The sequence below is a fragment of the Hakea prostrata genome, chromosome 3, assembly GCF_041222555.1.
Source record: "Hakea prostrata isolate BN-2017 chromosome 3, UWA_Hpros_2, whole genome shotgun sequence".
NCBI classification, from domain to species: Eukaryota; Viridiplantae; Streptophyta; class Magnoliopsida; order Proteales; family Proteaceae; genus Hakea; species Hakea prostrata.
The window spans coordinates 17,504,735-17,571,001 of record NC_142602.1 but is presented as its reverse complement, the minus strand read 5'-3'; the positions used below and the strand labels follow the sequence as shown (position 1 = coordinate 17,571,001).

General features: G+C 39.2%; 4 protein-coding genes across 7 annotated transcripts; 1 reads left to right on the top strand and 3 right to left on the bottom strand.

Moving 5' to 3' along the window:
* The first annotated feature begins 7,055 nt into the window (after nucleotides 1–7,055).
* Nucleotides 7,056–19,251, top strand: LOC149021304 (DDB1- and CUL4-associated factor homolog 1-like). 2 transcript variants are annotated; one of them, XM_089149557.1, is made up of 14 exons: nucleotides 7,056–7,492; nucleotides 10,004–10,085; nucleotides 10,253–10,369; nucleotides 10,481–10,659; nucleotides 10,752–11,682; nucleotides 11,780–11,877; nucleotides 11,959–12,379; nucleotides 12,488–13,087; nucleotides 13,184–13,363; nucleotides 13,479–14,045; nucleotides 14,756–14,866; nucleotides 16,313–16,431; nucleotides 16,509–18,135; nucleotides 18,383–19,251. In XM_089149557.1, the coding sequence occupies exons 1-14, from the start codon at nucleotides 7,308–7,310 to the stop codon at nucleotides 19,103–19,105; spliced, it is 5,940 nt and encodes a 1,979-aa protein (XP_089005683.1). In that variant the 5' UTR covers nucleotides 7,056–7,307; the 3' UTR covers nucleotides 19,106–19,251. The 2 variants fall into 2 exon arrangements, with proteins under 2 accessions (XP_089005683.1, XP_089005684.1); XM_089149558.1 differs by lacking the exon at nucleotides 7,056–7,492 and having other exon boundaries at nucleotides 10,037–10,101.
* A 369-nt stretch (nucleotides 19,252–19,620) lies between these two features.
* On the bottom strand, nucleotides 19,621–27,514 carry LOC149021303 (protein EI24 homolog). 3 transcript variants are annotated; one of them, XR_016172320.1, is made up of 11 exons: nucleotides 27,244–27,514; nucleotides 27,042–27,107; nucleotides 26,015–26,165; nucleotides 25,363–25,415; nucleotides 24,539–24,673; nucleotides 24,350–24,413; nucleotides 24,102–24,187; nucleotides 23,925–24,007; nucleotides 23,444–23,520; nucleotides 21,611–21,707; nucleotides 19,621–20,252 (listed from the first exon to the last, which is right to left on the bottom strand). XR_016172320.1 is itself a non-coding variant. In XM_089149559.1 (11 exons), the coding sequence occupies exons 1-11, from the start codon at nucleotides 27,360–27,362 to the stop codon at nucleotides 20,186–20,188; spliced, it is 1,017 nt and encodes a 338-aa protein (XP_089005685.1). In that variant the 5' UTR covers nucleotides 27,363–27,514; the 3' UTR covers nucleotides 19,621–20,185. The 3 variants fall into 3 exon arrangements, 2 of the variants coding, with proteins under 2 accessions (XP_089005685.1, XP_089005686.1); XM_089149559.1 differs by having other exon boundaries at nucleotides 21,611–21,726; XM_089149560.1 differs by having other exon boundaries at nucleotides 21,611–21,726; nucleotides 23,931–24,007.
* Nucleotides 27,515–29,714: 2,200 nt separating this feature from the next.
* On the bottom strand, nucleotides 29,715–37,429 carry LOC149021302 (putative membrane protein At4g09580). The gene is made up of 4 exons (XM_089149556.1): nucleotides 36,603–37,429; nucleotides 33,863–34,133; nucleotides 33,603–33,773; nucleotides 29,715–30,598 (listed from the first exon to the last, which is right to left on the bottom strand). Exons 1-4 carry the CDS (start codon nucleotides 36,863–36,865, stop codon nucleotides 30,467–30,469), a joined length of 837 nt encoding a protein of 278 aa, XP_089005682.1. The 5' UTR covers nucleotides 36,866–37,429; the 3' UTR covers nucleotides 29,715–30,466.
* Nucleotides 37,430–40,037: 2,608 nt separating this feature from the next.
* Nucleotides 40,038–43,554, bottom strand: LOC149021301 (pentatricopeptide repeat-containing protein At5g66631-like). The gene has a single exon (XM_089149553.1). The coding sequence runs from the start codon at nucleotides 42,678–42,680 to the stop codon at nucleotides 40,692–40,694; it is 1,989 nt and encodes a 662-aa protein (XP_089005679.1). The 5' UTR covers nucleotides 42,681–43,554; the 3' UTR covers nucleotides 40,038–40,691.
* Nucleotides 43,555–66,267: the final 22,713 nt, after the last annotated feature.

The window sequence follows — 66,267 nt, the reverse complement described above, 5'->3', positions numbered from 1 at the left end:
AATTCTTTGCTTTAATATATTTTAAGCAAATAGATAGTTGATAAGGTGCATAGCACTTAGAACAACTTAGGCTAGTTTGGCACCTATGACAGCATTGGTTAGGGGGATTTCCTTCCCTAAAGAGAAGACCAGACATTGTCACTTTCCTTGCATTTTTAAGTTGTTGTTTCATCATATAGAACTTGCCTTAGCATGTGGTCAACCAAAGCATGTAGAAGAGCAAATACATATGGGTATTTTTTTAATAGAATTCATGGATAAAAAACTACAATGTACATGTTTTAATGACAAAGTATTCAAACCAAAGCAGTGGGTAGCATTCTTTGAACTTACAATAGAATAAAAGGTAGATTGGATTAAAAATCAATGTATTATATTGTTTACTCTAATCAAATTGCAAAATAAAAACAAAAATCATGTGTACACCAAAAAACAAGAAGAAAAAAATATATATACAAGATTGGGTAAGATATAATATTTTACTAGGCAAATGAAATGCACAATACTATTATATTTAGCAGAAGGAAGATTAAATGTAAGAGTAATATTCTTTTATATTTCATTTGTTTTTTGGCCCTTTAAATGACAAGAATCAATGTGGGCCTCATCAAGGGGAAGTGGACATTCACCATGTTCGATTTCTTTTGTATACCCAAAAAATTCTGTTTTGAATTTTGTCATCTCTATATTGTTAAAAATGTTTAATTTTAAAAAAATAGTGCCAACTTGAAAGCGAAATCGTTTGATCTAGCTAAAGGGGAAGTTCTTTTTTATTTTTCAAAAATACAAAGTTCATTAAAGGACCCCTTTCATACTTTCTTCATTATATCCTACCACTCATGTCTCCCTGATGACGATGCTATTACATTTGCATTCTCCTCCCTCTGATTCGCCAAAAGGTGATAGGCAAATTTGGTAGTAAACTTACTATTAGCCGACTCTTTCCATACTTCCCTATCTGCCTAAGGTGAATTGAACTTGATCATTTTTATAGCTTTCGCATTTGTAGGAGAGAAAAATTGTGTTAGTAGATCTCTCCAAGTTTGGGTTTCTTCATCAATGAGTTATGCCATATTGCTTATAGTACATCAAAAGAGTTTGGGTTAAGAAGTTCTAAACATTGGCCTCGTAGGTAACCAAAGAACATCCCAGATATCAATAGTCTGGCCAGTATCAACTTTCCATATAAGCCCATCTTCTAAAACGTTCCTTCCAATTAGTATACTCTTTCAAGCCCAAGATGCATTACGACCCTCATTTGCATGGAGAGAATCTGAATATAGAAATATATTGCCTTTAGAAATTTGGCCCATAATGACTTAGGCTCATCCTAGAGCCTTCATGCCGCTTTACATAACAAGGCCCTATTATGTCAAATAGGTTCTCTTAGCCCTAGTCCACCACTCTCCTTCGACTTACACATCTGGGTCCACAACACCAAATGAGTCTTCTTCTTCTCTTCCTTTTGCCCCCAAATATAATTTGCCATAATCTTCTGTACCTCTTTTTTCTTTTTTTTTTTTTTTGGTAAACCAACATTCATTTCAAAGAACAGGAAAATGACAAGGTGTCAGAATTACAAAGATCCAACAACCAAGTAGTGGAATTTGGCCAGTTAGTCCTCCCTGTTAAGGTAACTAACTGCCTTCCCAGGGAGAGAATGATAATCTTCTGTACCTTACGGTGGTGTCTTTGTGGTAAGGAAAAGTGTGTAGCTAGATAAAGAGCTTGCAATAGATTTAACTGAAGTAATTCAGTCCTCTTGAAATAAGAGCTTATTCTTCCCCCTTTATATGATTACAGGTTTTGCTTGTTATCTCTCTAAAGCCTTCTTTTTTGAAAGTTCTACTTTTTAGTAATTCACATTTCAATCACAATTTAATTCAATTGTTCGGAATTGACATGTTCAAAGTATGACTATCAAAAAGACCTTGTTAGCCCAACCTCATCCAAACAAGCCAATAGCAAAATCCAATCCAGATTTGATTATTTTTCAAATAAAATGGGTGGGTTTGTGTTTGCAATGCACTAGTCCTGCTAAAGTCAAATTAGGTTGGGTTATGCTTTGGATCAACCTATTATGGACTTCCTAGTTACCAGACCTTGTATTAATTTAATAAAATATGTTGATAATTTTTTTTCCAGGTGAAATGCATTGATCCAAACTTTTTCAGGGTTAGAAGTAATCCAGGAGAAACATGGGCGCTCTTATTTGTGTGTGAATGTAGAGCTTGTGAATGATTGTCGAAGACAAGTAGAATAATTGTGAAGTCAACATTATCATGAAAATGATCCCTTTGCCTTTCCCTCCACTCTTCCGTATCCAAGACTAGAATTGTGGTCATGTACTAATTAAGAGAGGATAAAACAACTAGTTTAGGTTAGGGACAATTAGGGTTGGGTTAGACTAGGAAAAAAAACATAGCAAGGTAGGGAGTGGATTGAGAGTTTTTAGGCATTGGCGGAGTTGGTTAGGGCTTGGGATTAGATTTAGGTTCATATGATAGAGCAAGGGTTAAGACAAACCCAACCAGTACGGTCCATTGATGCCCCCTCAAAGTTGCCCATAAGTGACTAGTAGCCACTAGCTACTGTCAAGACTTCCAAAAGTATTGTATTATACTGCTAGTGTCAAGTGATGCATCCATTTTGCATCTTGTCAATATTGATTCATAGTTAATACCAAATAACATTCTCGTTGATCTTATGGGTTAGCTCATAATTGGTTATGGATCTTAAGATCCTTTCCCAACTCCTTTATTTGAGACACAGCTGGTAAGATATCCTTTGGTATTGTCGTCCATCGTTTTTTTGTCGTAGCGCAACATTAGAAGATGGATTTCCAACTCTCAATCTTCATACATGATTTGTAATGCTACTTACTTTGACGATTATTCTAGCTCACTTCCCCATCACTTCATTGTTAACACCCCGATGAACATGCTTATTATTGTTACTTGGGGTCTTTCTTCTTTTTTTCGGCCCCATAATTGAGGGTTGCTACCACGAATAGGAAATTGCAATGATAGAAACAACACCTTTTATGCCTTATCTTCAACAGGTAAGGAGGTTCTTATAAAATCTGTGGCTCTATCCATAAACAATTATGTTAGCTCTGACTTCAAGCTTCCTCATTCTCATTATGCTAAGCTTCAATAACAGATCACTAGATTTTTACATTTGCCCTTAAGAGGCCATAGTTCTAGTTTCTAAGCATAAGCCTATATACCCTCATGAACAACCAAAACAAGCATTGAAGATTTTCCTCTGCCCTACTGTCTTACCTTACTAGCCCTTCTATTGGAGTACCAAGTACCAGACTCATGGAAATATTGTATAACAACACATTTTTCATGTTCTTTGTTTCTTTTAATCATAGTTTCACTTTATTAATTCATTTCATTCTTATGAAAGTAAATGCACTTGAAACTTAAATTCAACAAAACACTTGTTTAAAATGAAGCAAACATATGCCAATCCATTCATATTAAAGTGTTTCATTATAAAAAGATTCTAATTCAACAATATATGTTTACATTTAACGTAAACAAATACCAATTTCCATTCATAATTTGTCATTCATTGAATTAAATAAAATATATAAGAAAAAAAATGACAAACATCCAATATGTTAACAAATCATTTTCTATTATAGAATCTTGATTGACCATACAACTGCTCTCATAATTTTCTTATGGCTATGCTACTTACCTGAGATAATAAAATTCAGCAAGGTGCACTTCAGTTCTTCTACCATTTTTTTTTTTTTGGAAAAAATACAGGTTTAACCCCTAAATAGATATTTTTTATTATTAAATATATAATTAGAAAATGGACTCCAAATGGGTAAAATCTGAAAATCTAATCTTAAATTTCAGAGGTCTTATGCTGTTCTATAAATTTTACCCTCATACAAAGTTGTAAGCTAATAATACTTTCAAAAATCTAACCCAAATCTGAAATTAGATTTGAATTCAAGTTCTTAAACCCCAAAATCAACAGGAAAAATCTCTATTAATAGATTAGAAATGCAAACTTTGCCCGTGTTTGTTGCCGGTACCAAGCCCGGTGAAGGAGGAGGGTTGGTGCGGTAGGTCGGTAGCCGGTGCCGAAAAAAATTTAGCCAAACATTTTTTCAAACATGAACTGAAAAAGAAATCTCTGTTTGTTAACAAAAACCTCAAATTCCACCATTTATTATTTTTCAAATGGACAAAACCACGCTCTATTAACAATTTTGAAACTCAATAAACATTTTTCAATTACTTTGATAACACATGGGTTTGGTTCTTACCTCTATTCAGCCCAGAATTTGAAAAAAATAGTTGAACAACTTTCAAAATCAAAAGTTTCAGTCAAATCTGAAACAAAAATCAAACTTGGAATTCCTCATTTAGATTTGTGGTGTTGCATGCAACTTCAGTCTTTGTTTTCAGCTTCAACAGTCCCACCTAGATTCTTCTTTTCATTGTTCTTGCTCAATCTTCCTTGCTGTTTTTCTTTTTTCCTTCTCTTTTTAAGTTAACAAAGAAGACGATAAGAATCCAACATTTTACTTAGTATTGGTTCAGATTTTGATCCACCTTATGAACCAAAGAAAAATAATATGGAATTAGACCATGAACCAAACTTAAAATCCAATCATCTTAAGCCCAGAAACTGGTTAAAAACCCAAAATTGGCCCATGAAAGCCCATTACTCTAGTAACCATCTATTGCTAGAGTGCCCCTTTGCCAGAGCAACTCTCCATTACCAGATAACCAGGCATGAACGGCTTTGCCAGAGTCATCTCTCTCTTATCAACCACCATTTGTAGCCCCAAAGCTAGAAGATATATTTACTTCATACAACTTGAAATTTGGGAGAGATAAGGAGAGCAGGGATAGAGTTTCAAGTCTTTCGGCCTTCATCTTTTGGAACCTCTGGCTGGCTTGTAATGGTTTCGTACTTGGGAAAAAGGCAATGGTACCCACTAGAAAATGCACTTAAGGTAAAGAGGATTTTATAAAATTTAAGGATCTGTTTGGTTACATGAGTCTAGAGATTTCAAATCTATGTAGTCATAATTTATAAAATTAAATGTTTGGTTGTGGAATGAAATCTGTGGATTAATCCTAAAAAACTATTTGATCGACGTGATTTTTGTGAATGTGTAAATGTATAGCTTTTTTGAAATCTTTGAATTTCACCCCTTACCCATAAATCTAAAGATTCACGTTTTTAAATCTACATATTCACGTTTTTAGTGTAAAGATGTGAATCTCTATATTTCATGAATCTAGAGATTTTTACAACAAAACGGATATAATTCTCAGATTCATGAATCCAAAGATTTCAAATATCTGGATTAATATAACCAAACAGGCTCTAACCTAGTTATGAACTTTGTTAAGAAGGATATGACCATAAACATTTGTTTTGGTTCCACTCAACCTCGGGTCCACATACCACATAGGATACAACACTCGATCTCTTGCTTTATTTGTTGTACTGTTTCTTATATTCCTATGGAGACTAGCATGGTAGTTGACTTCCTAGCTCGTAAAGTCTTGTCTTGTGCCCCCGAATGGAATGACGAGTCCGGATCAGCGATCCGTACGGAGAGCACCCCACACACTTCCTGACCACAAACATCAATGGGGCCCACGGTAAAAAACACTTTTTTAAAAAAAATAAAAGAATTTTTTTTTCACCAGTGGGACCCATTGATGTTTGTGGTCAGGAAGCCATGGAGGATGACGGGGAGAAGATCCGGATTCTAGAATAACACCCTTCCCCTCAATTGTCTCGATTATATAATTCAGACACCTTCCTTGTAGGCTTTCTTCAATGGAGGATTTTTCACCTAGAAAACAAAAGAAATTGAGGGTTGCTACCTTCTCTCATTTTCCCCCTTATACATTATTTCTTTGCCCTCCTTATACATTATTTCTTTGCCCTTCGAGGTGTTTTTTTCTTCCTCTATTTAAATTTAGTTTATTCATAAAATTAAATTAAAAGTATAAAAAGATGATTATTTTAAATGGAAATTAATGGCAAATCCATCCAATGTTGTCAGCCCTTGCTAATATCGATTCAAAATTGGTAGAATTGTTAACTTTACATTCAAGTAGATTCTATCATATATACTACTGGAAGAGTCCAACTCGTGACCTTTTTATTTAAAATTGCTGGTATTACTGACGAAGTAACCTTTTTCAATGGTCGATTCAGCAGTGCCTTACATGATAGTACTAGGGGTGTCAATTTATAGCACAAACCGTTAAAATCGAACCGAACCGGCCTATTATAGCCCGAACCGAACCTTAATGGACCATAATTGGACTGAGCATTGTGGAGCCCGCACCAACCCGAAACTGAACTGCAACCTGTTAAACCCGTTTACAACCCATTTTGTAATTTTACATTAAATAATATTTGAATCATTATACTACTATTAAGCAGTTGGTATAGACAATTAAAAAAAATGAAACATGAATTCAAATATCAAATAGTCATTTGACTAACTTTTTTTTTTTTTAGGATAGTCATTTTACTATTTAATATCTAGGTTCTTGATTTCTATAAAATGGGTGGGGTTTTTTTTTTTTATGGAAATTGACCAATAGCAACTTTGCTTTCCATATAATTTTCGCTGTTGTTGTAGGATGTTCAATTGTTTCTGTTTCTTCTTATTCATTTTCTTACACATTATAAACCGTTAGTCAACCCGAATATAAACCGTTAGCTCAAACCGTTAGTTAGCCCGAATCCAAACCGTACCAAACCGAAACTAGACCGAAACCGTTATTTTGCTAATAGGCCGTGTTTGGGCTATGTGTTTTTCAGCCAGAACCGTTTAGGCGCAGCCCGAAACCGCTCGAAATTGCACAGTTGACACCCCTACGGGATACCATGTCATAGAAATGTTTTCTTTAGAATCGAGCCTAACGAGTGTTTTTTTTGAGGCCAAGCATGAAATAGATCCTAACAAGTTGCTCGATACCCGTTCCGAAACGATGCCCTAAAACGGTAAAACCACGATCGAAACTGAATGGTTGAGTCGAATATGAAAATTGATAATTAATTAGTCTCCATTTACCGATGGACGCTTCTAGGTATCGCCGAGAGAGCGTGTTGGGGCGGTTCTTTCCCTCCTCGTCTTCCTCCTCCTCTCTCCTTCCCACGCTCATATAAAAACACGTCAGAGACGAAGACACTCAATTTCTCCTGCAACTTTCAAACCATATATGTGAATACACAATTCTGCTGTCCCTCAATTAGCGGAAGAATTTTTATTTATCGATATCTTTATTGACCGTACCTTAATGGAGTCGGCCTCGAGTTCGCTGCAACCACAGATGGAGTCGGGGGAGCCGAAGAACGTCAGCGAAGACGAAATTTTGCTTTCCAGAGCACAGAAATTGATATCAAAGATTACATCATCTCAGGAAAACCCTAACCCCAAGGTCCTCCATGCATTGGCTTCAATCCTCGAGACTCAAGAGTCCAGGTTTGTGTGCTCTCTCTTATCTTTGCCTTTTCTTTTGTTGGGTACACTTCATCTTGCTTTTTCCCCCCCTCCAGGTTCGGCTTCTGTGATTGCTTTAATGGGTTCCGGGTTCTCTTTTTACTTCCTTCGTGCTGGGGGGTGGTTTGAATTTTGGGGAGCGAAGGAACGTAGGAGATTCTGGCCTAGATGATGGGGTTGGTTTGGGCGTTTAGGAGATTAGGCTTGAGTAGCTCAGGGCTTTTCTGGGAACTGGATATTTATGGAACCGAGTTCTGATTGCATCGAATTTGAGTTGTCGGGAATCATAAGAAATGGGAGGCAAAACAAAGCTTGAGTGCTGGTTATTGGTTGTCAACTTCTTTTATGCGTTGGTGCTTTCAGTCTTTCAAATAATGTATTGTCTTCAGATATAATGTGGTTGCTTTTCTTCACTACTTTAATGGGTGTCTCGGAATTTCTTTCTGTTCATTTTTTAAGCCTTCAATATCTGCCTTATCTATCTATTTCTGTGCTCTTTTCCTTTGATTTTGCTACTGTCACTCAAGTGGAGGCTTGTTATTACCTATTCCGCTATTTTGAAAATTTAAGCAGCCCGACTTTCTTCTAGTCAATCTCTTGGGGACGCGTTTAAATTTGTTTTGGTTTATTTACGTGAAAGATGCTTCATATAATTAGTGCACACTTTCTTTTTCCATAAGCATTGTTTAGGAACCAGGTCGACATTTCGGCCATTGGATGGCCCTCAATAATTAAGTGATCCTGCTATAATATTGACCAGCTTGTGGACTATCTATATATGATGCTCATGCATGATTCATGTTCTAAGTTGTGCTTTGCCATTTGTCTTTCACACGTTTGATCTCCTTAAGGACGTGAAGACTACTGGTTCATTCTGAGAATACTGTACACTTCTTAACTGTTTGCCTTCTTTATTATAAATTAATCCTGGGATACTGGCTTTGAATTCCAAACAGGCCCTTTTCTTGCACTGCTACCATTTTTTTCATTCGTCAAAGCACTCCTTGCTCCCAAGCCCAGTCATCAACATGGTTCGAAAGCTTGTGTCTCAGTGGTATCTACTTTTTGAGGACTCCAAGATGAGATGGGATATAAGTTAAGAACCCTAAGGTCTATTGAATCCAACCACGGGCCAAATTAAAGCATTTTATGGCCCAGTTGACTCATTTGGACTCTTAACTGCGTCAGTTGCCTTCTAATATGCTAGAGAGTTTGAGAGGTCAAGGATCTTAATTATTTGAAATGTGAGTCAGCATTTGGCTCTGTCGTTGGGATTGAGTATTTCCAATTTTCCCTTGTAGGTTGCATTGTTGCCTATTTATTGTCAATAATGCATTCATCATTTGTACAAAAGTGGGGGTCTCAATCTCAACATATAGTTTGGAATAAGTGAAGTGATTTCTATTTTTAAAAGCATTGTAACATATGTGATGGGAAGGAGCCTGGCCAAGCATTTTGGTAGAGCCAGGAAGATGCTATCCACTAAAGAATGCTGTTTTCTAAAGTTATTGCTCTTATCTTTCTGCCCTGTTGTTGAAGCCAAGCTATCTTAATTTATCCATTCGAAAACGCAGGAATTATTATGACTAGAGATCCCAAATTTCACTGCTTCTTGCTGTGGGGAATGCTGCTATTTTTTGTTTAATTGGTGTGGTTGTTACAATAAGGCTGCAAGTTATTCTGCATTGGATATGGTCATGTTATTCTAGCTGTGTCATACTTGTTTTGTTATGTAGGTTAAAAGGATAAATATTTCAGTTGATTTTGATGAGCGAGAGGCAGAAATTTGGTCGAAACAGATTTAGAACTAGTCAAGAGCTACGAAATTTGGGGTTGGTCAAAGCTGGTCGAAGCTACCAAAACTAGTTGAAAATAGTAGAAACTTGGTTGGTTGAAGTTGGTTGGATTGGTCAAAACTTGGCATTTAGTGGTCAAACTTATTAAGATTTAATCGAGGCTAGTTGAAACCTGTTGAAACTTGGTATTTTTCGGAAACTTCCCTAAGATTTCATCTTAGTTACCTACAAGGCTACAAAACGAAGATACCTTTACCGGAACTGCAGGTTTCAACCGATGTTTGTTACAAATTGAGGATTCCTCGCATGTTCAGGATCACGAATCATGCTTACTTTTCTTGTCCTATGGTCTCTGATTTACCTGCTAGTTCTTTCCTACATAGCAGCTTTGGACTTGACGTCAGCCAAATAGTTGTTGATGGAAACGTTCTGCCTTTATTATACCTGAATTGGAGTCATCCTTGAAACTCCATTGTGAGTCTGTGACAAACCTTCGTTTCTATAATTTAGATACATGGTCTCTTATTTACCTTCTAGGTTATCCCTTTTGCACATAAGGTTATCCCTTTTGCACATAATAGAATATGGACTTAATATCATCCAAATGGTTGTTGTTGGAGAAGTTTTGCTTTATTATACCTGAATTAGCATCATCCCTGGAACTTCATTGTGACTGACATTTGTGTTTATAATTCAGATATGTGGAAGAGTCAGGTCATTCTTCTGTCACTAATGGAAGGGCTTCTCATAGTATCGGAAAGCTAGGGAACTTGGTCCGGGTAACTGATTTTACCTGTAATGACTTGCTTGCTTTCTCTTAATTCCTTACCCGTTGTTGCAACCTTGAACTCTTGTGATTATAGGATTTCATATTATCTTTACTGGCTCATCTGGAGTTTTAGTTACCTGATGACTTAACCCCTTCTCTCCTCTGTATTCCCCTCAGGAGAATGATGATTTCTGTGAGCTGATATCTTCTAAGTTTCTTACGGAAGCTAGATACTCTACCAGCATCCGTGCGGCTTCTGCAAGGCTACTTCTTAGCTGGTCTACAACTTGGATGGTAAAGCTAATTTGACTTGTCTGGTTTTATTTATATGTTCATTGTGAGCCATTGGTGTTCTTTGATTATTTTGACTTATGAGTGAAGTGGATTTTCTGGAAATACCTACAGTATCCTCATGTCTTTGAAGATGCTGTCATAGAGAACATCAAAAGCTGGATGCTGGATGATAATGTCAGGAACTTTGGTGATGAATGTAATGGAAAGGATGACTCAGGAAATTATTCACCCACGAATTATGAAATGTTGAGAACATATGCTACTGGACTTCTTGCTGTATGCTTATCTGGGTCTGTATCCTCCAGCACCTTATCATCTTTTTCACTGGTTTCTGTTCCTTTTTATTCTTTTTGTGATTATTTTTTCCTAATGATAATTTCAGTGGTGGTCAAGTGGTTGAAGATGTGTTAACATCTAGATTGTCAGCCAAGCTCATGCGTTATCTTCGCACGAGGGTTCTTGGGGAAACAAGTACAAGCAAAAAAGATTCAAGTTATCTGACAGAGTATAAGAATATATCTGGTGCTTCTTGCTTAAAAGGTAGAGAAGAAAGTAGGGGTAGGTTCCGGCAGCTATTGGATGGTACTCAATTAGATGCTCCTAGGCTAGTGGATGAGGGATTTTTAGATGATCAGAGTGTTGAGAGGGATCATGATAAAGCCATCGGTGTTAGACAAGCACATGGTGAGGAGTGTTGGGATGATGATGGAGAATCACTAAAATCCATAGAATATGCAAATGATTTACCTGACGGGGTTGACGTGTTTGACGTTGATGAAGATGATGTTGAAGCACTTGAGGGAAAAAGGCAAATCCGTGATTTGCGTGATGGGAAAGCCAAATTTAGTGATAGATATAGTACAAGTAGATCCATGAGAGAGGAGGAGTATGAGGAAAATATCAGAGATGATTCTTCAAGGCGCCGAACAAGCCGTGGATGGGCAAGGATTAGAGGAAAGGGAAGGGCTACTGAAGTAGCTATAGACAATGACAGACTGTTGACCTCTCCAGGATCTGGAATACGATTAGGAGGAAGCCGGGAGAGGAATCATTTACGATACCAAGATGCAAAAAGAGTTTCCGATGCCAAAAAGTATTCAGGCCAGATTGATGCTGATGGATATGGTACAGCAAGAGAAGATAATGATGATTGTTTCCAAGATTGCAAAGTTGGCACTAGGGATATCTCTGATCTGGTAAAGAAAGCAGTTAGAGGTGCTGAGGCCGAAGCCAGAGCAGCCAATGCGCTTGCAGAGGCAATTGAGGCAGCTGGTGATGCTGCGGCTGAACTTGTGAAGAGTGCTGCTTTAGAGGTGGGTATTGACCCTTTCTCCCCTCCTGCTTTCTGTGTTTTGTTATTTTTACTGTTTCATTATATAAGTACATTACTTCTATCCATTCCTTATGTAGGAATTTAACAGTACAAATGATGAAGAAGCTGCAGTTTTAGCTGCTTCAAAGGCAGCATCCAGTGTTATTGATGCTGCTAATGCAACTGAGGTATCTAGGTAAGTGGAGCATTCTCTTGTATTTTCCTTGTTATACCTTTATGGTGGCTATACTGCTACATATACTTGGTTGTTTAACAGGAGCTCAGATAATCTCCACGAGGATTCAATTGATTTGAAGGCCACAGAACCAGAAAGAGACGAGGATCTAGAAGGATCATTTGTATTGGATAATTTCTCTCTTGCACAGCTGAAAGAAAAATATTGTATTCAATGTCTTGAGATACTTGGTGAATATGTTGAAGTCCTGGGCCCTGTTCTTCATGAAAAGGGAGTTGATGTCTGCCTTGCATTACTTCAAAGGAGTTCCAAAAGTAGAGACACACCACATGCTGCAATGCTGCCTGATGTGCTGAAGCTGATATGTGCTTTAGCCGCTCACCGTAAATTTGCTGCATTATTGGTTGACCGTGGTGGCTTGCAAAAACTTCTTGCAGTCCCAAGAATTACTCAGACTTTATTTGGCCTTTCATCCTGCTTATGTACTTTTGGTTCTCTTCAGGCAAATGCACATACATGATTCTTAAGAGTTGCCTTTTTACTTAGTTTATATTTTTTGCAATCCTTATTTTTTTGACCCAAACGTTCTTCTTATGGAATATTCTTTCAGGGAATTATGGAACGTGTATGTGCTCTTCCCCCAGATATTGTCTGCCAAGTGGTTGAGCTAGCTCTCCAGCTTCTTGAGTGTCCACAGGATCAGGCTAGGAAAAATGCTGCTGTTTTTTTTGCCACATCATTTATCTTTAGAGCAGTTGTGGACTCTTTTGATGCACAGGATGGCTTGCAAAAATTTCTGAACCTCTTACACATTGCTGCCTCAGTGAGATCAGGAGGGAATTCTGGGACACTTGCTTTGTCTAATCTGGGGTCTCTTCAAAATGATCGGTTGCCTACAGAGGTGCTGACTGCATCTGAGAAGCAGATAGCTTATCACACATGTGTTGCACTTCGGCAATATTTTAGGGCTCACCTTCTCTTGCTTGTGGATTCCATTCGTCCTAATAAAAGTCGAAATATTGCCCGTCATATTCCAAGTTCTAGGGCTGCCTACAAACCACTTGACATCAGCAATGAAGCCATGGATGTAATATTTCTGCAAATACAGCGGGATCGGAAGCTTGGTCCTGTATTTGTAAGAGCTTATTGGTCTTCAGTGGAGAAGTTCTTAGACTCCAATGGGCATATCATTATGTTAGAATTATGTCAGGTATGTGGCTACCAATACTTATATTCTTGCTTTCATTTGTTTCTTGCTCATTGCCTGCTTATCATTGTTCGTTAACTGATCAAGTTATTTACCTAGGCCCCAACTGTTGAGCGTTACTTGCATGACTTGGCTCAGTATGCATTGGGTGTTCTTCAAATTGTTACATTGGTGCCTAATGGCCGTAAACGAATTGTAAATGCCACATTGAGCAATCAGCGTGTTGGTATGGCAGTTATTTTGGATGCAGCAAATGGTGCCGGCTATGTGGATCCAGAGGTAATGAACTTTGGTGTCGTTATTTTTTATAGAGCTTGAATGCTGCAAAAAAGAATTTGAAGCTGGTTTTATGGGATTACATTCTATTTGGAATTAATTTATTTTGTTTTAGCAGGTTACTCAGCCAGCACTCAATGTGTTGGTTAATCTTGTCTGTCCCCCTCCTTCAATCAGTAACAAACCGGTTGTGCTTGCTCAAGGTCAGCAACTTAATTTACTTCAAATCTCAAATGGTTCTACTGTGGAGAATAGAGAAAGACACGCTGAGAGAAGTATCTTAGACAGAAATGTTTCTTTGGTCATTCAAAATGAGTCCAGGGAGCGAAATGGAGAATCTGCTATTGCAGAACGTAGCAATTCAACAGTACTTGGTATGCCAGCTCTCAGTAGTATTTCACAAGCGGCTGTTGCTAATGTCACTTCTGGGGTGGTGGGAGATCGTAGGATATCTTTAGGTCCTGGACCAGGTTGTGCTGGCGTTGCTACAAACTTGGAACAAGGCTATCGTCAGGCACGGGAGGTTGTTCGAGCCAACAATGGAATAAAGGTGCTTTTGCATCTTCTCCACCCGCGTATACTGACTCCTCTTGGTGCTCTTGATTGTATACGGGCTCTTGCATGCCGAGTCCTCCTTGGTTTGGCCAGAGATGAATCAATTGCACATATTTTGACAAAGCTTCAGGTGAGTGGTGGTCCAGTATCAAAACTCCTGCCTTCTTTTACAGTTCTTATAATTGGATGACTACAGTTTTTTGGATGATGACACTGGATTGGGATTGGCGAAAGGAGAGTTGAGCTTCTGTACTCTATTGTAAGGTGTTGGTCCTTGCCAACTAACCTTCTCCCTTGCAACCGTGGTCGGCTTTCCTGGATGGAAGTAGAAATTATTAATTTTCACTAAGCGCATGAAGTCATTTGGATTTGAACTTTCTGCTTTTTGCACTGGTTGAGATAGGAGAAAAGTTAGTGATAAGAAGTGCCACTCTTCTAAATTGGCTGCTGTTGCAGTTGTGAACATAACTTTTTTTAACATGTTACTGCTCTAGTCTTTAAAGTTATTTGACTAAAAGTTCACCATATGCAATATGGAGACTGCACCTTGCCAATCTTGATATAATGTTCATAATTTTTTGTTGTCTTCTTTTCCCATTTTAATTTCACTAAACTAGTGTTTCATAAAAAGGCTGGGAGGGGGATCTTTCTGCTCTGCTTTGCTATTTCCAGTTCTTTGTTGAGGATAGGGTGTTTTGGGTTCTTTTTTTTGGGGGTGGGTGGGTGATGGCTTTGTTTGTATGTTGCAGGCTTGCAGTTTGGGTGGTGAGCGTGTGGAGCATGGTGTTTTGAAATACTTCAGATATGTCTTTGATTTGTTTCTTTGAAATGATGTTTTAGGTGGGAAAAAAACTTTCAGAGCTAATCCGAGATTCGGGCAATCAGACTCCTGGTTTGGAGCAGGGCAGGTGGCATGCTGAACTTGTGCAAGTGGCAATAGAATTGATTGGGGTAAGTATCAGTAGGCCCTACATTCAAATTTCAATTTGCTTTTGAGTGTGTTCAAGTGGCGAGATTGGGTAAGCAGCATCACTAGGGCTTATATTTAGATTTCCAATTTCCATGTGGTTGGGTGCACTCCAGAATATGGAATAAGGAGCACTTACATACCAATAGTAGTTTCTATGCCGAACTGTCCTTGGCCTCGCCTGTATCAGCGTACCACATTGCTCAAATAGTTAGACGACCAAGAGGAGCTTGTCTATGTATATGTATGGCATTTGATGACAGCTCTAATTTGTGCTAATTTCTATTGAGTTTTATGAATTATTTGCCATTTTATAGTGTAGCTTTTCCTAATAGATAGCTAATTAACAATTATTTGAAGGAGAATGTGCCTCACATCCCTTGGGGGTGTGTGGTGTGCCTTGTGGCTCAGATCCTGGATGCATTTTTGCATTGGGTACACCTCACAGCCTTAATCAACTCTGCCACTAGTTGTGCACTCTATTTTGGTTGAAACTAGAAGTAGATAATCCAATAGATAGCGCATTCAACTGTGGTGGATTTGGAGACTGCACATATATACAATCTAAGGATGCTCCAATGTATCAGGCAGCAGCATTAGAACAGTGGTTTAAGAGATGTCTTAGAGTCAGAGGCATCGGATAGATGCTAGATGTGCTTTGGTGCACTTAGTTATTAAATTTAGTTCTTTTTATAGCATTGTCTACCATAAATAAGCAATAAACAGTAGTATTAGCACTATCTACCAAAAATAGGCAATAAACAATAACATTCAACCAATATCAGGTTATCTCTGTCTTGGTGGCACGCATATTATTCAAATTTTGGCCAAGTGTAATACCTGACCTACAAATAAGTAACAAGTTGCAATTCATGAAGATTTGAAAAAGGAATACTCATGTGATTAAAAATTTAAAATATTCAATCTCTAGTTTAATATTTTGGCTCTTAAATCACTCCTCCTAGGTCATTTTTGAGTATGGATGAGACCAATTAGGTTTTGCAATAAATCCGAGTAGAAAGAAGTTAGTCTATGAAAACTGGGATTTTTGGGGTTTGGTAGCTTATTTATTGACCGTATAGGCCTTGAATCAATCCGTATTGGGTACACAAACATTTTAATGCATCTGTCCTATATAATGTTGTTTTGCCTATCTTGATATGAATTTGGCCTTACTGGTCAATATGAATGAGAGTTGACACCACACTGCTCCATCTATCCAATAGACAGATTCTCTAAATCAGCTGTTCACATGGTAAGGCACAGATGTGCTCATCAAGAGTTTTGACTGTGTGAGAGTGAGAGAGAGAGAGGCCTAGAAATGAACAAATTATGGCTCGACTTTTGCAGTTCGTATCTGGTTATGCTGGACATAGCCATATTTAATTATGAGAAAATAATGGTCCATGGTACATTTATGTTTTATACAGATTGTAACAAATTCAGGGCGTGCAAGCACACTTGCAGCCTCAGATGCTGCTGCACCTACTTTGAGGCGTATTGAGAGAGCAGCTATAGCTGCTGCCACTCCTATTACTTACCATTCCAGGTACTTCCACCTCCTTGTTTCACAATTATGTACTAACTTATTCATCTGCTTCTATTCATTCCTTGTGTTGATTTCAGAGAGCTTTTACTCCTTATACATGAGCATCTTCAGGCATCTGGCTTGACCAGTGCTGCCGCTTCACTGCTAAAAGAGGCTAAGTTGGCACCTTTGCGATCCTCGACTGCTCCCCCTCCACTCCTACACCAAATCAATATTCAAGAAACCCCAACCGCTCAAATTCAGTGGCCATCTGGTCGCACTACTGGATTTGTCTTAGATGCATCAAAGCCAACTGTACGAGATGAGGATTCGAGCCTAAAGACTGATTCAGTTGTGCCTTCTATAAAGAAGAAGCCACTAGTTTTCTCTCGAAGCATCAGCTTTCAGTCTAGAAACCAGCCTTTGCCAAATCCATTATCAACCAGCAAGAGTTCTGATTCTTCAAAATATGGGTCTGCAGCTTCTGAGGTATCAGATGCTTCAGCAGTGTCTGCTCCGAAGCCTTGTGAAGATACAGAACTCCAGTTTAAGACATCAAAAGTTTTACCAGCAAAACGAAAACTAACAGACTTGAGGGATAGTGAATTTGCTTCACAAGGAAAGCGCAAGACAACCAGCGAGCATGTGTTCCAGTCTCCAGTATGCCAGACCTCCAGTACTGTCCATACAAGCAGTCAACCGATGGATTCAATTGGGCTTTCTGTTACACCAAGTTCTAGCCAGCTTGATCAGTTTGGATGCTTAACTGCAAGTGGAAATGTCGGCGATAATTTGGATAATAGTCAACCCAATGGTAGTACCTTGTTGGGCCTCATGACTCCATCTTCCTCCCCTCCCAGTCTGCTTGCTGACTCAGTTCTTGGTACCACAGAACGGGTGACTCTAGACCATATTGTGGTGCAGTATCTAAAGCACCAGCATCGCCAATGTCCTGCTCCAATAACCACTCTACCTCCGCTCTCGCTTCTATACCCACATATATGTCCAGAGTCAAGAAGAAATGTTGATGCACCTGCAAATGTGACAGCTAGGCTGAGTACACGTGAGTTCCGGAACCACTATGGTGGTATCCATGGAAATCATCTGGATCGTCAGTTTGTTTACAGCAGATTCAGGCCATGGCGTACTTGCAGGGATGATTCCACCCTCCTGACATGCATTACTTTTCTTGGGGACTCCTCCCAAATTGCGACTGGTGGCCATTCTGGTGAACTCAAGATTTTTGACTCAAACAGCGGCAATGTTCTCGAGAGCTGCACAAGCCACCAGTCAGCAGTTTCACATGTCCAGTCAACCCTATGCGGGGATAGCCAACTGATTCTCTCTTCTGGATCACATGAAGTGCGATTATGGGATGCATCTTCAGTTTCAGCAGGGCCTATGCATTCATCTGAAGGGTGCAAGTTGGCACGGTTCAGCAATTCAGGGACAAAATTTGCAGCAATATCATCAGAATCAAGCAGGCGTGAAGTTCTCTTGTATGACATCCAGACCTTCAATTTGGAGTTCAAGCTTTCTGATCCCTCTACAATTTCTTCAGCCCCAGGCAGAGGGCATGCACAGTCTCTCGTACATTTTAGCCCGTCAGACACAATGCTACTTTGGAATGGAGTCTTATGGGATCGGCGAAGTTCTGGACCTGTTCATCGTTTTGACCAGTTCACTGATTATGGGGGTGGCGGATTTCACCCTGCTGGAAACGAGGTATGCATAAAGCTAGTCATTCTAAATGTCTTTTGTTGTTTGAGTTTTGGATTTTAAATTGCAGCTCTGGTCTGGGTTCCTTATTGAAGTTGAATACATTCTTGCATCTAAACATCTGTTACGTCTCTTGATTCTGACTTGATATCCGTGTAATGGAACCAACCCAGCACCTGTTGGTTTGGTAGTTCCTTAAACTGTCTTTCCTTAGTTGTGGGGTCTATTGTTGCTAACTGGAGACCACATTCAGGTAATTATAAACTCCGAAGTCTGGGATCTCCGAAAGTTCAAGCTTCTACGCAGTGTACCTTCTTTGGACCAGACAGTTATAACATTCAATGCGCGCGGAGATGTAATCTATGCAATCCTCCGGAGGAATCTTGAGGACATAACATCAGCAGTAAACACCCGGCGTGCGAGGCACCCTCTTTTCTCAGCATTTCGGACTTTGGATGCTGTCAACTACTCAGACATAGCCAGAGTCCCTGTTGATCGTTGTGTCCTTGATTTTTCAACAGAACCAACTGATTCTTTTGTCGGTTTGGTATTGATGGATGACCATGACGAGATGTTTGCATCTGCGAGGCTCTATGAGATAGGCCGTAGGCGGCCAACTGATGACGATTCTGACCCTGATGATGCTGAAACTGAGGAAGAAGACGATGATGTTGATGACGACGACTCAGGTGCTGATGAGGAGCCGACATCAGGAACTGACCTGGATGCTGGCATGGATAGTGATGCTGATGATATGAGCAATGATGATGAAGATGATGATGGAACTGTAGATGAGATAGATGAGGATGATGATGGGGATTTTGTCATTGATGATTTGGATTTTGATGCTGATACAGGAATTCTTGATATTATAAGTGACGAAGAAGATAGCGAGGTGGTTGGATCTTTCAGTAGTGGGGAAGAAGGGGATATGGCCAACGGGTTTTTGGGTTCTAATTGTCATAAAATCTGTTAATGAACGATCCAGGTGGTCTTGCAACTAAAATGTAATTATTGAGTTGCAATATTAAAGGTTTTCCGGGAGGAGATTTTCCCAGATTCGAGAGGTGAGAAGGCGGTGAGAAGGCGATGGGGATGCAAGAACTGATGTCCCTGTTCTTTTTTTGACCCTCTAGTAATAAAGGCTTCTTCATTCATGTTCTTTGTATCTGTTGAGTGCCCATTTTAGTTGTTGTGTTGGAGTTGCAGTACTACTACATACTTGATCTCGTCTTGAAATCTAGGTAACCACATCAGAGTCCATGCAGCATTGAATACGGGTGAAGTTATTTGGATAATTTCGCAGCAAGCCTAGTTAGTAGGAATACTCTTGCAAGGCTGCAACCAAGGTGGCAGCATTCTTGTTCCCCAAATACCCAAAACCCTGGTCTGCAACTTAATAAATTTTAAGGATTTTCATACACTTTGATCGATCAGGAAGAGAACCATGGAGATGGTTTTCAGGCCGTTAATTGAGAAGATTTAGTTTATGGCTTTGCACGAAGCTGATGTAGACTTATGTGGTGGCCCACATTTCATTAGCTCAGTACTAGTAGTATAACGGTTAACTTTGTTTTTTTTTCAGTAACTAAGCACGAAGGCTAAACGAGCTCATCAGCTCAGGAGGAAGTACCAGGGAATGGACTATGTTAACAAACTACCCGTTGGCAGAATAACCGTGCATACCTCATAGATATCAGATACATTTCTATTTTTTTCTCTAAACATAACACACTTAGGAATTAGAATCTCCATTTCATCACTTCTCGTCAACTCCAATCCTCTCTCTCACTCTCTATCTCCCCTCTAGCTTATTTTTTGCTTTTGAAGTCTTCAACAGTATTCTTCTTGTCAGGCTGCCCGTGATTTCTCATTTATATCTACACTTTTCAAATCACTGTACATGACTATAAAACAAAAGGTTATGATTTTATACACAACTTGCACAATGGAGAAGTTCAAATATCTTAAATAGCCCCAGTACCCTCTTCTGCAAGCACAACCACATTTAGTTACCGGGAGGTTCTGACTCAATTTGAACAACTTGCAGAACTTCTCAGGAAGTCTTCTTGTCTAGTGTTCGTCCAAGAGGTTCGTGACTGAAAAGACGTAATACCCACACCCTATAGCATTCGACCAAAAAAAGAACAAAGAAATGTGTCAGGGACGTTCTCAATTCATGATATAGTAAAACCCAATCCTACCAAATCCAATGCATAATCTACTGAATTTCTCCTAATTTAGCTTTAGCCATTTTGAAGCATTGGCAGTTAGGGAATTCGACAAGTCTTTTCACAAGAAAACATTTCCCACAAACTGGAGCCAAAATTCATGTGGCAGAGTGGACAGCAAGTACCAAAAAGTTCTGTTAACACAAACATAGTGAAAATGGAAAATTCTAGAACTAAATGTAATTTGAATTTATGAGAAGCAATCATGAACTAAATCTTGATTCTAGAGAGAAATGATGAGATGCATGTCATATATCCAAAAGTTTAACTGTTGACCATCAGAAAAGGAAACAGAGAATGGCAAACAAATGGATCAAGCATCTCTGGTGGATTTCTTTCCCAAGGTTAAAGTCCTATGACAACTCATGTAATATCTCTAGCATTAGCTTGGTTAGACATTCCCATTGATAATTATGTCCATCACTCTGCATTTTGATCTGGTTCTCTTTTTCGAGCAACTAGACACCTCTGATGTAAATAATTCCAGAGGATTACAGTAGGTTGGACAGGTTTCCAAGTGTAGTAATAATAGCTAGTTCCAGAAAATTTATCAAGCTAGTTAATCTCAGTAAGTACACCGATATGATCAGAGGAACATCATAAACATTAATGTAGGTGTTATTGTTGGGTCATTCTACCAAAACATGGCCAAGTTTATGTGTATGTATATTTTCATGCTCCTATCTCTCAAGTCTCAGCCAGATAGTCTTAATCCTTGAGTACTTCAAAAGTATTACCCAATCAATTTTTTATGTAAAAGACTTTAACTCACAAGTCAGAAAAGCAGATACTCCTGATATATGGAGATGATTTCCAATATTATATCCTTTGTGACCCTAAAATTGAAAAGACATCCATATAGTAAATGAAGGATTGTTCTTCAACCAGGAGAAAGCTCACAATTTACAGAATACAAAGAAAAACCCATTTCATCAGTCCATTTGATCAATGGCCTAGATAAAACGCTCAGAGTACTGGAAAATTATCACATGCTACCTCTAAATTCGCACTCTACCAGACTCATCTTTGTGGTCTATCTTTAACTACACTCACATTTATTAGCAAGACACCAAACTTGACCAAACAAAAATAGGAATAGTTTCAAACAGTAAGATGCTAATAGCTATATTTTAGTTATGTAAGAAATAAATTCTGAAATATTTAAGAAATTAAAAAAAAAACATACACAAGCAAAAATGGTGCGACTGAAATGTATCTTACGATTGAACCAAAAAAAAAATGTATCTTACGATATAGTATCAGCAGCATAAAAAATTGGAAGCCTTCCTAATCCAGCTCCCCTCCATGTACTTCTGTTAGAATTCATTGCTTGGTGAACATCAGAGCCTGTGGCAGTTGCAACAAACTGGAAAATGAAATCAGTCAGCACTACTGAAACAATACCTAGTAAATGGGATAGCACAGATGGAGTTCTGAATAGTTAATTTAAGTTTAACCCAAATGTCCTTTATATTTTACATGCTTTCCTATATATTGCATAAATATTTCTACAACCAAACAACAACACAATTTTTTAACTAAATGAGGCCAGCCAAATGGATTCTTACCACGATCAGAATTCATACATAATACGAGGCCTGTCAAGTTGCTTCTACTTATTTCTGCCTTTTGCTCTCTGAAATGGTTTCTATTTGTTTCTCATTCACTTCCATAATGCATCTTATCCACTTTTCCTGCATTTCTTTTAAGAATTTTTAACAACTCACTTTTGCTTTGTTTCTCATTCTCGGTTCCATCTTACTAAGTACACATTCAACTTCTTTAGAAAGGGTGAACCCGGTGCCAAAAGTTTCCGCACAAGCAGAGTCCTGGGGAAGGGGGGGGGGGAATTTTTCGATGCAGTCTTACCCCCAACAATTTTTGCTAGGAGGCTGTTTCGATGCCTTGACCTCAGGGCTACAACTGTGGTCTACACTCAACTTTTTAGCACGAAGTCTGGAGTACTTCAATAAAATATCTTATTTCATCAGTTTAGTTAGGGTTCTATAAAGATTGAAGTACTTTATTGAAGTCAAGAAAGAAATTCGGTATTTCAGTGATCTAAACACCGGTAGGAGTGATAGACAGGTTACTTTTATTGGGGAAAGAGAGTCTTAAGGTTGGGAAGATATCCACAATGGAACTTCTAGCAGGGAAGATGACTTAGGTGGTTTGCTGTCTATATGGAAGATAGCTGACCCATTTGGTTGGATATGGCGTGTGTGGTAATGTTGTTGTTGTTTTGTCTATATGGAGGGTCATTGCTAAATCTAATGCATAAAATGATCTTCAAGGATTACAGTTCCATGTTGGTATACTTCCTTTATTTGTTGTTTTAAATTTTTTCAGATGGCCTATCATTTCTCATTTTACTGATTAACCAAATTAACTTCAATGCCAACTGATCAGATAATCAAAGAATCAACTAGCTCTGAAACAGTTGTCTAAGGCTCTTTTTGCTATCATTTTTCATTCTCATTTTCAGCCAATTTCTCTCTCTCTCTCTCTCTTTTTGCGTGTATTTGGATTTTATCTTCAAATTTATTTTTGACTAAGAATATAAAAAACTCCAGAATCCGTAACAGACTGCAGCATATATGCTAATATGGATTCTATGCTAAAAATTCAATTTGGTCATTTCTGCAGTAGTTTTAATGAGCATGTGTTCACATGGCCCAATAATAAGGGAGAAACAGATATTTCAGTCACATGAGAATGAAAAGAGAATGCATGCCCTTATAACTTGTTTACGTTTTTCAGTAGGGATACCCTGGTGTTGATACTTCGAAAGTCAAGCATGATGCTTTAAACAATACACATGACAGGCTCAAAATGAACATAAGGTACTTGCTATAATGTAAACCATCAAGCTGCTTACATACATTATGACAGGCACTTCCCAGATACGAATATCTAAGTGATCCTTAATAACATAACTGAACTATGTCACTGAAGAATCCTCCCAATCTTTTTAAAATATGAGCATACCAAACAAAATGAAGTCAAAGGAGAAAATCCCTGGGGGTTGGGGAGGAGGTTAATGAAACTCTATGATGAGAAAATCAAAGAATTTTTGGAAGTACCAGTGGAAATAGGGTAGCCATTACGCCGTAACTCACAAGAGGAGAAAAGAAGAAAATAGCCAAGACACAAGGACCTCCTAGAAAAAAATAAAAAATCAATAAATACAATTACAACAGGTTAGAAACTTGAGACCTAAAACAGACGAGGATTGAGAAAAGATCACAGACGAATAGCATAATAAAATTATTGAGTGTTCTCTTCAACAATCTTTAGAAGAAAAGACAAAGGTAAAAATGAGATTAACAAATATTACAAGTATATTTACTTCTTTAAGCAATAGTGCATACAATTTTTGCATGAAATTTAAATGAAAAAAAGAAAGAGAGAACGAGTTTCACGTATATTTACTTTTTTAAGCAATAATGCATAAAATTTTTGCATTAAAGCATCCACTGCAGTAACTGCATAACTTTAATTCTGGAAGGAACAAATTTTTAAATAATGTTTGAAGCTTTATACTTCACTGACTAATATCATTACCAAAACCTGCGAAGAAGGCCCAGTTTGATTCAAAGAAGTCAAGCCTTTTGTCTAGACCCACCTCGGCAAGATTCCATTTGTACCTAATAAGTTGAGAAATACAGTGAGTCTTGGTCAAGAACCCAAGAGAATAATAAACGCTACTCATGAAACTACATAAGTAAATGCTGCACATACTCAAAGCTGTAGTAGGAATACATCCAAGAAAGAAGAATGAAATTGAGCAGCTTCCCAATGTAGGGTACAAACCCAATAGCAAAAACCTGCATTGTAAATCCCCACAAACTTTCAAATTTATCATTCAATATAACAAATCACCAATAGAGAATAATTCATTGCACATGTTAAACATGCCTACTGAATAATCTGAACCTAGAAAATGAAAAAATGAAGGATGCTCACTACCAACAACAAAGAAAGTGCACCTCAAGGAAGAAGATGTTCAAGAGGATGAGTGAATAAATCTGTTCCCCGATTCCAATTATCACCCTATTTAGACATAACAAAACATAAAAAATTACTTTACTAATACAAATTCTTTAGTGGAAATGTTTGCAGGTGATGAAGCAGTAGCGGCATTGTCAGGGAATAATTAATCAGCTTGAAGTTTGTACCCTTCAAGGCCAGGAGGCTTTTCAATATGTGTGGAAGTTCGTGAGTTTGTTGACTCCTCCTTGATTGATGTTTCCACTGTAGTTGATCCATCTTTATCCATTGTGACGAAAGCATACTTAGCAATGTCATTGTACCTAGATTACAACTCTTGTTTAGAGAAGCATCTCAAGATAAGTAGAGCATAGCCTCAACAAAGTTGCAAGTTGTACCTTAATTCCATCCTAGGCTAAAATAATTTGAGAATGACAAGAAAATATACATATATATATAAATCCATGTACTGCCATGAGGCAGGTTGTGAAGTGTGTTAAACATCATCACATTTTTTTCCCAAAACCAAATGAGGAATTACGACCAAAATAAGAGAGGTGTGGAGAAAACCTGTGCAGAATACCAAAACATTTTGACCAATAAGTAGAATACCTCAAACTCTAGGCCAAATAGAATCCATAAAACCCTATCTAGTTTGGATAGATATGTTGTATCATGTTAACTCTAAAATTAAATAATAGGTTTGGATTAAACCAGGATGAATTGTTTGACCCTGACACCACACTTCCAGAACCTGATTATCCATATAACGAACCGGTGAAATGAGTGAAGAAGTGTGGTCATAGCAAATACAACCTAGTTTTATCCCACACTTTAGCTGCAAGAAATAAGGAGCTTCATGCTAAAGACAAGTTGTAAAAAAATAGCAATATGTCCACCAAATTCCCCAATAGAAAAATATCACATTTCAAGGAAGAATACTACTTAAAAACAAAAACTCTTTGAAGCTCTTAACCATGAAAATGATAGGCTATAAGGAGCAGAAAAATACCACAAAATGCTTAGTACAAAGCTGAAAACATACAGTGGATAAAACCAAAATATCTGCAAGGGAAACACCAAAATGAAATACTCAGAGCAACCTGGATTGTTAATAACAATAAAAATATGAGCAATATCCACAATGAAATAAAGACTTGTAGTGCAGATAAGAAATATTTTCAGGAAAGAGGGCAAAAATATAATTGGGCTCACTGGGCACCACTACATTTAGCCAAAACATACGATGAATCATAAGTTGACTTCCGCATCTAGTCGCAAGAAATGTTCAATCTGGTTTTACCAAAGAAAACCTGGTAGCAAAGGCTTTTAGTTTCAACAATGAATCTCCACATGGCACTACTAAGGTTGGAGTACCAATAATGGAAATAAGTAGCAAAGGCTTTGAACCACAGAAATGAGCCCAAAATGTATATAAAATATTATGGCGAATGCTTTACCCTGAAGTCTTTATGCTATAACTGCCAAGCGAGTACAGTGTACTCAAGAGCAATAATCATTTGTTGTATCAATATCCAGCCAGGATGTAGAATTACCAATAGGACACAGCATGTGTACCATGTCTGGGGTTAAACCATGAACATCTATAAGGAAATCAATTGCAAAAGAAAAAGCTTACTTGCACAGAAAATCTGCATACTCACATAGAAAAGCTGAACAATTCCTGAGCGTAAGAAGGAATGAAATTTTACAGCACCAGTGAAGGAACATTGATTGCCTGAACCAGAATTTAGCCATTCATTTGGTAATATCCATCCTAGAGTTGGGATGACAACCGAATTTACAATAAAGAGGCTGCAACAGTGAAAAGATTCATAAATTTTAATAATGTCAACTACAGATGTTTCCAAGCTGAAATGAGACACTATGACATGCAAGAAATTCTTAACATTAATTGGACAATGGCCCAATAATATAAACCAACATTTTCACCAGTTAAAATTGGGAAACGAAAAAAAAAGAAAAAAAAAGACTAAAAGCAAAAAAGAAACTAAAGAACGGGTAAATAGAAAGGCAAAAACAGAAACTAAAGAAAGGATAAATAGAAGCAAAGTAGTCAAGCGGGGAATTCAGCACCATTACAAAGCGCAAGTTAATAAAGATAAAATGAATCCAAAAAGAAAATAAAATGAAAAGTTCAAGCAAAATCGGCTGGAACACCCGGCTGTGGACAACCGGAATCTGAGCCACACTTGTAAAACTCGGACCCCAATCTTGAACGACCCGGATGAGCCCGCGATCATCAAGACGGATTGCTGTCCTATTAGTTTCGCTAAAATCACGAGGATAACGTAACACGATCCCATCTTCACCCTGGCGTTAAATTGACAGTAAAAAATTGCAGGGAATTCTTTGCACCCAACTGTTAAGAATATTTTAGTCAACATAGAATTAGTTGAACAGTGGTGGAGTGGAATAATTTTTAGGACCTGCAAAACCAGTTGCACAGAAAACGCATTCCCAATATCTAGTCTTAATCATGGAACGCCTTTCTACCGGACAAAAAGAATTCAAGTCACTAAGAAAAAGATTCTGAAGAGAATTAAGAGAATTACATTGTAAATCAGGACGAATTCAATTTGATAACAAGGAGAAAGAGTAAAGGAGAAAAGTAAAAAAACTGGAACAGAGAAGATGGAAAATCTTGAAAAAAAAGCGCGAGAAGACTACCTTCCTAAGAAAATCAAGCCATTCAAAAGAAAACACTGCCCCATTCTGGTCATGAGCATCTTCGACCTAAAAAAGAACATTAAAGAAAAGAACCAAGCACAATGGTTAGTAAACTAACCCCACGGAATAGAGAGAGAGAATTAGAATTTGAACGTTGAGGTTAAAGGATTGAAGAGAATTAGAGTGAGATTAAAGAAAGAACCTGAAACAGAGTAAGACGACCTTGTGAAGACAACATGCTTCTCTGAAACCATCAATCCAAAGTGACACGGCTTGCTTGACCTTTGGTATCAGAGAATCCATCTTGAGTTTGAGTGCCATCACAATTTACCAGAAGAGCAGAAGGATTTGCGTTTTCGTCTAGTTGAGGATTGATGACTTCTATTGGGTTTACAAATAGAAGTATCCAAACAGACGATACCGGTCTTTTTGAGTAAAATATTCAGACGCCAAAGATATGCTATCGCAACGCGCTTTGGTCAGTCGCCTTTTTTTTTTTTTTTTTTTTGCATAGTGCTTCCTGCCGTCCTATGTTTAAGGGTAGGGGTGTCAATTTTCAACCCGAACCGTTGAAACCGGCCCGAACCGACCTGTTATAGCCCAGCCCGTGTGCGGCCCGTTAGCCCGTTAGTCTTTTACATAAATAAAATAACATATTAAATGTAAGTAATTTTTTTTGGTATTGTTTAAATGTAATTAAGATCCATGAATTTCAGTGTTTGAGACGTTGAGACTTGAGTTTGAGTAGTTGAGTGTTAACAGGTAAGTTTTAAGTTTAACTTTAATTTTCAAATTTCATTTAGTTTTATTATTTTAAAATTTAAAAGTCTTAACGAACCCTTAAGTCTTAATCTTAATCGTTAACGTTGATTTTCACATTTGTGAAATCAAGCATCCGGGTTTCAAATTTCATTTTCACCGTTTCATGCTAATGCTATCACTTATCGTTGGATCTACTTGGAGTCTTCATTCTCTATCTTTTGTAGTTTTGTGTGTGAGAAATTAGGATTTGGAGTTGAGGAAAAAATAAAAATAAATTTCAGTATTGATTTGTTATTTAGTCCGATTAAATCATTTTACCTTTACCCTATTCGTAATTCTCTATTTCAGTTTTTCGTTTTATCCTTCACACAATATCAAATTCTATCAATTGGTCGATCACAATTTCATTAGAATTTTAATGAACTAATAACAAAAGTGGCATAAGTTCATATATACCAAACATTGTTTAAATTGAGGGATATAAATTGTAATTTTATGATTAAATCATTTTACCTTTACCCTATTCGTAATTCTCTATTTCAATTTCGTTTTATCCTTCACATAATATCAAATTCTATCAATTGGTCGATCACAATTTCATTAGAATTTTAATGAACTAATAACAAAAGTGGCATAAGTTCATATATACCAAAGCTTTCGGACTAGATACCGTGTTTAAACCTTTTTTCCGCACCAATTTAATACGTGAACCGTTTTTATAAATAGCTGATACCATACCATATAAATTTAAACGTACTGCAATTACGGTATTTAAAGTTGATACCATACCAAAACCGTGCCGAATGACACCCTTACCTATGTTGTGGTAGAGGAGGATTTCACTCTCTTCTTCCTTTTTTTTCTTCTTTTTCTTCTCCTCTTTCTCTTTTTTCCTTCTTCCATTCCTTTTTCTTTTACTTCTTCTTTGTTTGTCTATGTGTGTGTTTTCTTTACGAGTAGAATTTGCTCGTTAGATATATGGAATTTAAATATTAAATAGAAGCAATGGTTTTACTATGGTTGTACCAATTATGGGTTTGACCATCAAACCGATATCGACCATTTGGCTTGAGACAACTAGTTCCGACTCTTTTAAGGAGTCAACCAGCTACATTCCGGTATGCACTTTCTGGGAAGATGATTTGTCTTCTCAATTACCCTCTTGGGTTGCCACGTGGAGGATTTGACATATCGGCATAGGCACATAATGAATGTCTCAGATGTCATTTCTCGGCAAAGTTGACGAGTCCGGGGGATACAGGCAATTTCTATCTGCACGTGTGTCAAAATACTCAAAACATTAAATTCAACATTTAATGCTTTGCACTTAAACATTAAATGTCATGTGCTTATTGATAGAGACGCTAATTGTTCTATATCTTCCTAGGTGCTACGTTCTTACGGCTTGTATAGAGTTCAGAAGGTGAAATGTCACATCTGAAGCCCTCGTAGGACAGAACCACTAACAGATCTGGGAGAAGGTGCATCAAGCCCTTTGCTTCTTTCGCAAGATTGACACTACATCTAATCTTGGCTCTCCATTCAAACTGGAAGGAACCGATGGTCAATGTTCAGTCTTCTCCAAGAAAAACACTACATTTGCCTATAAGGGTAAAGCTAGAGGATTGGATCTGATAAGTAAAATTAGCCTTGCATTTATTCTCCTGCAACAACCCAAGAGCATTGATACTCTCCGAGCATTTATTCACATTGTTTTTCTTATTCACAGATCCTTGATTTGAAGCATCTTCGAACCGAAGTTTATTGGTTTTAAACCAAATGTAAAAAATAAATATTCCCAAGCGTCATTTTGTTGGAGGATCTTGGAATAAATTGGACTGGATAATACTCGAAAAGAAACATATAGTTCCGGAATATCTTGAAGAACAACTTCAATTTAACCAAGCGTCATTTTTTGTTTTTGATTCTATTCTAAAATATAGCAAATGCCCAAGAACTCTACGAAGGTTCAAAATTCCGGAGTGTTTTGATGAATTTTAGGAGAATATTAAAGAAAAATTCCTCAGAGATTGCATATGGCGTTTAAACAGCCAAAGTTTCCTTTTTCCCTTTGCAGCCAAACCATCTCATGGGCACTACATATAAGTAATCCTCTTGAATTTTAAACAAGAAATAAGAAACAAAATCTGTAACAAGAACGATGATAATCTAGTTGTCCGGTAAAATTTGGGTGTACCCAAAAAATATGAATGAATTCCAAAAAAACGATAAATAAGACTACCACCACCTTCATTGAGACGTTACAATTGAATTTGTTATACAAAAAACATTGGAAAATCATCTCCAATCTAGTAATTCTTCTGGTTTCTAATCTACAAGAGAAAAAAAGACAACAGATCTAGCTTCCCATAAATCCTTCATAACCCCATTCCTATTTAAGGGATTTGATTAAAAACTACAACAGATATAGCTGAAGAAAAAGCAGGAAATGGGAGTGGATCAACTTGTATATCACAAAACATAGATGGATAGCTCCCAGGGGAGAAACTCCCTGATGGTGCTTTTGCGGTGAGAACAATGAATCCTGGGTGAGATATAGTGAACAGCCATGCTTAGATCGGACAACATCATGACCAGACTAGGACGAATTTTAGTCACGTACGCTTGCAGACTTGGAAGGAGCATCAGAAACGCCTTCATTTTTATTCATATGTTCGCTTCCTCTTTAGGATGGTCGGAAGTATGGACACTGAACCAATTAGGAAAAGCACTGCCAATGTCTTAAAATCATATAGATCCCTGATTGACTTCAGGTCACCTAGAGCAAGACCAGCCTGATGAAACCAGAAGAACAGGGTTAGCTTTTATTGCAATGAACAAGATACATTAGAGAGAAGAACTCAGAGTTCACTGTGAGAGTATGTCCCTTCAGACAGTAACATGTCATCTCTCATTATACATACTGTCATAAAAAAAAATAAAGCATGAAGAACTTTAATGATTCAAATACATGGAGACATGTGTCAAAGGAAGATTGAATGCTCCATATGTTTCCAAGACAGAATGAATATTATGTCATTTAGAGCATTACTATTTCTAATAAGCAGCAATTACAAACACTATTAGGTACTTTGACCCATGTGCCAAAAGCACTGAAGCTGATAGAACTAGTTGTCTCAAACCCTTTAACCTTATCTCATATTAGGTTGGCCCAATCTTAGCACCCATACACCAAAGTGAACCATCAGGCACATGACATACCACCATGCTTCCACAGTAGTCATCCTCGACGGCTCTCACTCTAGGCAGTTCACACTTTGGCAGCAGGTTTTGGGCAGTAGGTAGCACTTTCTTGGCAGCTTTCACTGTACTCTTGGTAGCCCTCTCCTACGTAGTCATTTCTTTATTCAAACCCTTGACATAATGCCAACGCTATATACCAAACCTTAGGAACTTGACCAATGCATCAAAAGTTCTAAAGCCGATAGAACGGGTTAGGTCAAGCCCTTTAACCTTATCCCCATATGAAGCTGGCCAATCTAGCGCCCATTAGGAGCAGCCAGGTTGGGTTGGGCCAGCCTTGGAATCCAACACTAGAGACTGAAATTAAAACCCAAACCCAACCCAATCCTGTCAGGGTAATAAAATTCCTAACCCTAACTCGACCCTGACATCTTCTTAACTGTTTGTTGGAAATATAATCTGTTGTTTTATTTGTTCATTTCATCTCTTGTTTATATAATCTTCTCAAATTATAACCACGTTTGTGTAACTTCCCAGCAACCTTTAATCTGTACTTGGGGTTCCAGAAAGCTAATGCTGTGGTTTGCAGCAACTTATCTGCACTATCATTAATGGTTTCCAGCAAACTTACCCTGCTCTTTAGGCAACCCATTTTGCAATTTTGTCAGTAGTTTGCAGCAACCTCTCTGTCTTCTCTATGAAAATTACTGGCTGCCTTCCTTGTGAAAGGCTTATGATGTCATTGTTACTAATATGATATATTGGCTTGCGGTTGGTATTCTCGTAAGTCGTACCATTTATCTGAAAATAATTATCTACTTGATGTTTGATTATTTGAAATGAAGGTATCTCTCCATAGGTGTGCTAATGGCTGCTATGCTTATGATTGTGTTGCAACTAGAAGGTAGTGTCACTGACTAATGACTGTAGGCTTCAACATATGATTATTTGTTCAAATTGGAGTCTGTTGATAATGTCCTATCTTTGTTGTTCCAAGCTGGAGTCTTGGATATATATAACCCCAACTTTGAGGGGAGAATGGAAGTCCTCCTTGTGTTATGTCTACTGAGTTAAGTTAATAAGAGTTGGTTTATGTGTAGTCTAATAAAGTTATTCTTGGTCTTTTCTTATTAATTTGGTTGTAATTTGCCTCCTAGGTACAATTTTGAGTTTGATATAAGTAGTATGCCTCACAACAGGGGAATTCCGAACCCTATCATGGCTCTAGGATTCTCTATCCTCTTGTCCTATTCTGATCTCTTGTGGTTGCTGAGATTAAGTCTCATCACAGGTGCACCCAAGAAACACTGCTATCCATAGCAGGCAAGCACCGTGGATTAATACTTTAATCTTCTAAAAAAATGAATAGATTGTACTTATTCCCTCTTTAAATATCTTTCTATAATTTTGCCATATTAAAAGTAAAAATTTTCTTCCAACATTTCCCAAACTAGAATTCCAGTAGAATTTCTTATATAAACCTCCAGTAGAATTTCTTATATAAACCTGCCATAAGCAATCCTGCAAGATGTCTAATACCAGTACCACAATATACGTAAACAATGACAGATAAAACTGACTTCACGATGACATAAAATATCAAGAACAAGCAAGTATCTTGAGCAACCGAAGTCATAAAATTTTTAGAGTACAGCTTGAGTCGTATGTCCTTTATGTGCCATCATAAGGTCAGGAATGACTGAAATATAAGTTTTTCATGGAATTTAAAAGGCCATAGGATCAGAAAATGTTCAATGTGAAACCATAAAGGGCATTACGACCAAAACTCCAAAGGGCATTAGACCAAAACAATAAATGGCACTACACCCAAGAACTAAAAACCATGTAGGACAATAAAAAATAATCGTGTAAATGCCAAAGAAAATCAGTAAATAGCAGAATGGAAATCTTCTCCATTTTTCTTTTCCAATTTTCTCTCAGATAGTCAGATGTGCCGGGGGGGGAGGGGGGTGCTGGTTGGCTGAAAAATCCATGTCATCAAGCAGAAAAAGGAGGGGCTATAGCCAGTATTCAAGAAGTGAATAAATAACTGAAAAAGACTAATTGGAAAGAGCATCTATGCACAAAATATCATTGATGTCAGTGCTCCTAAAACAACAATCACCATGTCCACTGCTCCTTTCTTTCCAAAGGGATCAATACAGCAGCCAATATTTCACAGGGATCCACATCTGCAGCAGAAACTTTCTCTCTATGCTCCAATAAGGACTACAAACTTAAGCAAGGGAAATTTAAAATATCACAGACCTCCACAAGAGGAACAAAAAACTAATGGTGAAGCAACATAAAAGTTACTGAACAAACACCAACAAAGAAACAACATCTAAGTTACATTCAACACAAATTGTTATCTTACAAAGACAAGAAATAATAATTGGTGCTGAAGTTAATGGGTTCTAAACATATATCTCACATGACAAGAATGTGAATGCTATGAAAATAACTTTTGAGGAAATTCACACACGAACTCAAATCAAAACGTTCCATTTTATGGACAAAAAGCCAACTAATGAAATAGAACATCCATAGCACGAATGCTTGGTCAGATACGGAATGACTGGAAGAGAGTCTTACCCGGACAGTGATATACGAAGCCGGAATAAGGCCGACTAATGTTGCCAAGAAAAACACATTAAAAGGTATATCCACCATCGGGGATGCCAAATTAATGAATGTGTTAGGCAAAGTGGGAGTAATCCTCAAAAAAAGCATGTAATTCAGCAGCTTGTCCCTACGCTTTGCTATCTGAAACATATAAATTTCTAGTGAGGAAGTAATAAAAGCTTCTACTATTTGGTCATGGGACATACTTTTAAACAAAAGAAAACCAATACCTCTGCCTGGAAAAACCTCAATTTTTCAGCCCATAGCCAGTTAACTAAAGGTCTCCCAATTAACTTAGACAGGAAATAGCAACATGACGCCCCGGCTGTGGCATTAAAGACTACCAAAATAAGGCCTTTCATCACACCAAAAAGGGCACCAGCAAGTAATGACATGAAGATTGTTCCAGGAATCATAAATGTTTGCATGAAGATGTAAGTCGAACAGTAACCTAGGATGAACTGTCCTTGGTAATCTTTTGCATATGTTGCAAGATTATCCCTTGAAACAATAGGAAACAAAGGAAAAAGAAAAAAAATCAGGAAAATCATGATGTGTTCATATATGTTAACAATGAAACAAAATATCAGGTCTAAACCTTGAAACTGTAATTAAAATAAGAAGAAAAAAAAGAGAGAGAGCATAACAAGCTAGTGTCCTCGATAAAGGAAGTTCATCTATGAATTAATCAAAAATTTCAAACGGTGAAAAAAAGGCACAGATGGCACTAAAAGTTGCAAATCAGCTTCTTCCATCACTTTGTACGACTACAAACATGCAACAAAGATGAAAAATTTGAACACAGGAATGTCATAAGACCCCAAAGAAGAGCAACTAAACCCATTACAGCCACCCCTATTCATTTATATCAGTGGAGAAAAACCTTCTCCTTTAGACGGTTCAGCTTCACTAGAAGACATTAACATTGCTCCTCCATCCCAATAAATTCTATTGGCAAATCCCAGGTTTTACTTTAAGTCTTTTAAAATGGTATGATACATGAGAATGAGTAGCTTCAATCATTTCAGTAGTCCAATCTTCCAAACCAAAAAGGAGTAACTCTTTACATCCAAAACCAAAAAGAAACAAAGCATATTTGGCATGAATCTGGGATACAGCAAACATTCAATGACAACAATTCAACCTTATCAAAACTTCATGGGGTTAGCTATGTCTTTGCTCTCCATTCAGCTCTATTTGAGGCCATACTTAATACATGGCCTAAGCTTTACATGTCTTTGCTTCCACTTCTTCTGCGGTATTTTAAGTCTGCCACTGGCTCTTTTAGATCCATAAATCTGAACCAAATCAGTCCTCTGTATTAGATCATCCAAGGCCTTCACTAGGCATGGCCATGACATCTTTCTTATAGCTTATCATGTATCTGAGCTACTCCTAAATCAACTCTAACATGATCATTCATTACTTAATCCCTCCTAAGTTTTTCAACATGCAGCCTCTTAACTGCCTAACATTCTGCACATAGATTATAGTAGCCATATGATTGTGCTAGAAAATTTTTCTATAAGTTTTATTGGAATATGTCAATCACACAACATTCTGGATACACCTCTACACTTCATCCATCCTATTTAAAACTCTATGCAACATCATCTTCTGTATCACCAACTGTAACTGAAAACCAAACATCATTGCATACAAGTACTGATTCTTCCTTATCATTTTTTCTTCTTTGTCCTTTTTTGTTTGAATAGACTTAAAATTTTGTAAAGAACACGAATTTGATAAATAAAAAGAACAAAAATGATCAAATCTGAGGGTTAATGAATGCATTATGCTTTTGACCATGTGATTCTAATTTCTTCAGTTTCTATGTATCACATCACTTCTTTGAGAAGATCATAAGCACAACACACCAGAATAACTAATTGGACTTGGAAAACAACAGTTACAAATATACTCTCCAACAGTTCACATTTAGTGCTCCAATACTAGAAGATTATGCTCTTTTAATTCTTAGAGCCCCCACTTCTCAGGGATAAGCATTGTTTTCCCATATCTACACACGGATCTGCATGAACCACGTCCAGTTGTTGACCCAGTTCTTAAGATAGATATCCCTTGCTAATCTACACATGTTTATGATGTCCCATGGGTATCTAGTTTTCCAAACAAAACACATAGGATGACTTCTTTTAGAAATGACATGACAGTAGAATGGAACCCTAAGATATATGCACTTTTCTTTCCCTTTGGATCCAGAAATCATCTTCAAAATTGTTAGTATTAGTTTTAAAATTAACAAGAAAAACCATCAATTACCCTTTGCACGCTCCACAGCAATAAAATAGGTGTTTCAACTTTCAATAAGATTTCCCCACAAATTTTGCAGAACCTGTGATGCTTTCCTAAATAATCAAACCATTTGAAGTTTGGAACCTGCGTATGCATGTCAATACAATTCATAATATCCTGTCAGCTATTTCTTCCGGAACGGATCTTGTTATGGGAATTGGCAGGCTTTATTAAGTGATTCATTATTTCTTCCTTGAAATGGAATAAGGACCTCAAATATACAACACCTAGATCAACGGATGTAGCCGATATTTCCAATTAACAAATAAAAAGGTTATATTCAGGTAGAAAACTATCATTTTGTTAATCCCATTCAGAAACTGAGATGGTACGTTACAATTTCTTGTTATGCGTAGAAAAGTTGAAAAACCGTTGCTTTTTCTACTTAGAATAATAATAGCTTCCATGGCAAGTGATAGTAACAGCTGTAACGAATAGACGCAGCTCACCCCCTTAGAGTACAGATAATAAAGCTGTTACTTAGAAATAATATTAATCTTGGACAAAGTATAACAAATCAGCAAAAAGATATTGAAAATCTTGTTTCCTGTTTTTGGAAGAAACCGAAAAGGAATAACTCACTTGACTACTCGGAGATCTATAAGTCAGAACTCTAACAATGCAGAAAGATAACATCTTTGAAATGGAACTCACTTGAGAATTCGGAGATCTGAAATAGAGCGAGGCAACTTGATCTTGCCATACTCGGCAGCTGGCATGGTGACATAGATACAAAAGAGTCCGGTGGAGAAGAGCAAAACGATACTAAGAGCAACAGCTACCTCCCAATGCGACAACGGAAATCTACCATCCAATTTTGCAGTGACGTGTTTCCTACTTGGGGGTGAATCCTCTTTCTGATTCTCTTCGTCCCTCTGCCTCCCAATATCGATTAAAATACTCCTTGGAGCAGCCATCGCGAAATGTTTTAAATCCCCGTCTAATTCAGATCCCAAAACATCTAAACTACATTCCGTTAGTCCGCGAAAGAACACCAAAAGAATCTCCCTAAAAACCAAAGGGATACACCAGATTTGTGACAATTCTTAGGCAACCAAACAATCCGATTTCGTCACCTAAAAATCTTCCAAGTTCCAATTATCAATCTGAGCAATCCCTTCCAAATGTGAAACCCTAATCATACGAACAAACCAGCCCTGCGCAAGAAAGTCAATTAGTTTGGAGGCTTAGTTGACTAGTTGAGAGGAAAACCTTCGAAGCTTCCAAAGCAGGTTTCTTAGATCGAGGATATCAGTTTCGATTACCGAGCTTCAACCAGGTTGAGGAAAGAGAAGAAAAGTGGACCAGAAATGTTCAGGAAGAGAAAGAAATCAACAATGTTGAATGGCGATAGAAACCCAGCAAACGAAGACATGAGAGAGAAAGAAGGAAAGAGAGGAGTGTTGAAGACATTTCCACAAAAGAGAGAGGTGGTGAGCTGGGAACGTGTCCCTGGACATCTTCAGTTGACGCCTTGACGGTTTCTTCTAATTTCTACAAACCCAAATTGGCACCTGCATTGGGTTGGTCTGGTTCGGCCGGATGTTTCGGGTCATTTTGGAATATCCTAGTGATAGACCGGATATCAATCAATTAAAATCTGAAATATTTTACTGATTTTATCCTAAAATTTTCATTTTGGAATTGTAAGTTTGTAAAATATATAGGCATGAATGGTAACTAATTCTATCCCCCTCCCAAAAAAAAAGTGACATATACATACAAGGGCTAAGTTCCGGCTCTAAGGAGATTAAGACATTTGAGAACAACCACTAAGTAACGTTTGTTTGATGTCTTAGTTACTAGGTATTGGTCATTGCCAACTAAATCAATTACTTGAGGTTCAATTTTTGTAATTTCATTCCCAGCTAAGTTTATTTGTACTTCATAGTCTTGTCATGTTCCTCTTACATTCTTATCTTTCCTTCTTTTTCCTTCTCTCTTTTTTCACCTGATGAGCAAGCTATACATTCATAGTGTTATTGTAAAGCTTGTACTGTATTATTTCGCCTTGTGATTGTACAATATCACAACAATGCTTCAGAAGCACAACAAGAAACAAGCAAAACTCATCCCATAGACATTCGAGGCAAGCAAAAACTATTACATACCATGAAACTCTTGATAATGTTGAAATTTGAAAAATCAAGCATAGTACTATTAACTCCCAAGGTCATTCAATAAGCTGATTACAAGTGTTTAAATAACAAAACAAACATACTTGATACGAAAACAGACTCTAATAGGACTCTTGGAAAAAACGACCACAAGGACCTAGGAAAAAACAAAACAAGAACCACAAAAAAAACAACAAACCCATAATAAAAAAAAATAAACCAAAACCCCGAACGGAGACGGGCCCACCAAAAAAAAACGGCCACGCCGAAGAACCCCCAAAAAAAAAAGCCACGACACCACAAAAAAAAGAAAAAAAAGAAAAAAACAAGAATTGGAGAGGTTGAGAATTAGAACTGGTTATATGCCTGGTTGGTCCTGCAATAAAGAAAAAAGAAAGACAAAAAAAAGAAAAAAAGAAAAAAAAAGAGAGACATCCATGCCACAATAGAGGGAAATGTGTTTAAGAACAAATTACACAACTGAACATATATCACCCTCATGTATAAAGTTTAAACCTCTACCCAATTTTTAAACAAAAGGACAAGGACTCTAAAAAACAACAACCCCAAAAAAAAAAGATTACAGAAAAAAAACAGGACCTATTTATCTCCTGGAGTTTGGCCCACATTTGGAGCGCTGGGGACAAAATGAAAAATCATTAGCTCTAGGAAGTTGCGCATAGCTCCCACAAGAGGCGCTTAAGAAACAGGATTCTCCGGGTTGCATGGAGCTCGGAAAAACACCTAGTCACAGGAGTGAATCCTCTTTTACCATAAAGATTAAATAATCCATGGCTATGAAGTAAAAATGGCTAAGCATCAAATGACTGCTCCAACTTCAACAGTATTAGAATCTCTTCAAATGGGGGTCCCAAAGAAGCTGACATTCTATTATAGTCTCTGAACACCCCCTCAATACTCAATGGGCCTCAATTTTCCAAACTATCTCCATGAAAAAATTACTTTCACTGCTATATTGAAGGGTTTACCATTCATGTTTCTTTTTGTCTTGGCGGGGATTAGACCCCATTTAATCTGTGCTATTCAGTGATGTATCCAGTAAGCAAAAGTTCCAAGGACCAAGGTAGCTGTTATTTTGCCAGACGACCTGGATCATTTCACAAAGTTGACTGCTGAGGCATGGTCTATGCAGCAATTTTCGTCTATACAGGATAATTACCACAACATCTCGATTCATCAAGCAACCACCATTGGCATCTCATGGTCGTATCCCTATTTCATATATGAAATAACAGACAATGTTATAATCAGAATAAGGAACCAACATAAAGATCAATTTTGCAACAAAGAATTGATAGTCAGTGGTTTTTTAAAAGAAAGACAAATGAATTTGCATTTATATTCTTGATTGCTCATTAGAAACAGATATTGTTAAATAAAAACCTATTATGAATAAAGGTAGTGGCTAATGCAACAAAGTGACTTGATCAACTGTAAGATTGTACCGTGTTCTAACTATTGGCACAGCATCTAAATTATATTGGAGACAATCCATAGTAATATAAATAAAGTTATGCCACACAGAAATTGAATTGGCAGCAATTAGACAAGGGGTATTTGGGGGGTAGTAATGATAAACTTGCAGGTAATGGTGTAGTAGATATGTTAGTAACTATTGGCACAGCATCAATTGATGACCCACAGTCATTAGATATTTTGCTGTAAGATACATCAGAGATCTGCCAATTAACTCTTCCCAAAAGATTCCTGAAAACCACACATGATGAGAAGAGGAAGTCATAACACTTCTTCTCTCTCATAAATCAAAGATGATTCAATCAAATGAAAACAAACAAAAGGCCAACCATGCTCTACAAAGTCCTTTACAGAAACAGGTAAAGGAAGACAAAGAGAGGCCCCAGATGCCATAGAGCAATGTTCGCTCATTCGGATGCAGAGGAGGTGCTACTAAAAAAAATAGCGACAGGATAATGTCTCATATGGCCAGTGCCCAGAAGGACTCATCCACCACTGAGTTCATAGACCACTATAACACTGAATACTGAATTCCAGGGTGATTAGACCCATCATCAAAAACAACAGATTGATTTCTTTATACAATAACTTCCATTATAATAGTAAGGATTTGGCCACTTCTTTTCAACTTTCATTTCTTTCCACTATAGTAGACATGGTGATGGTGGAACAAGTCTATTTAGTTGCTTCTATACTAATTCTAACTCTCTACAAGAAAAAATTGTATCAAAGGTATAAAATAATAATAGAAATAGAATGTTTAAATATAGAGCTCATTTGGAGAATACAACAAAGCTAATGGAGAGCCTTTGGCTTGATCGTTAAGTTGATCTGGCCTCGAAACTTGGAAAAAACCTCTCCTGTGAAGCAAGCTAGGGTTAAAGCTGAGTACATTTGGCACCCCAGACTCTGCAACCATGCTCATGTAGAGGCAAACCCATAAACACAGATCTCCAGAATCCAGACTTATCCCTGATCATGCACACGCACATATAGATGTGCAAAAGAATAAGGCAAAAAGGAAACAGGACAAGAATGGCCACGGAATAGTATGATCAGTATCAACAGCAAATTGTATTGAAATGGAAACTACCACTTTGAAGTGCTTCACTTGTCACATTAATAACTCTTAAGCACCATTCATCATAAAACCATTGGAATAAATATTGTAAACTTCTGTCAGATCAGTAGAGCTCATAGTCCACACTTGACCTGGTAATGCAAGTGGAAGAACGCCATTTATCTCCTCACTTCGCCCTTCGACAGCAGAAGCTTCCCTCAGTTTACCTTCCTTCCAAAGACTCTTCACAAGTAATGATTTTGTGGCAGCATCAGGAATCAAATTCAAGTCCCTCATGTCTTCAAATATCCTCAATGCAAGAGCAGCTTTCCCACTCTTACAATAAGCACGGATAAGTATCTGAAACATGTAAGCATCCGGGTTCATATTGCTTTGTTTAACCATTCCAAATAACCTATATACCATTCTCAAATCTCCTTCAAGAGCAAAGGATTGCATCAATCCACTATATGTCTGAATATCTGGTAGAATATCTGATAATATCATATCTTCTAGTAAGTCAATGGCATCTGAACTTCTCCTACACTTTACCAATGTCCGCAGAAGTGATAAATACAACAGCATTAGATTTGATTTCGAGACTGCACCACAAACCAGTTCAACGTCATGGAAGACCTTAAAAGCAGCATCAGCTTTTTTAGAAATGCCATAAAAGTCAATGATTAATCTCACAGTGCTGAATGATAAACAAATCCCCTCTGTTCTCATCTTAAGCATAAGTTGATCGACTAATTCAACATGCCCATGGCGTGCTAAAATGACAATCATCCTTGAGATTGTATAGATGTCATGGGTAAATCCTCCAGGTTGGCATGCAACCCAACAGAAGAACTGCCATGCTGTCTCCGCTTTCTTAAAACTCCTAAGCATCTTACACACCAACCGACTTGTCCATACAAATTTTGCATCTGTCAAAGTTGAAACCTCTGTACCACTCCAATCACTCAATGCACTTGCCAAGGCGCTCGGATCCAACCAAGGTTTCAACTGAACTACATCACTATCAACTTCTCCATTCTCATCTTCACTACCCATCTCCTCATCATCATCACTGCCATCTACAAGAAAACCGACATTACCAATCCTCTCATCTGGCATTAATTCCCTGAGGAACTCATTTGTTTCCTCAACATAACCGGCCTCTTGCATACGTTTTAGTGACAACAGCATAGCTCGACCAGGCAAAATTCCATCATTCTGCATTTCTTTGATCAATTTCTTAACCTCATCAAAACTCTCCCTATCCGTGAAACCCTTGGCCAAAACAGAATATTGCCTCAACGTGCGCTTGATTCTCATAAAAGGTAATCTCTTAAAAACCTCCATAGCTGAGTCCAACATCCCAGAACCCGCTAGGTGCTCAATGATAATAGTGAATGTCCTTGAATTAGGGGTTCTACCTTCACTGATCATCTGGGAGAACATCTGAACAGCTTCTGAATTTTTACCCTTAGCTGCAAAGAGACTCATAAGAATGTTGTAAGATTCAGTACAAGGATGCTTCTTTCTATCAGGTAGCTCAAGTCTCAACTCATTCCAAACTTGGACTGCAGAGTCAAGATCAGCCGAAGCTGCATACCACCTTAATCGGTCCATGAAGTTAATCGTTGCAGCACTCTTGAACTCTCCAACATTAATGGCATCAATAAGGGTTTGGAGTTCAGCATTTCGGTGAGACTTTGATAAGATTTTAGCAATAGCATGAAGAGTTGTCTGGGTATGCGAAAAATTCGGGAGGGTATTTAGGGTTTTAAAGAGGGAAAGGGCTGAGTCCACTGAGGGAGCGCATCGGAGGGCATGAGTAATAACAAATGAATCAACTGCAGGATCATTGAGAAGGGAAATAATGGAATGAGATGATTTGGATCGAAGTGCAATTCTGAACGAATCAATGAGTTTAGCTCTGTGGAGGTAGAGAGAGACGCGGTTGGCAACTGAGTTAGAGGAAAAGTTGAGACTTTTCTTCGTTAGAAAATTGGCTGGTTTCACCATGTACTGGAAGAAACGACCAAGATACATCTCCGCAGTCCGCACCATAGCCTGCTTTGAACTGAATCACTAATCAGTCTGAATTTCATTTTTTTGAATTCAACATATACGAAAATAAAAGCATGCCCATGCCCAAGTGCTTGATATCCAGCCGTAAAGAAAGCAACAACCTAGCAAAGGTCATTACTTTCTTGAATTTCTCTCTTCAGATTAGCTTTCTCCCTATCGAGTTTCCGATTTGATGCCAAATTGAATCCCAATTCCCAACTAGTGGGGAGTTCGAACAATTTTGCTTCTGTCTGTTTTAAAAAATAAATTATCATCAAACAAAAAAGGTAAATAAACGAAGGAGACAAATAAAGATTTGGTCCTTGTGGGGCCCGGGGTTTTCCAAGCGCTTGATTGCGTAAGAACTTCTTCGATAACGTCTTCCCTGAACCTAGGGTTCTCTTTAGAAATTCTCCATGTAGAAATCCGAAACACAAGAAGAAGAGGAGAAACGAAAGCGCGTTCCTTGTCTTTCTTCATATGGAATGTTAACGAGCTCATTTGGGTAATTCAGGTTTCTTGGCCTTTATCCATTACATTTGCTCACTAATTTCCTGCTTATGGTCTTTTTCTGAGTTCGGTTTTCACCGTTGCTACTATGAAACTTTTCGAAGTGTTATTTTACTTCTGGGCTGCAATTCCGTTATTGCTATTCTCATATCCTGATTTTGAAGCAGCATTTTAGTAGGGTAATGGGATTGATTGCATAGCTGGGTCTTGTTTTAAGTATGGTATTATTATTTGAATTCAAGTATGTAGAAGTCAAGATCCAATCCAAGTATCCAAATAATTTAGCAAATCACCCAAAGTAAACAAAAAATCTACGGAGGTTGTGCAAATAAGTTGAAGACAATCACAAAGCATAGTAATAACAAACCACCACGAGAATGAAAGAGAAATGTAAATAACACACAAGATTTTTACGTGATTTACTAATCCGAAATGTTCGAGACTAGTTGCATCCACGGGGAAGGGTTCCACTATTTTAATCTTCAAAATAGTATAAGATTTGAGAATAATACAATGTTACCTTTAACTGGTCACACCATTTCTCAAATCTCCTTGAAATACCCTTCCAACTTTATGCTCTTGAAGCAAGCCCTTCAATCCAAGCTTAAGCTTCAATGGAGCAATAATGGAGGAAAGCCCAAGAGAGGAAACCCTTTTCTTGCAAAACCGCAAGAACAAGAAGACCCTAAAAGCTAAATCCCCTCTTGGAAATCACTAGGAACTCTCTTTTTCTCACCCCATTTACCCATCTTAAGGCCCTCTTAATGATACAAAACATCTAACCCATGTTTAACACTGAGTGGAACCCACCAAGTTCAAATTTGAAGCAAAAAAAAAAAAAAAAAATGATTTTCATCACTAAACCAACAATCTCTACATTGATGGAAATCAATGACTTGTCAAATCATGTTTCTTGAAGCCAATAGAAGATAGACACCAATTCAACTTCTCTCTTTGGACAACATTGGTAAGCATATCCGCCACATTCTCATTGGTTTTTACTTTTAATAACTGGATCCTCCCGTCTTCAATAACTTCTCGAATGTAAGATATTGTACCAATATATGTTTTGTCCTCTTGTGATGTACCGGATTCTCAGTCAAATAAATTGCACTTATATTATTACAAAATTAAGGCATATCTTTTGACTAAATGCCAATCGCACCCATCAATCCTAGAAGCCACATCGCTTCTTTCACAAGCTTCTGTTACCACCATGTATTTCGCTTCGGTAGTTGACAACGCCATGATTGCTTGAATCTTAGAATCCAACTTATTGGACCATTGACCTATTTGAAAACATACCCCATTGTAGATCGCCCTGTATCATGATCATCACAATAACTAGCATCCTTATAACCTTGAATTTTCTCTCCTCATTTGCTAAATGTGATAGAGTAGTCATTTATGCATCTCAAATACTAAAGCACCCATTTTGCTCCCAATGCCTCTTTCCAGGATTTGCCATGAACCTACTCAACACAACAACCATATGAGCAATATCCGGCCTAGTGTGCACCATTAGGGACATTAAGCTCCCAACTAGACTTGCATAAGGACATCTTGACATCTTATTTCTTCTTCCATCTTTGGGTTATCATTGAAAGATAATTTGAAATGTGATTCCAATGGAGTTACAACCGCCTTTTCCTTACACTTGCCAACTTCTCTAGAATTTTCTTCACAAAGGATTTTGTGAAAGTGATAAAGTCTCATTCCTTCTATTTCTTTGATTCTCAACTCCAATAATTTGTTTGGCTTGACCAATATCCTTTAGTTCAAACTTCTTGCTTAAACACGCTTTGAGCTCTTCAGTTTTAGCTTTATCCTTAGACACGAAGAGCATATCATCCATATATACTGAAGCACCCATTTTGCTCCCAACATGTGTCATATATAAACCCATGTTGCCAACCCCATTTAGTTAGAAAAAGGCTAAGTAGTTGTTGTATTGCTTTGATTATTGATAATCTGTTGTTCATATAGTTTTTTTTTTTTTTGGATGAATAATATTAAAACAGAAAGAAAACAAGAGAACATATATATGGGGAAAGAGGGGGGGGGGAGACCAGTCAAGTAGAAGACTGAAAGAGAGAAGAAAGACTCCAAGAACTAACAATCAGCCTATTTCTTGGAGAATCAGCAATAGGGGGTGGGGGAGAGAGCGAAGTCTCGTTGAAACATTAAAATAGATGGCATTCCAAATCATATCTCGGGATTGGGATTTGGAAGTCCATCTTCTCAAATTACGCTCCCACCAAAGATGGTGTATAGTGGCTGCAAAGACAAGCTTACCCACATGGTCACAGATAAAGGCATCGGCAAAGTTTCTTAAGGTCCATTTCCATTCTTGGACGAAGCCAAAAGGACGTCGCGATCTAGGCCAAATGGAGGCAAGGGCTAAGGTCCAAACAGAGTGGGAGAGTGGGCAACCAAAGAAGAGATGGTCCAGGTCCTCTGAACTATTCCAACAAATGGTACAATGGGGCTAATGGAAATATGTCGGCTAATGAGAAAAGCTTGGGTAGGTAGGGCTAGGTTAAGGGCTCTCTATAGAGTTAGGGAGTGGCGGGGGATGTGGCCTTTAAACCAAACAAGCTGACACCATGGGATTGAGGGGGAGGGGGTTCTAAGAAGATTCCAAGTCGAGGCGGTGGAAAAAGGGGTAGAGGGGGAATGAAGCCAAGTGATGCGGTCCTCAGTGAGGGAGAAGAGGGGGGGGGGGAAGGAGTTCCAAACCTGTGTGAGCCAGGGGTGAGGGATGGTGGACCAAGTCCCAAAGGAAATAAAGGTGGAGAGGGGGGTGGATTTTGGGATACGAGAGTTGTACACAGTTCCGGGGCCAAGTAGAGTGAACAAGATACCTATCGGATGCCAAGGGTCGAGCCAGAAGAAGGTGGAGACACCAGTAGAAATCTGGATAGAAATGGCGGAGATAGCGCGATCACTGAGAAGTAAGAGCTTTCTCCAGATCCAGGAGGGGTTAACAGGGAGAGAGGCAGTTCACAGGGAGTCATTCTTAAGAAGGTAGGAATAGACCAGGAGACCCAAATGGAGTCATGTTTGGAGGCAATCTAACAAATGAGTTTCATTAGGCAAGTCATATTCATGTCAGAAATACGGTGGATTCCAAGACCTCCTTCAGATTTGGGACGGCAAATGGATTTCCAAGGGATGGGATGGAGGAAGTGGGAGACTTCTTGGCCTTGCCAAAGGAAGGCACAAAAGATGGATTCCAAAGAGCGGATAGAGGATTTGGGAAATGTAAAGATACCGCACCAATAGAGGTAGGAGGATTGGAGGACGGATCGGATGAGCACGACTCTCTCGGCAAACGAAAGAAGCTTACTCTTCCAGAGTTGAAGCTTTTTCCTAATGTGATCAAGCATCGGGGAGCAGTGGTGGCGAGTTAGCCTACCTAGGATAAGGGGGAGGCCAAGATAGGTTACTGGGAAGGAGCCAAGAATAAACCCTGCAAGCAGGAGGAGGGAGGCTTGAGTAGAGTTTGGGATACCAGAGAGAAAGATAGTAGATTTCTCAAAATTAACTCTGAGACCCGAGAGAGATTCAAAGAGAGAGAGGGTGGACAGGATGGACGAGATAGACGAATGGTCAGCCTTGGAGAAAATCATGAGATCATCGCGAAGGCCAAGTGGGTAAGCTTCAAGGATCTACACTTAGGAATCGGAGCGATGAGCATTTGATCAGTTTTGGATTGGAGGAGGCAGGAGAGAACTTTAAGGGCTAAGGTGAAATGATAAGGGGAGAGGGGACATCCTTGGCGGATGCCTACTCGAGAAGCAAAGAAACCAGCAGGGGAGCCATTAGTGATTACTGAGAAATGGGGGGTGGAGATGCATGTCTCAATCTAGTGGATGAAGGGGGGGGGAAGCCCATGGCCGATAGGACTTCACTAATAAAATCCCAACGGATGAGGTCAAAAGCTTTGTGGAGATCAACTTTCATAAGGGCAGTTGGGGAGTGAGCAGATCTGTCAAAACCTCGCATAACCTCAGCAGAGAGGAGGATATTGTCAGAAATGCTATGGCCAGCAATGAAAGCTGATTGATTTGGGCTCACCAGAGAGGGAATGACCAGCTTAATTCGGTTGGCTAAGACTTTGGCGATGAATTTATAAAGGAGATTGCAGAGAGAAATTGGACGGAAATCTGAGAGGGAGGAGGCGCTAGGCTTTTTGGGGATGAGGCAGAGGAAAGTATTGTTGATGGAGGAAAGCTGGGAAGGATTAAGGAAGAAGCTACGGATAGCATGAATGAGGTTGGCCTCAATGAAGTCCCAAGAGGCAAGGAAGAATCCCATACTAAAGCCGTCAGGGCCAGGAGCCCTATTAGCTATATGGGATTGGATGGCGGTATGGATCTCCTCTGGGGAGGGGATAGAGCAGAGGGAAGAATAATGGGTTGGGTCAATGAATTTGTTGAGGATGGAGGGATTAAGGGGGGGACGAGGAGGGATAGAGGAGGGGGAAATGAGGTTTGAAAAGAAGGAGACAACTTCCTCCTTGATACTAGGGGGGTCATAGATCCAGTCACCCCTACTAGTAAGAAGGCAAGGGAGGCTATTGAAGTTGTGGCGAGCTTTAAGAGATCGGTGGAAGTAAGTGGTGTTAGCATCTCCAAGCTCGAGCCACTTGATATGGGATTTTTGGCGGAGAAAACTTTCCTCTTGGGTAGCAAGCGAGGAGAGGAGCATGGAAAGGGACTTCTCTTCCTCAGCCAAGGATAGGCTAAGAGGGTCAGATTGAAGAAGAGATTGAACTATAGAGAGACCAGCACGACACGAGGAGACTCTAGAGGAGATGTTACCAAAAGAAGAGGAGTTCCAGGTACGAAGAGCCACTTTGGTATTACAGAGCTTACAGGCAAAGGCCACAAAGGGCAGAGAGTAGCAGTGGGTGGGCAGGGACCACGCATTAGAGACTATGGGGAGAAAGGAGGGGTTGGAAATCCACATATCAAAGAATTTGAAGGGCTTGGGACCAAAAGATGGATGATCAAGGAGATTAAGATGGCAAGGAGAGTGATCCGAGGGGGGGGGGGGAGAAAAGGGCATGAGAGGAGGGGAAATGGGAGAGCCAAGGGTCATTGACAAGAAACCTGTCAAGCTTGGAAGCAATACGGGCGTTTCTTGATCTTTGATTTTGCCAAGTGAATCGGTGACCAATCCAACGGAGATCAGAAACACCCACATCATCAATCCAAGAGTTGAAAGCATAAACAACCATAGGGTTAGGGGGTTACCTCCAATGCATTCATTCGAGAAACAAACAATATTGAAGTCACCCCCAATACCCCAGGGTTGATCCACCAGGGAAGAAGAGATATATTGAAGATCAGACCAAAGGGGGGCTCTATCAGATGGGCGGTTGAAACCATAAACAATGGACAGATAGAAAGAGGGGGATGAGGTAGAAGATAGATGAAAGTGTAAGAGTTGAGAGGAAGAGAAGAGAAGAGTGGGTTGGAACTTGAGGGATCGCAAAGGACCCAAATTCGGCCATTAGAAGAATGAGAGGAATTGGAGAGGAAGGACCAAGAGGGGGCAATGGAGTTGGCAATCCGACGGGCATTGTCACTATGAACATGGGTTTTAAGCAAAGCAAAAAAAGAAGCCTTAGACTCACGGATAGTTTGTTTTAATTCAGCTTGCTTAGCTAGGGAATTGAGGCCCCTAACATTCCAAAAGATGATGTCAGTCATTTAAATAAACATGGGAATTGGCAGTGTTAAAGTTGCATGGGGGTGGGGAATCATCTTGCCTACTAAATATGCAATTGATTATCCAAAAAAAGAAGAGGGGATGTCTCACACAAGGATGAACTTAAGGGGGAGGGGGATTCAAATATGTCAGGATCAATGGTTGAAGCAAAGCCAGGGGATGATGGTTTGGGAGTGGAGATGGGTTTAGAGGTGAGGGGAGAAGCAGCAGCCGAAGCCTCAAGGGAGAGGTCAGCACTAGATGGGCGGTGGTTTAAAATGATGGGGTGAGGTGGGCAGGCTAAAAGGGGGAAAGATGGGCCTGGGTTTATAGGATTAGTTGGGAGGTTTGGTTTAGAGAGTTTAGTTAAAGGGGATGGGCTAGGTGGGCTTGTTGGTTTAGGGCCAAGGGCAATTCGGGTGATGGGTTTAAAAAGATTGGGCTTAGAAAATGGGTTGGAGATGGAAAGGTTCAGAGGACCGTAAGAGAGAGGGGTTATGGGCTTTGGGCCAGGAAGTATAGGCCCAGCAGGGGAGGGTTTCGTAGTAGTTGATAAAAGGTGAGGCGGTGGAGAGAGAGGGGTACTGAGAGAAGGTAAGGAGGGTTTGGGGAGAAGAGGTTGGGTGTTAGCAATAGGTTGCAGGGAGGCGGAGCTCAGAGAAGAGGAGGGGTGTCTCAAAGGGGAAGAAGGCAGAGGGACAGGGTTCGCAATAGGTTCAGGGCCAGCTTGAGAAGGGAAACTTACCTGGGAAACAGTTGCAGGTGCCAGAACTATTGAAGACCCAGAGGCAGCAGGCTTTAGGGGCGCAGCATTTGGCAAATCATCAATCAAGGAAGGACCAGGCATAGCAGATGCAGGATCAGACACAGAGGGCGCAGATGGAGCAGGCTTCAGCAGCAAGGCAGACGTACGGAGGTTCTTCTTTTTTTTCTTTCTTCTTCGGTAGAATTTTCTGGAGGGAGAGGAAGCCGGCGGCAGAGCGGCAGTGGTAGCATCAACAGTAATGAGTTCCAGTCTGTTGATCAAGTTAGGAGGAACATCTGATTCCAGAGGGGACATCAGTTCAATTAAAGGGGGCGTCGGCAGGATAGCACAGCTCGAGAGCGGACGGCCATCGTCTTCAGTGGCAGACGGCAGAGTCTTCCGAGGAGAGTGATTTGCAACAGGGGCATTTGTCATTACAGCAGGAATAATTTGAGGATGTCCAGTAGAAGAGGTTGCAGAGGTGACAGGAGCAATAACAGCCAAGCACGAAGGGGCCTCGTGGCCAAAACTTTGACAGAGATGGCAGCGTGAAGGAACCCAATCATACACGATAATTCGGTTGATGTGCTTGCCTGAGTTGTCAACAATTGAGATGCAAGGCGGTGGGGGCTTCGAGGCAGGAACATCCATGCAGATACGAGCATAAGAGAGCCGTTCCAACCTGGAAGTTTTTAGGTCCGATCTAAGTGGACGACCCAAAGCAGAGATACGGCTAAGGCATTCACGGTTCCAAAACTCCAGGGGAAGTCCAGGAAGGTTGAGCCACAGGGGAAGAGAATTGAAATCTCGATGAAGAGGCATAGAGGGTTCCCAAGGCTTGATGAAAATTGGAGATTTCCTAACATACCAAGGAGAGCCTTCGATGGCTTTAGAATGACTAGCAGAAGTAGTGAACTTGAAAAGCAGAATCCCTTTATCGATAACAAAAGAATCCAGGGAGCCGATCGAGTTCCATTGTTTAGCAAGGGAGGCTTTGATGATACCCAAGGGGGGGCAGGGTCCCAGGAACTGACCAAGAACAGCAAGCTTCCAGTGGAGAATCTCAGGATTAGTAGCAGAAGAGGGGCAATGAACCAGAGGGACAGGGGAAACAGAAGGAGAAGGGGGGATGAAGGAAAGATTGCGATCAGGGGTGGGGGGTTGGAAGAGGGAATTCCAGGCAGCCGGCAGGGGATGGGGAGAAGCTTGTGGATAGGGGGTTTGCAGAGGATAAGTAGCAGAAGGGAGGGGGTTAATAGTGGTGGAGGGGGATGGTAATGGAGGGACAGGGGAAACGAAAGAGGGGTCCATCAAGAGACAGCAGTCAACGGAGAAGAAAACAGGATCATCGGAGAAGAAGCATGGTCATCGGAGAAAGAGGGGAAGTTGATATGACCCTTAATAGTTTGTTAGTATTATAATGTTCAGTGATTTCATTCCACTGATAAAATTTGATATAGTTTGGATTAAATTTATGAGACCTGTTGCAAATCCTGTGTTAATTTGAAACGTTGGGTTCACTGAAACAATATAGACTAGCTTTGCAATCCATCTTCTTCTTCTTCTTCTTCTTTTTTTGATATTTATAAAGACATATTGCAGTTCTGCAATGTAGCTATGTGGGTGGAGTGGGTGGTAGGTGGGAGTAACAAGGTTTAGAAGTATGGCAATTAGAATTCCCCCACAGAAAAAAATTAGTCATGTATGTTTTTTTTTTAGATTACTGACAGAATGGGGAAGATGCTAGACCTAATGTGTTGCCTTGAAAAAAATTAGGACTAGATGTCATGATTAAAATTGGCACACCTTAATTTTCTGTGTGTTCTTTTGGAATCAAGAATTGCTGGATGCGTTGCAATCTGTAGCTGTACCATAAGGAAATAGAGGGTTTCAGAGTGATTAGGATAGGACGATTGTTCTGTTTGGTATTTTAAAATTAGAACTGCTAAACCTGTCTAAATATGCTAGTACTTGTTATCAAATCTTACTTGTTGCTGAGGTTTAGATATCTTCATTTTTATAGGCTTCCATGATTGTCTTCTGTTTTTAGGATACTGACTGTTAAACCTGTCCAAAAAATTCTTGTTTCTTGTTATTAAACCTGGTTTATGTAAGTGAGATTTTTCTATATGTTTGATGAGCTTATTTTACATTGGAATGCTCCAAACTTATACCTACCATGAGTCTACCTATACTTGGATTTTTGTAAAGTCAACCTTTGTTAATGTTCATTTTTCTTAAGGGGGTTGTTTTTTTTTTTGGATGAATAAATAATTATATAAACAACAAGCAAAACAAGAAGAGCAAACAAAGGGGGCCCACAGGGCTCAGGAAGGGGGAATAAAAGATGAGTTGAGCCCCCAGAAACTAACAATTAACCTATTTCTGGGGGAGTCAGCCACAGGGGGATGGGGGATAGAAAGCAATCTGGAAGAGATATCAAAATAGATGGCTCTCCAAATCAAGTCAAGAGAGCAAGATTTGGAACACCATCTTCTAATGTTATGCTCCCACCAGAGATGGTGGATGGTGGCACCGAAAACTAGCTTGCCAAGGCGATCGCAAATAGAGTGACCAGCAAAATTTCTCAAGATCCAAAACCAATTCTGAACAAATCCATAAGATCGTCTTGAGCGGGGCCAAATGGAAGCAAGGGCTCTATCCCATAGGGACCGGGAAAGGGGGCAAGAGAAAAAAGGTGCTCAATGTCCTTTGAACCATTCCAGCCAAGGGAACAACTAGGAATGGCAGGGATGTGGCGGCTAATGAGGAATGATTGGGGTGAGAGGGCTCGGTTGAGAGCTCTCTAGATAGTGAGGGTATGGCGTGGGATATGACCTTTAAACCAAACCAACTGGGACCATGGAATAGGGGGGTGGTGGGGGCGAAGAAGGTTCCAAGCGGAGGATGTGGTGAAGGATTTTGAGGGCGAAGGGGTCCAAATGGTGGAGTCACACAACTGGCTAAGGATAGGGGGGACATCATTCCAAACTTGTGTGACTGGGATGGGGGAGAGGGGACTGAGTTTCATCGGTGATGAAGGCATCAAGGGTGGTAGACTTGGGGATGCGAGTCTTATAGACAACATGGGGGTCAAGGAGAGAATAGAGAACGCCCAACGGATGCTAGGGGTTAGGCCAAAAGAGAATGGAAGATTCAAGCGAGATTTGGATAGAGATAGTAGTGAGAGCTCGAGGATTGAGGAGAAGGATTTTCCTCCAAACCTAGGACGGATTAGGGGGGACAAGAAACGGTCCAAAGGGAATCCTACTTGAGAAGGTAGGAGTAGACCCACGAAACCCAAATTGAATCATGCTTAGATACAATCTTCCAGATGAGCTTCAATAGGCAGCCATATTAACATTAAGGATGTGAAGGATCCCGAGACCTCCCTCAGATTTGGGACGCCACACAGAGTCCCAAGAGATGGGATGGAGGAATCGAGAGGATTCTTGGCCTTTCCAAAGGAAGGCATAGAAGAGGGATTCCATGGACAGAATAATGGATTTGGGAATGGAGAAAATGCCGCTCCAATACAGGTAAGAAGATTGGAGGATGGATTGAATGAGCACAACTCTTCCTACAAAGGATAAGAGCTTCCATTTCCAGAGTTGGAGCTTTTTCCTGATATGGTCGAGCATGGGAGTGTAATGGTGGCGGGTGAGCCTACCGGGGATGAGGGGAAGGCCAAGGTAAGTCACAGGGAAGGAGCTAGGGCTAAACCCTGAGAGTTGCAGAAGAGAAGCTCGGATGGAGTCCGAGACTCCAGAGAGAAAGAGAATAGATTTGCTGAGATTGACACGGAGGCCAGAGAGAGATTTAAAGGAGGAGAGGGAGGAAGCGATGGTGGATATGGATTGGTGGTTGGCCTTGGAGAAGATCATGAGATCGTCCGTAAAGGCAAGATGGGTAAGATTAGAGGATCTACACTTAGGGATGGGAAAAATAAGGTGCTGATCCGTGTTGGATTGAAGGATTCGGGAGAGGACCTCTAGGGCAAGGGAGAAAAGATAGGGGAAAGAGGGCAATGATGGCAGATTCCCACCCTCGATGGGAAGTAGCTAGTAGGGGAACCATTAATGATGGAGAAATGGGGGGTAGAGATACAAATCTCTATCCAATGGACAAAGGACAGAGGGAATCTTATAGCAGAGAGGACCTCACTAATGAAATCCCAACGAATAGAATTGAAAGCTTTATGGAGGTCAACTTTCAGGAGAGCAACCGGAGAATGGGAAGATCTGTCAAAGCCTCGAACAATTTTTGTGCAAAGGAGAATATTATCTGAGATGTTACGACCCGAAATGAAAGCAGATTGGTTAGAGCTCGCCAGAGAGGGAATGATCTTCTTAATCCGGTTGGCAAGAATTTTGGAAATGAATTTGTAAATGACATTGCAAAGGGAGATGGGGCGAAAGTCAGAGAGGGAAGAAGCACCAGGCTTTTTGGGAATAAGATAGATGAAAGTTTGGTTAATGGAGGAAAACTGAGAAAGATTGAAGAAGAAGCTGGGGATGGCAAGGACAAGGTCGTTAACAATGAAATCTCAAGTGGACAGGAAGAATCCCATACTAAACCCATCAGGGCTAGGGGCACGGTTAGCTTTGTGAGAGCGGATGGCAAAGATAATTTCCTCAGGGGCAAGAATGGATCGGAGAAACACTTGATCCGAAGGCAAGACGAGCTTGTTAATAGAGAGGGGGGGGGGGAGGAGGGAAGGCCGGGCAGGGAGAGAGGGAGGGGAAAGAAGGCTGGAGAAGGAGACAACCTCATTCCTAATACTAGGGGAGGTCTGAGATCCAAGATCCATTCCTAGAGAGGAGATAGGGAATGGAATTGAAATTCAGGTGACCTTTAAGGGGGTTGTTTTCCTACTCTTTTTAGAAAATTAGTAGCATGTCCATTTTGGATTGTAGCTAAATCCTGTATTTAGACTCTCTGACCTTCTTAGTAACTTTCTTATAGTCATTGTTCTACATCATATTAGTGGCTCCCTTGGCATCCTACTTTCCTTGTTTTACCACTTTATCTATAAAAATTAATTTATCTCCTTTTAAGCTCCACTTCCTTAACCTAAGGCAAATAAAGTTCCTATGCCCTTCCCACCCAATCCTTCCTTATTAGCTGCCATATCCCAGTTAACCCCAACTGCATCCTTTGCTAGAGCGACTTGGAGAACCCTAAGCACCTCTCTTCTCTTGCCCTTTCTCCAGATCTATCTGGAGAAAAGCCCTTGCTTCCATTTGGCCATGTTCGAGGTGTTCCTTTGGGTTTGCTTGTGATTGGTCTTGGATTGTGATAAACTTTTCAAGCTCTTCCATTTGTGATTGGATTTGTAAGCTTGTTTTTTGTGCCTCTAGTCATCACCTTTGGTGGGAGCGCAATCTTATAGGAGATGGACTTCCAAATCTCACTTTACAGACATGATTTGTAATGCCATCTATTTTGATGTTTCTTCTAGACTGTTAGCTTCTCCCCATCCCCTTGTTGATGATACCCCAAGGAATAGATTCATTGTTATCTCTTGGGATCTTAGCTCTTCTTTCCGGTCTTCCCCTTAAAGACCTTGTTTTCTTGTCTTCTAGTTTTCCACTCTTTTAATATAATTATTTATTCACCAAAAAAAAAAAAAATTCCTATCTTACAGTTTTGTATAATGAGGCACATGTTTGTGCCAACTAAGCCATCTTATTAGGGTCTCCCTATATAACTATGTAGTCCTTAAAAATACAGAACGATGGAAAGTAACTTAATTGTCAAGTGATTCAATGAGCTTACTAACAGATGGAAGGCTTAAGAGTAACTTTGGAGCTTGAAGCACAGTGGATTAAGTCATAGATGAGATAGGAAGACTGTACCACAGGTTTTACCTCTGAAGAAGAATCATTAGTAAGAATATTAGAAGTTAAACTTTTGACACTTGAAGTAAACAATTTTGACTCTCCAATCATATGACATGATGCACTAGAAATAAATCAATAATACAAGGAGTAGATGAGGTGTTAACAAGAGCAAGGTTACATGTATGTGCTGAAGTGATTGTGGAAGTAGAGGCAAAGATAGACTCAAGTTACTGGAGATGCTTATCTGATTATAATTATCTTAAGGCACAAGAACATCGGAGAAGCTCAAAACATACAAGCAACTGTGGTGTCACCAAAGGTAAGTCTCTCAGTAGGAGTATCATTCATGGCAGCAGTGGTCAACTCATAGGCCTAGTTTGGCCTGCCATGTGTAGCCCATGATGTGTCATGTGATTTGGCTTGCCAAAATTGGTACACTAGTGAAATAGTTTGAACATGTTGTTCATAGATGCGACGACCATGGTTTGAGATCTCATTTAAGATCATGCTATTTTGAGATGGCAAGGCCTGATCTCATGTGAGATATCCTTTGTAGTAAATCGCTAAATCTCGATTGAGATTTACTACAACTCGATCAATATCTCCTTTGTAGTAAATCTCAGTCGAGATCTTGGTACACTCAGCCACTTTAATGCCATCTCTTGAGCGAGACAGGTCGAGATCTTGACCCATCTCGCTCTCTCACCTCCCAACTCGCCAAGACCATACCTCCATTTTTGCCTCTTTTTTTTTTTAATTCGGATTGATGTTAGATCTTGATCTGCAAGAAGGTTTAGCACATCTATATCAAGAAAGGAAGATCAAATAAAGCCATTTGGAGAAGTTCTTCAACCAAGGCCACAACAACTATTCATGGGCTAAAGCCCTAATTGCAAAGGAAATCCCGAGGCCCAAAATCATATAAGGCCTCTACAAGCTTGGGGGTGCTGCCCCTGCAACCCTTGCCAGGGTGGCCCCCTGGACCCTGCTACCCCTGTGTGCATGGGGGGGGGGGGGAAGGTCATAGACAATAGATTGTGAAGTACGAGGCATACCCAATAGTTCTATTGTAAACTTATCATCGTTGTATTACTGTACTCTCGAGAGTTGAGGATGTGATGTTGTATCGTACAATTCTCTTGCTATTTAAGTTATTTGATGTATCTTAGCACTTGCTTTCATTTGTATGTTCTAATGGTTCTATATTTAATGTTTTTTTTTTTTTTGGATGAATAAAAAATTATATTAAACGAAAGGGAACAAAGAACAAGGTCTTTAAGCAGAAGACCGGAAAGAAGAACTAAGACTTCAGGAGACAACAATGAGCCTATTCCTTGGGGTGTCATCAACAGGGGTGGTTGGGGAATAGCAACCAATCTAGAAGAAACCTCAAAATAGATGGCATTCCAAATCCTATCTATAGAGCGAGATTTGGAAGTCCATCTCCGAAGTTTTCTTTCCCACCAAAGGTGGTGGACCAAGGCATAGAACACTAGCTTACCAATCCGATCGCAGATGGAAGAACCTGAAATGTTTCTCAAAATCCAACACCAGTCTCGCTCGAATCTGAATGACCGCCTTGAACGTGGCCATATGGAGGAAAAGGCTTTTCTTAAAGCCCCACCTATGGCCTTGCTGTAAGAAAATTTAAATTACGCTATAATGAAGGAGACATATAAGATCTCTACAACGGTGTTCTGAATCTTAAACATGCACTCAGGAGTATTGTTGAGGCTATACTCTTCCAATCTAGTCACCCCCATATAATATAACCTATTTTGAATCTGGGTGATCAAAATCCAAGATCTCGGCTTCTCCGAACCCACCTACAGCCTAACTACATAAGACAAATTCGAATTAAATTTCACTATAATGTGGGAGATATGTACGATCTCTAGATTTAATCAAACTCTGACATATCAAATTTAGTGCTTGAACTGAAACAAGAAGTTTGAGTCAAATCAAGTTGGGTTTAACAAGAAAAATCTCCTTCGTTATCATTGCTCTTGAATAGGCATCACAAGCTCAGTAGATATTCATCGTCAGAATGGTGTTGGATCCTTGTGATGGGTAGCTCCTGTGCTAAAATCCATGTCTGTCTCTTGAAGAACCCTATGCAGATAGCGTTTCAACATAAACTGCTTGTTGCTTGCTTCTTGTTCTTTGGTTGTGTTACTTTTATGTTGGATTCTACTAGGAGTTCAATTAGAGTTTGTATTCATGTAAATTTCTATTTCTTGTTACCCAAAAGGGTATTTATGTAATAGTGTTATTTCCATTTAATTATAAATAGAGGGCTTGAGATATTGATCAAGAAGCCATTCTACCACAATCGACTTTCTCAACACGGCATCAGAGCCTAAGTTCGATTAGGATCTTCTTCCATTTTTTTTTTCAAAACCCTGTCGCATATTTTCTCGTTCTTCTGCAACTGTAATTCGCAACCATCGCAGGAATTTTCTGCAACCATCGCAGATATCAATTCTTCTTAATTTTCCCCCTTTTCAAATCCATGGCACCACTGCACTATCGTTTCAGTTCCATTTCAGTTCCACCTCGAAGACTAGAAAAAAAAAAAAAAAAAAGAAGGAAAGAAGAAGAGAAGAAGAACCACGCTTCCCTCTGCTTCTCGCGACAAGAATTCCTGCTGCTTGCTGCTTCTGCGATAAGAATCGCAGATTAGAATTGCAGTTACAAACTTACTATCACATATTACAAACACAAGGTTCTTGCTGTTTTCTCAAACAATAAGTCTCCACCACCGTTTGAATCGCAGGTACTGCTTCTTGCGATATGCTTCCTGCTTCTATTTCTTGCAATTAGGAAAACAGAATTGCAGGTGCTGCTTACAATTAGGCTCAGCTCTACTTATTGCTTCCTGCCGTTGTGATTAGAAAAGAAATCGCAGATTACAAACAGTTTTTTGGTCCATCGATCGTTTGAATCGCAGAGTCTTAATCATATTACTTTGAAGGGGTGAAGACTGAAGAATTGCAGACAATTCTTTCAACATGGCAACCACTGATGGTACTACTTCTCCCACTGGCTCCAAACATTACCCCACTCTTCATCCTCTTTCGGTAAGATTTGATGGAACAAATTATTTGATCTGGTCTTGCTCTGCTTACCTAACTATTGCCGGAAGAGGACTTGTGGACATATTACGGGCGCCACTATCAAACCTAATACCATAGGTGTTTTACAGGATAAATGGATCTTGAATGACTCTTTTATTATGTCATTTCTTTTGAATTCCATGATTCCAAATATTTCCTGTGGATATCCATTACTTGATACTGTAGCCCTAATTTGGAAGGTTACTACTGAAACATATGGACAATTGGGGAATGATGCACAGGTTTGAATGTGGAGTACGATTAGATCAGAGTTCAACTATTAAGTCGTTCTCACTTTCCTACAATAGAACAGTCTTATGCTCTTGTTCAGTGTGAGGAAAGTCGTCGATTAGCCATGCTTCATACTCCTATTATGGAGAGATCAGCCTTATAGACTGTTCGCACTAAATCTGATTCAGCTAAGGAGATTGTCAGGTGTGAGCATTGTCACAAACCATATCATACCAATGCCAATTGTTGGAAACTGCATGGGAAACCTGCTGATTTTGAGCAAAAAAGAGCACAAAAAAGGGAAAACCAAAGGCTAATCTTTTTGAGACAATTTCTACAACACCCTCTGAAGACGTTGGTTTTTCAAAGGAGGAGTTAGCTACTCTGCGACGTATTCTGCAGTCTTCTATTGCCGGTATAGCCTTTACCACTGCTTTCTCTACTACCCATACTAGCTCCTACCTTTTTACTTTAGGTAAAACTTTTACAAGCTTCTAAGTTTCTTTAGTTTCTACTCCTTGGATCATTGATACAGGAGCCACAGATCATATGACAGGTTTATCCCCTTTTTTCTTACAATATTCTCCAACTTCTAGAAAAGATAAAGTTTGAATTGCTAATGGCTCATATTCTTCCATTCCTGGAAAAGGGACTATTCAACATTCTCCATTAGTTTCTTTGTTTAAAGTTTTACATGTTTCCTCTTTCTTTACTAACTTGCTCTCTATCAGTAGTATTACACACGACTTAAATTGTAAAGTGACTTTTTTCCATCTTACTGTGTCTTCCAGGATCTGGTCACGGGGAAGGAGATTAGACGTGGCAAACTAGATAATGGACTTTATTGGAGGATCTACTTCTGCTCTAACTACACCTTTTAATCCGGTCCATTCGGTAATATCAGACCTTCATCAGTGGCACCGTAGGCTAGGTCACCCCCCTCTAGGAACTCTTAAGAAAATATATCTTGATTTGGTTTCTTCTTGTAATAAGGATGATTTTTTTTAAGCCTTCATTTTTGCGAAGCAGACTCGTTCTACTTATTTACCTTCTCTTCATAATAGAAAATCTATTCCTTTTATGCTCATTCATATTGATGTGTGGGGTTCCTGCCGACGTGTGTCTATTACTGGCCATAGGTACTTTGTTACTTTTATTGATTGTCACTCTTGTTCTACATGGATTTATCTTTTAAAACAAAAAAAATGAGGTTTTTCGATGTTTTTGTGATTTTCATAATATGATTAAAACTCAATTCAATGCCATTGTGAAGATCCTTTGTAGTGACAATGGTACATAGTATATTGATGGTGAATTTCAGAGATATCTCTTTGACTTTGGCATAATACATTAGACCAGTTTTGTTGATACGGCTGCCCAAAATGGGGTTGTTGAAAGGAAGAATCGGCATCTTTTAGAGATAGCCTGTTCAATTATGGTTGTTATGAATGTACTTGACCAATACTGGAGTGATGCTATACTCACTGCTTTTTACCTTATGAATAGAATGCCCAGTAGGATACTTGGTTTTAAATGTCCTAATGAGATCTCTAGGGAGTCTTCTTTTATTATTCCCCCAAAGATTTTTGGATGTGTGTGTTATGCTAGAATCACAGCCGACCAGAGTAAGCTGGCTCCCTGCAGCCTACGTTGCATATTTTTGGGGTATTCTGCTACTCAGAAAGGGTACAAATGTTATCATCCTCCTTCCAGGAAAACCATTGTATCCATGAATGTAATTTTTTATGAGTTTTGCCTTTACTATACACCTCTCTAGGGGGAGAGTCCTAAAGGAGAGGTGTTCTTTCCAACTCTGGATCTTCCTATCACACACCAACACAACTTAAGAGTTCAAGAAGAGTTTCCTGACTAGGGGGAGACTTCGGCCAGTATACCTGAGGACTCTAATCCTCCCCCTTCATTTTCTGAACCATGTGAAGAACCTAGCCAGGGGGAGACCACTCCTGTGAGCCACAGTGTTGAGGTTTTTCAAAACTAGATTGACCAGAATAAGGAGGTGCAGACTTATCAGAGGAAGAATTACAACCGGCTAAAGTAGGTGGAGAAAGGTGACACGTTACCACTTCAGTCTCCTGCTTCAGAATCAGATTCTACTGTTCCCCTTGAGGATCTTCTTTTGATCTTCCTATTGCTGTTAGAAAAGGAGTCAGATCTTGTACTAAACATCCCATAGCTAAATATGTTTCTTATAACTCTTTGTCTGACTCCTACCGTGCTTTTATATCCTCTCTGTCATCTGTATCTATTCCTAAAAGTTGGCAAGAAGCCTATGCTGATAAGAGATGGAAGGCAGCTATGGAAGAGGAAAAAAATGACACTTGGGAGTTGGTTACACTTCCTCCAGAAAAAAAATCAGTGGGCTGCAAATGGGTGTTTGTGGTTAAACAAAATATGGATGAATCAGTCAACAAGTTGAAAGCTAGACTAGTTGCAAAGGGGTTTACCTAGACCTATGGAATTGATTATCAGGAGACTTTTTCCCCTGTTGCGAAACTAAACACTGTTAAAGTTCTGTTATCTGTAGCTGTGAACGAAGACTGGAACTTGTACCAACTAGATGTAAAGAATGCATTCTTATATGGGGAGTTAGCAGAAGAAGTTTATATAAAAATCCCACATGGCTTCTCGATGACAATACTGTAGGAAAAGTTTGTCGGTTGAAGAGGTCAATTTATGGGTTAAAACAATCTAGATGCTGGTTTGGACACCTCCTGAAGGCAATGACTTCTATTGGATACAAGCAAAGTAATGCTGATCATACCCTATTTGTCAAGAAGTCAGGTACTAACATCACACTTCTCATTGTTTATATAGACGATATTGTCATCACAGGGAATGATGGTGAAGAAATTCAAAGGTTGAAGGACTTTCTTGGCAGAGAGTTTGTGATTAAAGATTAAGGAAAGTAACAGTATTTCTTAGGGATTGAGGTGGCTCGATCAAAGAAGGGTATATTCCTGTCCCAAAGAAAGTATGTCCTAGATTTATTATCGGAAGTGGGAATGTTTGGGTGTAAAGCAGTTGATACCCCTATTGAAGCTGGAGCTAAACTTAAAGAAAAAGAGGGAGAACCAGTGGACAAAGGAAGATACCAAAGGTTGGTAGAGAAGCTTATTTACTTGTCCCACACTAGGCCAAACATCGATTATGCCATGGGGATAGTGAGCCGATTCATGTATGATCCATGTTTAGCTCATATGAAGGCTGTTACCAGAACACTACAGTATTTGAAGGGAACTCCTGGAAAAGCAATATTTTTGTCTTCCACTGATAATCTAAAAGTAGAAACATATAATGATGCAGACTGGGCTGGATCTCCAGACAGGAAGTCAATTTTAGGTTACTGTACCTTTTTTGGAGGTAATCTAGTTACTTGGAGAAGTAAAAAACAGAATGTGGTAGCTTTATCCAGTACCAAAGCTAAATATAGAGCTATGGTTTGTGGAGTTTGTGAGCTACTATGGTTGAAAGGCTTGCTGTAAGATATTGGAGTCCAAGTTCCAAACCCTATGATGTTATATTATGATAACAAGGCTGCTAATGGTATTGCTAATAATCTGGTGCAACTTGATTGAACTAAGCACATTGAAATTGATAGGTTTTTTGTCAAAGGAAAGCTGGAACAAGGGCTTATCTGCATGCCTTTTGTGAGGTCTGGAGACCAAGTAGTAGATGTTTTCATTAAGGGTTTGAAAGAAAGAGATTTCCTTCCTATTGTAGGCAAGTTGGCATGATTAATATCTATGCCTCAACTTGAGGGGGAGTGTCGGATTCTACTAGGAGTTCAATAAGAGTTTGTAGTCATGTAAATATCTATTTCTTGTTACCCAAGTAAGGGTATTTATGTAATAGTGTACTTTTCACTTAATTATAAATAGAGGGCTTGAAATCATTGATCAAGAAGCCATTCTACCACAATCAACTTTCTCAACGCTTTTACATTTTCCTTTACAAAAATATCCACTCTATGCTTCACTTTGAAAATTATTTTCATATTGGGGGATGAGAGGAAGATATTAACAACAATCTACTTTCGAGTAATTAAACTTAGGTCTGCCCTAAAGTTGTAAACTTGTAATTCAACTTGATTCATTCAAGAACTGAGCAGTTTATTTATTTATTTATTTATTTTGGCTTTTTGAGTGAAACCCAAAAGAATTAAAGAAAAGAGAATATAAACATAACATTAGCCCCAGTAGCTATCCAAGGGGGAACACACCTACATAAGTAATAGAACAACCAACATAAAGATACTACAAGGAGGAACCAAAGATCAAGAAATGATACATCAAGACTGGGATGGGGGAGTTGAGACTAGGATCCCAAAAATAGTCTAGGTTCCTATTTTTAATAGTATCTGCACAAATAGAATTGTTGGGAAGACTTCTGTTTCTGACCTATTGAAAAGAAGGCAGGGTTTCCTAAATCTGTTGATATGCAACGAGGCAGTCATCTTGATGACCACAACACAAAAAACCAGCTTACCAAGAATATTCATTCATTAGAAACACGGATAACTTTTTTTCCAACTACTTGGCCATTAAAGAGTCTTATTAGTGCAGAAGGACCATTCTCAAGGCCTTCAATAATATCTTTCATTTACACCATCTTCCCTTCTTTAATGTATTGAAGAGTCAAATTGAGGAACTTGGGATATAGATGATAGTAATCAGAAACTATGAACCCTCGCATTTGAATCCTCTTAGTTATAAGGTTAAACAAGTTGTGAATTCCTTCATGCTGCTTGAGGTTGTATTGGGAATAACATTCCACACACAGCGATGTGGCTGTTCTGTCTCATGTTTAGGAGAACTGCATCAAGCATTTTGCCACCTACATTGTCAAAGTAATTGTCTATAGCTTCTTGGAAATTCCTGCAAATTGATCAATAATAAAGCAGGAAAATCTCATTATGGTGCTTATCTCAAGGAAAGAAACCCTCTCGGAACTACTTTAAGGAAATTTAGAATGAAAATGTCAAAAATGAAAAAAGTACTGATGGTCATGAAATTCAATAGACCTTTTGAGTGCTGCATTCAAATCTTGCTCCTTTATGTAGTTGAAAGCCTCATCAAACCCAAGCTTGTTCTTCAATAAATCAACCTCAATCAACAGCATAAAACAAATATAAATAACATTAACAAAGTCTTCAAATTAGGAGAGGAAGATCTAATCTAATTTTATGAGTTTGGGTTATCCTAGAGCTTCAATCGAAGCCAACCAAAGAAAGCTTGGGCATAGGATATGATTTCAAGTTGAAAAGTAGGAACAATTCTAGAATTAATTTAGGGTTTCTTCCTCTGGTTGATATTGCACTGCAGATAAAATTAGGGAAAGAAATGGGCTTGATGCTAGATTTTCTTGATTAAGGAACTGTCGTCATGTTGGTTCCTGCATGCCTACAGGGACCACCTCTAGACACAAAGTAGACAAAATGACAGCCCATGTATTGCTTCTGTGTGCATCCAGTTGGCTCCCGCATTCGTATATGTACCACACTCCCCATGGAACACTCTTGCCCATGAGATTTTTTTTTGGATGAATAAATAGTGAAATTAAAGGAATGAAACACCGAACTACAAGAAAGATCCAAATTGGGGAGGATCAAAGAGAATGATGGAATTGGGAGTTAAGCACCCAGGAAACAACAATGAGTCTGTTCCTTGGAGAATCAACAACTAGGGGATGGGGAATAGAAATAATCCTAGAGGATACATAAAACTAAATAGCATTCCAAATCGAGTCAAGAGAGTGGGATTTGGAAGTCCAACGCCTGAGATTACGTTCCCACCACAGCTAGTGGACCATGGCACCAAAGAGAAGCTTACCAATCTGGTCACAAATGGAGGTACCTGAAAAGTTATTCAATGTCCAAGACTAGTCATGATCGAACCCAAATGAGCGATGGGAATAGGGCCAAACCTAGGCAAGGGCTTTCCTCCAAGAGAACTAGAGAAAGGGCAAGAAAAGAACAAATGCTCAATGTTCTTAGTACCATTCCAGTAAAGAATACAATTGGGGTTCAAAGGGATGCAGTGGGTGACAAGAAAAGCCTGGGTGGGAAGAGGTAAGTTTACGGCTCTCCAAAGGGTAAGGGAGTGACGGGGAATGTGACCTTTGAACCAAACCATGGGGAGTCAAGGGTGGGGGGGGGGGGAGTGCTGAGCGAAACAAGTTCCAAGTAGAAGACGTCGTGAAGGATTTGGTGGTGGAAGGGAGCCAAACTAATGTATCATGGGGGGATAATAGGATGAGGGGGAGGGGGGAGGGAGAGTTCCAAACTTGTGTGAGACTATGGTGGGGGAGAGGGACCTAGGAACCATTGGAGATGAAATTCGAGACATGGGTAGATTTGGGAATGCGGGTTTGTTGAGAAATACTATGTTGGTAAAATGGCTTATTGATCAATGTCATAAGCCCTCTATTTATAATTAAGTAGAAAGTACACTATTACATGAATACCCTTACTTGGGTAATAAGAATTTTACATGAATAAAAACTCTAATAGAGTTGGACTCCTTGTAGAACTCAACCAACACTCCCCCTTAAGTGGAGGCATAGATATTAGTCATGCTCAACTTGCCTACAATAGAAAGGAAATCTCCATCTTTCAAACCCGTAGTGAAAACATCTGCCAGTTGGTATCCAGACCTCACAAAGGGCATGCAAATAAGCCCTTGTTCCAACTTTCCTTTGACAAAAAACCTGTTAATTTCAATGTGCTTAGTTTGATCATGTTGTACTGAATTATTAGCAATACTAATAGCAGCCTTGTTGTCACAATATAGCATCATAGGGTTTGGAACTTGGACTCCAATATCTTGTAGCAAGCCTTTCAACCATAGTAGCTCACAAACTCCACGAACCATAGCTTTATATTCAGCTTCGGCACTAGATAAAGCTACCACATTCTGTTTCTTACTTCTCCAAGTAACTAGATTACCTCCAACAAAGGTACAATAACCTGAAATTGACTTTCTGTTTGGAGATCCCGCCAGTCAACATCAGTGTATGCTTCTACCCTTAGATTATCAGTAGGTGACAAAAGTATTCCTTTTCTAGGAGTTCCCTTCAAATATTGTAGTATTCTAGTAACAGTCTTCATATGAATGAATATGGATCATGTATGAATTGGCTCACTATCCCCACGACATAAGCGGTATTTGGCCTGGTGTGGGACAAGTAAATAAGCTTCCTTACTAGCCTTTGGTATCTTTATTTGTCCATTGGCTCTCCCTCTTTTTCTTTAAGTTTAGCTCCAGCTTCAATAGGGGTATCAATTGCTTTACACCCCAACAACATTCCCACTTCTGATAATAAGTCTAGGACATACTTTCTTTAGGATAGGAATATACCCTTCTTTGATTGAGCCACCTCAATCCCTAAGAAATACTGTAAGTTCC

Coding starts and splice junctions, on each gene's coding strand:
- LOC149021302 (XM_089149556.1), bottom strand. CDS start 36,865: ATGGCTGCTCCAAGGAGTATTTTAATCGATATTGGGAGGCAGAGGGAC. Junction 34,134..36,602: donor TCAGATCTCCGAATTCTCAA/GTGAGTTCCATT, acceptor TATTGTTTCAAG/GGATAATCTTGCAACATATG. Junction 30,599..33,602: donor CTTCGTATATCACTGTCCGG/GTAAGACTCTCT, acceptor TGGTTTCATCAG/GCTGGTCTTGCTCTAGGTGA.
- LOC149021303 (XM_089149559.1), bottom strand. CDS start 27,362: ATGGCACTCAAACTCAAGATGGATTCTCTGATACCAAAGGTCAAGCAA. Junction 24,414..24,538: donor AAGCCTCCTGGCCTTGAAGG/GTACAAACTTCA, acceptor ATGTCTAAATAG/GGTGATAATTGGAATCGGGG. Junction 23,521..23,924: donor GGCCTTCTTCGCAGGTTTTG/GTAATGATATTA, acceptor ATTTTTTTCTAG/GAGGTCCTTGTGTCTTGGCT.
- LOC149021304 (XM_089149557.1), top strand. CDS start 7,308: ATGGAGTCGGCCTCGAGTTCGCTGCAACCACAGATGGAGTCGGGGGAG. Junction 16,432..16,508: donor CCTATTACTTACCATTCCAG/GTACTTCCACCT, acceptor TGTTGATTTCAG/AGAGCTTTTACTCCTTATAC. Junction 18,136..18,382: donor TTCACCCTGCTGGAAACGAG/GTATGCATAAAG, acceptor GACCACATTCAG/GTAATTATAAACTCCGAAGT.
- LOC149021301 (XM_089149553.1), bottom strand. CDS start 42,680: ATGGTGCGGACTGCGGAGATGTATCTTGGTCGTTTCTTCCAGTACATG.